This window comes from Cupressus sempervirens, chromosome 9 (genome assembly GCF_028749045.1).
Source record: "Cupressus sempervirens isolate cs-2001-9-10 chromosome 9, ASM2874904v1, whole genome shotgun sequence".
NCBI lineage: Eukaryota > Viridiplantae > Streptophyta > Pinopsida > Cupressales > Cupressaceae > Cupressus > Cupressus sempervirens.
The window spans coordinates 538,394,811-538,466,899 of record NC_143126.1 but is presented as its reverse complement, the minus strand read 5'-3'; the positions used below and the strand labels follow the sequence as shown (position 1 = coordinate 538,466,899).

Below are 72,089 nucleotides of genomic sequence, written 5' to 3'. Positions count from 1 at the left end.
TATAGACTTTTAAATATCCACCCAACATCTTGTAACTAGTTAAATACTTTGGTATATCTTCATGAAATCTTTTTGGCCATTCATCAGAACATAAAATGTGACAGTGGATATAGAATTTCCCTAGCAAACATTTGTTCATGAATTTAGAAAACTTGTTCAGATTTTCCAGCTTTTATATACATGTACATCATCAACTGGAGTATTTTGTGGTTTGGCTTCACCTTAGATTTTTCACTCTCCATAAAAAATTTTATGATTGTCTGGTATATTGGCATTGATGGCTTTGGACTAGCTAATTCCATTTGTTTAAATATGGATTCTACCCTTTTGTAGACTCTTGCCTCTTCATAAGTTGAAAATCATGTATTTTTTGAAATCCATCTCGTTGAAGCCTCCATCAGTACATATCCTTAAATTTCCCTTGAGCATCAGGTTCTTTGTTGTTGTTTTATGAGAGAGAAATGATGTGGAATTATCTATAATTTTGTGCATGTAGTGATCATAATTTCCACCACTTTGGATCTCACATCCCTTTGAATTGTTCTATTTTTTCCAAATTTTAGCTTCAAATTTCCCATATGTTGTCATTTCCCTGGGTGCTCTATTTTTAATATTTTTTAGCAACTCATTCTCTTCTTGAAATGATATTTCATGAGGTTCGAACACAAGCTCATGAGACTCACAAAATACCTTTTTATGATTTGCACTATATTTTGTATGTATTCAAAATAGAAGAAATATGACATGTGCGGGTACGTAGTTGTAGATAACTACTGATTGCTTAGATCTTAAAAGATCTAACCCACTTTTTCCATGCAAGTGAACAAAGAACCAAGAGCTTACTGGATCGAGGGTTGGATCAGGAGCAGCAACAGAGAAAACTTAACCAGTCAAAGTCTGAAAGGCAATGACTAGTTACCCCTGACTACTCTTCTCTCATATGTTGTATTTTCCTTGTTCTTCATATATATGAAAGACAGTTTGGACTCACAACTTGTGTAAGATATTTCATTTCCAACACTTTCATATTCATTTCATACTTTGTAAAAATAAAAATTGTACATATTAGTGATGATTTATACAATGAACATTATATCTCTTTTGCTCATGATTTCATATATGATTGAAAAATGATGAAATGTGAATACATAGAAAATGAATGTTTTTTCTGCAATTCTTCCTGTGATGTTACTTGAAGTAAAATTTTCAGCATTTGTAAAATTTTAGTAATAGTAATTTTTAAGCAATGTTTTTTCTACAATTCTTTCTGTGATGTTACTTGAAGTAAAATTTTCAGCATGTGTAAAATTTTAGTAACAGTAATTTTTAAGTTTATGGTTCTTCATAGAGTACTACCCCTTAATTTGTCTCATGATGAGTTCTACATCACCTTGAGCTCTCAAGATCTTTATTCCCTTTTCCTTTGTAGCTATTATCCCAAGTAATAGAGCTTCGTATTCCATAGTGCTACTTGTATTCCCAAATTCTAGTTTGAAGCCATGAGTTTAGGTTCTTCTTTAGGAGGTATCAACACTATGCCTGCACTAGACCCTTATGAGGAGCAAATTCTATTGAACTCTAATGTCCATATAGAGGGTGACTCTTGTTCTTCGCTTAGGATTTGCTTTCTGGATTTTCAATTTCTTTCTCATTTAGGGCATCTTTGGTAAACAACATGTAGTTACCAAATTCTAGTTCTTGATAGAGAATTTGGGCTTTAGGATCATCTAACTTTAAGATAGTAAACTTTTTTTTCTCTTCAGGTTCTAACTCAACCTTCTTGCTTCCTATAGGTATGACTGCTTGAGACTAGTCTAATTTTATTTCTCCCCCTAGATCTCCACAAAAACTTCTACTTAAGAGTAGGCCATAGCTTGCTGGAATATCTACAACTAGGATAGTTAACAATAGTTTTTTTTCTTTTTTTCTATATGAGAGGCTAGAGCCACCTGAGCATCTTTTATTTGTCCAAGTAATGAGACTTGTTTAGCATCCATTGAATAACATCTTCCATGAAATTTAGTGAGGGTGAGGCCCAAGACTTTAGCTATAAAAAAGGCATCACATTGTTTGACACGCATGAATCTATTATGCAATTAATTAATTTGCATCTATTGATGTATAGTGTTATGTAGAATGGGTCAAGTTTTTGCCTAGGAAAAGTTGCTACGATAGTGGAATCTTCTTGATCAAACAAGTGAGATGTCAAAGGTTCATCTTCTTCCTCAGTGATAACATTATGATTCAAATCTAGAGCACCTCCTTTACAATGATCTACTAATCTCTTTAACTAAGAGGGATGAGATTTTAGATAGTCTATGTGAAATATTTGAATCTTTGACTCTTTACAAAATTGGATGAAATCAAAAGGGCTCTTGTCCTTACCTATTTGAGATGTCGATGCTCCTTGATCAATGTGAATGTTTTTTGACAAAGAGGTGGGATCACTTCCTGGTATATGACTAAAAGATTGATTTTTGTGCTTTTGACTCTAGGTTAACACTGTGTATGAAGTTCTATTAATAGTTGCATAGCATTTTCCCTTCAACTCAGAATCTGACTCATACTCCAAAAATAAATTTCCAAAATTGCCACTTGATTACAAATCTAACTCAGAGCAAGGAGTTGTAGTATTCAACTCATTAGTGGATAACAAATGCATCATACGAGCTATTTCTAGACAACTTTCACTATCATGATCTATTTTCTAATGAAACACACACATATTTCCTTTCTTACGTGGTCTGTAAGTTGCAAAAATTTTCCATCATTATTCCTCCCTGGTGGATTTTGATAGTTCCATTGGTAAGAGTGATTAAATCTAGGTAATTGTCTTTTCACTGCCACCAACTCATTTGATAATTTTTGAATCATTTCATCAGATGAAGTAGTATTGTTGGAACTTTCCTTGATTTGAAGTTCTCATTTCCATTTCCCAGCGGAGATCAAGTCATCTTCAAATTCGACCACTTTCTTTTGTGCATCCATTAAATCTGTGGCATGGGACCTCCTCAAATCATAATTGATATCTAGTGGCATCACACTTATGAAAAACATTTTCAAATTGCCAATAGTGGGTCTATCAGTAGTGGGGATCCTATAAGTGATCTTATTAAAAGTTGCAACAGAATCCCTCATACTCATGGTAGGTTTCTTTTTTATTGATGTCAATTGCATTAATAGGACATTCTCATCTTTAGTCATTTTGAATCTTGTTTCAAAGGTCATCCTCATTGTGTCCCAATTTTTGATTGAGCCATTAGCTAAATGATAAAATCAATCCACCACATTCTCTGTCATAGTTCCTACAAATAGCCTTATAGCTACATCTTCATGAGATACTCCTAAGATATGAGTAGCTACAAAAAAGGCCTTAATATTTTCATCAGTAGTAACTTTCCCATCACCTAAAAACTTAGGGAAATTCTTCCTTGAACTAGATGGGAGTGGGTGATAAGCTATTAGTGCTAATGGACCTATTGTTGCGGCCCAGGGAGCAACCATTATTGTTCTAGCAAGGTATGGTAGAAAATTGACAGTCAAAGGAATGGTTACTCCATGTAAGGCCAATACCTAACAAATAGTATGTGAATAACTTTGATTTCTAATAGGTGAGGTGATCTTCTTTGACTTTTCTTGTCACCTTTTCATCTAGGGGTGTCTAGGATGGGGAAACCAAGTTTTGTAAGCTTTTTGAAAATAGGGTCTTTCCCACCTTGTTCTTTGGTATTTCTAAGGAACCTTGCTTGTTCTAGGATGTTAGGTTAATTCTACCTCTGGGCTTCATGTGCTACTTGTCTTTTTTCTCTTCAGATCTCTCTCCTCTGAACAACTCTTTCTAATGCTTTAGCCCTAAATTCTTCTTCTTCCAAAATCTGACTAATGTTTCTGTGGTGCTTTGGACTCCTCCAATTCCTCCAAACAAATGTGTTAAGAGATGAGATTATATTTTCCTGGTCATCTTGGAATCCAAGATTAGGTTGGAGCATTGGCACTATGTTCTCATGAGGTAGTACCATTTTCCCTCATCTTATAGGTTTATTAGTCAAGCAACTATTCGTATTCCCCAACAAAGTCACCAAAAATCTGTTGGTAAATAGATTGTTCTTTTGATTTAAATCTTAGAGGCCCAAATTTGTGAACAATATTTGGTTACAATAGTCAAAAAGTTGCTTCTGAAAAGACTAACCTTCCTCCAAATTCTTAGGTATAGCTCTCTATTTTAGTATGATTCGCAATGAATTATGTTTGTTTCTAAATCTAAAATGGGGTGTGTTCTCAACCCAAGAATAGGAGAGGTAAACCAAGCTAGGTCTAAATGGGAACCAACTTAGGCAAGAAATGGTATTTTAAGATTGATTAAGTCTATGAATTCACACATCTTATGAACCCACAACACTTAATGATTCAGGAATGCATACTAACTAATACTAAACTAATTTTAGTAGGAAACTAACTATAGAGAAGGAAAGACTAACTTGAAGGAAAACACAAAAGGGATTTCTCTTAAACCTATGATAACAATACTATCATCCTCAATTCACTGCCTTAAAAGAGGGGAGTGAAGCTCTATTCATTCCTTAATTTGATTCAGATGAAAGAGAAAACATAAAGTTAACACAAAATAGAATGGAACAGACAATAATTGACACAAAATACCATTCAGTTGTCTCTGCAACATCAACATTTCACACCAAAAATTGGTTGACCTCTCAGTAATCTTTCATTCTAATACATATAGGATTCTGAGATGAACATTACAAAGAAATTTAAATTGGTTCATCTATTCAGAAATGATAAATGGCAAGAAGCAAATTTGTCCATTACATCATTACACTAAACTAGTCTTGCATTTCTTCCATGGCCACATGTAAACACCACCAAGTTTCTAGAGCTCGAAAACTCTATTTTGGTGACTAGAAGATATCCCCATCAAACTATCTATGACATTGGAGAAATTTGTCTGCATGACAGTTATTCCAATGATTCCCTTCCCTTGTGCACTATTTTGTGAGTTTTTATATAGACCTCTTAGGAGTTCATAGTCTCTATCCTGATCCTTCTTCACTTTAGCTTTTGTTTCTTTAAGCCCTTCTTCTACCACCATGATTATCTTAGATTTGAATTGCATATTCTAGAGCCATTTAAACAAAGGCTCATCTCCTTTAGGCAATATATTTTCTTCCATAGCCTCCTTAGCTTTCATATGAATAATCATCTTTAGGAAAGATACACAATCTTCAGTCTTAGCTTTCTCCATGGCCAGGGTGGCTCTATTTAATGAAATATTGTCCTTCTTTGTTTCTAGCCTTAGTTTGGAATTTCCAATCTATTCTATAATGGTGAGTCCCTCCAACTTGGGGTTTCCTTCTCCACTCTCTACCAATTTGCCTGAAGTGTTTATCTTCTTGGAGCTGAGAGATGACTGCTTGGACATCAGTAGTAGTAGGATCACTAGTGATAGGCATTCCATAGATGCTTGCCAATGGGGTGACCAATTGCATGATGAAGCCATTTAGTTCATGGATTTCAACCATCCTTCTAACTTTTGATAATTTAAGACTTTCTAGCTATCCCTCTATTACTTCATTTATTGACTTCCATAAGCCAACCTTGGTGTCATGTCTAGCCCCCCTGAGATCCACAGAGTGTAAGGCAAAATCATATGTAGACATATCTTCAATTCTTCCTTCTTTGGTAGGCTTTTCAATATCCATTGTTAGATGCCCTATTTTAGGATCTTGTCCAAGGATGGACATAGTCTTCTATTTTTTGACCTTGCTCAGTACCAATCTAGAGTTGATAGCAAGAGATAAAGTATCTTGTTGGGAGCTCCTTCATCTCTCCTCTTTCTTTTTCTATCTAGGGTATTCTCCAGCCATGAATCTATGCCTATCACCTCGGAGGCAATCCCAAGAGCATCTATACTAAACATCTTTCTCTTGGCCGAAGTGAGTACCTTTAGAGCCAAAGAAAATGGATTCTTTGGGGCTTGTGAAATGAGCTTTGAAGAATACGGGCTCTTATCTGCCTTTGAAGTCTTCTTTGTTGCCTCATCAGATTCAGTCGACTCACTCTCACTACTTCCACCATCTCCCAAATCTACTACTTGCACTTGGGGACTACTCAGCAGGAGAAGTGTAGTGATAACAGATGGGAATGGGTTGCTATGAGGTGATAGGGCAAGAGTAACTACACCAACTTTTGATTTCTCTACCTTCTTATTCTTAGCTTCTGATGGAGTTTTGATCACTAGGAGGGAGCCATCCTGATAAGTTCTAGCTAGGGGGATGCTTTTGTTAGGAGGTTTATCAACTCCATCTGATGGTTGTGTTGGCCCTTGGGTAATGGGCAAGGTTGCACTTGATGTGCCACCTTGGGAGGAGGAAGTCACTGGAACTGTTGGGGAAGCTTAAGTGGTTGTACTTTTATTTTGACTCCTTCTGGCTATGGTCCATTCAACCCATTTTTTGGTCCTTTTGATAATCTGAGCCATCATTATATCTAGCTCTTCCCATGAATCCTCATAAGGTTCCAAGCTTATCAGAGTGCCTCTTAGCTTGGTTAGGTAAGTGTTACTATACATGTTCTGATCATCACCTTCTCCTCCTTCTACATCAATATTGACTTTATATATTTTCACTTGATCAACTATCAATTTGGCAAAAGCACGATCACAACTCTTGAACTCATCCTTGCAATTGGCCTAGTAGTCCTCAATGGGTGGTGATGTGTTTGATAACACTTCCAATTTAAAAAACCTCCCTTGCATACCCATTCAGATCATACATGGGCCTCAAGACTTTGTATATTTCCAATTTATACTTCATTTCAAACACGCTCAACATATTATTGGCATCAAAATGGGTTTCACAGCTAAAGGCTCCCACCTTCATGGGAAACTTGTACCATTTCTTCTTCAGACTCTCGCTCAACACGTTCACTTGAGTAGCTTGTTGTACAATCTTGATCAACATGATCATATCACTGGGATATCTCGGCATTTTTAATGAGAAACCATCAAAAGCTACAAGATGTAAATAATAAAAGGATAAGAATTGGATGAAATAACTTCCAAATTGGCTAATGGTTGCCATGGCTTCAAGGCTCAATCTCCTTTCTAGACATCCCTAAAACTCCTTGCAAATCCTCATAGTGAAAGCATTGTTAACTCTCACATATTCTACATAGTTATTTTCTAACTGTAAGCATGGATAAAACTCATAAGTTTCACATTTTCAGGAAAATTTTCCACTCTAGGGAGGCCTGGCCATAATTGTAAAGAAGCCAACATGTAAATGAGGAAAGAGGACATATAGAATGTAATGTAGAACTTTGCGACATGAAGAGCATTGGAAAGAATCTCTCTTACCTCATGAGCCCAATCAATATATTGGGTCTTAGAGCAGATGAATTGCACTAAAAAGAAATATTGCTCAATGAAATTCAAAGCTTCTACCTCACCTTTCAATCTATGTAAGAGGACCAAGATATTGATAATCTCAAGTTTGAGATTAGTCCCAAACAAAGTCTTAGGAACCTTACTCTTGGTGCTCCATGGTTTTTGGAACCATGTCTGCATGATTTCTTTCCTCCAAATCATCTTCTTTGTGGAGAAATCAGAAACGACTCCTCTGAAGGTCAATTTTGAGAATTCCTCACATTCTGATACTCAAAGAAAATTCACCATAGTTTTCCTATCGATCGAAATTAGCATTGTGTCATCTGGTAGCATAATTTGCCTTATGTCTGGGTTGTAACAATTTATACACTCATAGATTGGGGCTAGACTGCAATTGGAAAACCAACTGCCTTGACTAACCCACATCCTTAAAGCTTCTCAGTAATGGGATGAATCCATTCTGACTTTACTCTCTTTTGGAAATCCTCCATGTCATAAAAATGAAGGGATGTATCTGTGGAGTTCTACGATTGAGATTTGGTTTTGTTCAAACTGTCGAAACCTGCAAACTTGGTGGACATGGTTTTGAGAACAAGTTTTGAATTAAGAAAATGATCAGAATAGCTAATGTAACAGATACTGGCTTTTTGAAAAAAGGTTATCCACATTAAAAAATAACAGTTTAAAGAAATAAAGAGTGGTAGTTTGTTCAACTATTCATGTTTCCATATATGGGAGCTTTGATTCATCCATTGATCTTCAGAATTCATGCCACACAAATGAATTAAAGGAGAGATCTGTTGAAACAATAAATATGTTGTTTTAATGGATATTTTAGGGTCTTTTCACTATTCCATTGGACCAATGGTAACTTTCTATCTCCCCATACTTACTTTCCCATTTTCCTTTAAGTTTCTAGAAGTTAACAATAGAGTACTCCATGGGAAATATCCACTGGGTTGAATTATGCTCATTATTTCTTTCCTATAATGATAAGATTCTTTCTATTATCATTATGAGATGTTTTATGCACAAATTGCCAGCTTGATTTTCTTTAAAATTCAGAAAATTGTCCTCATGGGTTGAAAACCCATCGAGGAGAAGACAATTTCCATTTCTCCACCACTGCTTCCTTTTGAATTGACCTTTAGACCATTGTCCTTTTCTTTTTGGTTCAAAAATATCTAGGGGCCCACTTATTATTTCTTTTCATTCAAAACTGCCTTTTGTGGAAAAATAACTTCATGGGTTGAAAACCCACCAAGGAGAAGTTCATTCTGAGTTTTCTACAAGAAATGATTATGAAAGCTGTGACAAATCTTTAACATTTTCTCAGGTGATAATCATAAAGGTAACATGGATTCACCATAGGGTACCTTACTATTTTCTTATTTTTTGATCCATATGTATGATTTTGTGCCCTTCGCAAAAAATCATCTTTAGAGGTAAGAAACCTGTCGAGGAGAAGACAAATTCCAAATTTCCAAAAGCTTCTATTTCTATTGATAAAGTGATAGACTGAAAGTGGATAAAACTTGTAAATAATCATTGCATGAACAACATGAATCTATATTGGACTAGGCACTAACCTTCATGTATGATCACTTTGACAAAATGGAGAACCATTTGGCTATGAAATGTGGAGAAGGGGAAAAGGAGAAATCTGATGGAGACTCATTCCACCTAAGAAGGCTTAGACCTAGACTCAAACACAACTAGGAACTCACTATAACATAAGTATTCACTTTTACTAATCAGTTAAAGGATGAAAAGTGGGGCAACACAATGTACCTGATGTACTGATTCATATGCAATCTGCCCTTTCATTACTACACCAACTTGACTAATCTTCCACATGCTCTGGTTGATGCATAACTAAACTTCATTTAGTGAGCTTCAAATAGGGGAATAAGCCTCTTAGATACAAAAATGCATCCTTAGGTAATGGCTTGGTGAATATGTCTACAATTTGTTCTTTAGTATTCACATATTCCAATCTCCTATCTTTGTCTTGCACCAATTCTCTGATAAAATGATATTTTATTGTGATGTGCTTGGTCTTGGTATGCATCACACAATTCTTTGATATATTAATTGTACTGGTGTTATCATAGAAGATAATCATTAGATCCTTGATTTCTACCTTCATACCTACCAATAGTTGTTTGAACCAAACATTATTGGAACAATTGACTATTGCTGTAGCATACTCCACCTCTGTTGTATACCAAGAGATGTAATTATGCTTCTTACTTGTCCAACGCACTAGTCTTTTACCAAGGAAGAATACTCCACCACTGGTGTTCTTCCTATCATCAACACTTCCTGCCCAATCAACATCAATGAAGGCTTTCAAATCTAAGTTGTCTCCTTTCTTGTACCATAATCCATAGTCTTCAGTACTCTTCAGATACCTCATGATTCTCTTTATTGGCATCATATGATTTTATTTAGGATTAGCTGAAAATCTTGCCACCTTACCAACTACAAGAGCAATATCATGCCTAGTATGCACTACATAGTGCATTTTTCCAATCATTGATTTGTATGTGGTCTAATCTACCTCCTTAGAATAATCATTTTTGGAAAGCTTATGTCTAGTAGACATAAGTGTTCCAACTGGTCTTGAATCCTCCATTCCAAACTTCTTTAGTATCTCCTTGATATACTTAGATTGAGTAATGTAGATACCATCTTTCTTCGTTTTGAATCTACAAGCTCACATTAATGGATTTGATTTCACCAAAAATTGACATCTCAAATTCCTTACTCATTTCCTCTGAAAAAGATTTGCACAAATCATCATTTCCAATAAACAATGTATCATCCACAAAGATTTTCGCCAACACAATCTTCTTATTTGGTCTGTCTTTGATGTATAGGTTGTTGTTGTCATTTGTCCTTTGAAAACCAATCTTCATAAGATAATTATGAAGTTTTTCATACCAAGATCTAGGAGCTTGTTTGAGACCATAAAATGCTTTGTGTAGTTTACAAACCATATCCTTTTTTCTAGGATCCATAAAACCTTCAAGTTACTCTATGTAGACTTCCTCTTCTAGAATTCCATTCAGGAATGCAAATTTCAAATCCATTTAATATACTTTAAATCCTTTATGTGCAACATAAGCAAGTAGAGTCCTAACACCTTCTAATCTTGCAACAAGAGCAAAATTTTCACCATAATCAATACATTACTCTTGAGAATAACCTTTGCATACTAACCTTGCTTTGTTTGTTGAAACTTCTCCATCTTCATTCAACTTGTTTCTGAACACCTACTTTGTGCCAATTACATTTTTATCCTTGGGTCTAATAACAAGAGTCCAGACCTCTTATTCCTTTCTATCTATTCTATCTCTTCATTCATTACTTCAATCCAACTTTCATTATCCAAAGCATCTTTAATAGTTCTAGGTTCAAATTCAGTAAGTAGAAATATACCTTTCAATTTGTTCCTTGTCATTGTACCTTCTAACTTTTCTCCCATGATTTTCTCAGGTGTATAGTGCCTTTTGACATATCTTGCAAGTACATGTACTTTGGATTTAGAGCTTGTTCCACTTGCCTCACCATGATCTTCTGCATCATGCTTGAGTCCCACTATCTATGACTCAAATCCTTCAGACTCAGACTTGGGTTACATTGGCAGCTTTTGACTGTGACTCAGGTCCTTCAAACTGTGACTTGAGTTGCACTAGCTACAACTTGGGTGCTTTTGGAGATTTTGGGGACTCAAGAGGTGAAGTTTTTTGACTTCCAATTGGATTAGGCAATGTATTTGGTTCAAAATAAATAAACTTTTTGTAGTCTTTAGGTTCTTTGTTGCTCTTTTCTTCACTCTTTTCTGCAAACTCATCAATCTTCATGTGCACTTTCTATGATCTTATGAGTAGTTAGATTCAAACATTTGTATGCTTTACTTCTACTGGAGTATCCTAGGAATATGCCTTCATCACTTTTGACATCAAATTTACCTTTCCTAGTCTCCTTCAAGATATAAAATGTGTTACCAAATACTTTAAAGTAACTTACATTAGGTTTGTAGCCATACCATAATTCATAAGGAGTTTGATTTGATTCTTTCTTTAGTTGTACTTTGTTTAAGGTATGAACTACTGTACTAATTGCTTCCTTCCAATATTTTATTGCAATATTCTTTTCTATCATCAGGGTTCTTGCACAATCCATGCTTGATCTACTCCTTCTTTCTACTATACCATTTTGTTGAGGTGTATCAGGGGCTAATACCTATCTTTCAATTCCTTTCTTAGTGAAAAACTCATTGAATTCATTAGAAATGAATTCACCTCCTCTATCTAACCTCAAACACTTCTATTTCTTTCCTATTTCTTTCTCAACTCAAGCTAGATACCATTTGAAATTTTGAAAAACTTTAGACTTATCTTTCAGATACATTAGTGTCATCATCCTAGAATAATCATCAACAAATAAAATAAAATACTTATCTCCACCATAGCTCTCTATGCCAATAGGTCCACAAAGGTCTATATGAACCAGCTCCAAGACTTCTTCAGAATGATAGTTCTTTCTTTTGAAACTTGTCTTGCCCATCTTACCAATTTGACAATTTTTGCATAGGCCCGCATCAGGTTCCTCAAACTAGGAATACCTCTCACTCTTTTGTTTTTTCTTAACTTGATCAAGTTATCAAAATTCACATGACACAACCTTTTATGCCATAACCAACTTTCTTGTACTTGAGTAATAAAACATGAACATTCACTTAGATTTAGGTAGAATGAGTTTCCTTTTATTTGGTTACCAGGCCCAACTATATTTCTTTTTCCTTCTAGTAGCTTGGCCTTACCATTCATGAATTCTACCTTGAATCTAATGTTATTCAACTATGCTACACTCAGTAGATTATGCTTTAGTCCTTGAACCCAATAAGCATTATCACATCTAAGTTCATTGGTTAGAGAAATACAACCTTTTCCTTTTATGCAACATGGTTCATTGTTTCCAAATCTTACACTCCCACCATCATAGTGTTCCATATGTTCAAAATTTGTTTTATCACCAGTCATATAACAAGAACAACCACTATCAATAATCCATGTATCATTTTTGCTAACATGAGAAATAAGTTCCATTTTATCTTCTTCATCATCATATTCATCTTTTATAGCAATATAAACTATTTCATCATCATTACTACTATTTGAATATTTAGCCATGAAACATGACTTCTTACCTTTATCCTTGTATTCCTTGTATTTTTTGAAATCCTTCTCACCTTTATACTTTTTGTTCTTATTTTCATCTTCTTCTTCTCTATTTAGACACCTTGAAGCAATGCAACCAACTTCTTCCAAAGAAAAATAGATTAGATGAATTTTACCTTTGAACTTTCCTTTGCCTTTGGGATATCTTCTTGCAAGTAGAGCTTCAATGGCTTCAAGATCACTATTAGAACTATCTTCCTCTTCACTTTTAGATTGTTTTCTTTTAGAATTTTCAACTTTGTTCTTGAGTGACAACTTGTCTTGAAATGTAGATTCAAGATTGCTAGAACTTGGAACATAATTATTATAGTTATCTAGCTCAAATGTTGTCGATCTTCCCACTAGAGTATCCAAATTTATCTTATTATTGGGATCACATCTCATCTCTTGAATAGTTAACACTCTAATTGCATAGATAGGAAGAAGGGTTCTGAGTACCTTGCTTACAACTGTCACATCATCAATTTTCCCCCTAGAGGATTTGATTGCACTTACACTAGCTTTGATTCTCTCAACATATTTTGCAATGTTTTCATCTTCCCTCATCTTCATCTGATCAAACTAACTCTCAAGATTTTTTCCTTGACTTTTCTTACATTATCATCACCTCCATAGATATCCTTCAACTTGGTCCACATCTCATGAGCAGTAGCATACCCTTTGACCTCATCAATTTTAGTATAGTTAAGAGTAGATGCAATGTCTATCATCATAATGTTATGATTCTTCTTTTCAACAATCTCCTCCATAGTCATAGTTTCAGTAGGAGCTTTATATTGGGTATTCAAATATTTCAGACTTGAATCACTAATGGTTGGCAGATGTAGCTTCATAAATTCATACCATGCCTCAAAGTTATCTTTGTTCAACTTGGGAATCTCTCTTCTATAAGACATCTTGATCTTTAGCTTAGGTTCTTGAAACCTTCTTTTCAAGCACCAAAAGCTCTCATACCAATTGTTGGAAATATAAGAGGAGTAACTAAGAGGGGAGGGGCGAATTAGTTACCACTAAAATATATCCCAAATCCCTTAGATGTTAGTACAAAACATAAATTTTTTTGAAACTATTGTTACTTGGTTAACACACAAGCACTTAGTTAACACTGACAATATGTTGTAACTTGGCAAGCACTATAATATCAATTCGAACTTAGTAAATAATGAACATGAAAATCTTAAGATATTAAGTGTGATTAACCTTAATTAACTTATTTGCATACACATAAAATAAATAGCATGAACACAAGTGACACCAAGATTTAATGTGGAAACCCAATTTGGAAAAAACCACCAATTGCAACTAGTTACCATTTTTCACTCTTCTGAAGTGGGCCCTGTTAGGAGCCAACCTTGTTAAAGGTTACAAAACATACTATTAGGTATGACCCTGTTAGAGGATTTAATCAACCTATTAGTAGTGGTCTTGTTAGAGGTATTTAGACACTTCAATCTAGAAATGCCACCTTGTTAGATGATTTACAAATAGCTATTAAGCCAACTCTGTTAGGAGATTTAGTTCACTGCTACAATGATTAGAGAGTAATAATGATATGACGTGATTGTTGATGCAAACTTATCTTTACTAATGCAAACTTATCTTTGATGATTTAAGATCTCAAATCTAGCTTCAGTACTTGATCCTTCTTGATCAGATATATCTTTGCAACTCCTCAGGGATATTCTACTTATCCTTCCAATTCACTTCTTCTAAGCATCTTCTTATCTTCCACACATTTTTGCATACTTTCAATCCTTAACTTGACCTTATACTTATACCATATACATTATCAAATCAACTTGAATACACCTTATAATAATTAATATTCATCTCTTTAGTCGGCTAGAACCAAAAAACAAATCTATTAAACTCAATATGCCAAAACAAGAAAATCCTTTGTTAGTTGACCCTACTCCGTAGACACTAACACTAAAATGATTTTCCTATGTTAGCCAAGTGAACTTGATTAACACTGCAACTTCGTAAAATTCCTTTCGTAACTGAGTGAGCTTGTTTAACACTGGCTCTATGCCAACCTTCCTTTGTTAACCAAGTGAGCTTAGTTAACACTAAACTTCTACAAACTCATCTTTGATGTCCAAGTGAACTTGGTAGACACTATCTTCTGAACTTGGCAAACACTAGAATGCTCGGTAGAGATAGGAAACTATCTTCATTGCCCTAGTGAGCTCAACATACACTGACTACTAAAGATATAAAATTTTGTGTGACATCAAAGACAATATACAATAAATCAATTATTTTTAACACCCTTTTCTTGATTCTAGTTGTGATTTATCAAATCCCCAATGCACATTACACCTAGACTTTCTGCATTCCTAGAATCTTGGGTTACAACTCCTAGATTCTAGGCTCCTAAGAAATATGCTAACCCAATTCCACCCCTTCTAGAATAGGTCAACCCAAGTTGACCTATTCCTTGGTGGTCACAAATTTTGGGTCTTGGTACCATTTAAAATTTCAAGATGATTCTTGCTCACTTTAGTCACCTCCTGCAGGGATAATCTTGAAAAATTGCTATAAAAAGACATCAATGGCCTCATTTGACATGACTAAAAGAAAGATAAAAGCACACATATACAACTCAATATTATATAGAGAAATTGAAAGGTGGAAACGAAGGGTTGAATCTAATTTATTATTTGCCAAAGTGAGGCCTTCATAAACATCTTTCAATTCAAGCATATAAACACTACATGGCATCATGTAGATGCAAGGGGATCATGAAGATGGTAGAGTAATTTAGCCGTGGGGGCTTGGTATGATTTATATGTTATGTTCATATCTAATCTTTGTTTCTTCATATTTTACACACATTTACACTTGGATGTGCATTTATATGCTAGGGTTTCACTCACAGTGTAGATTCTTAGGTTTTTCTAGCTCTTTACATTCTATATCTACAATCTAGGATTCATGAGCACAACATACATACGAAAACACACACCATTCTACGAGAAAACAAAACAAAATATACACACGTTCATTAGACTTCAAACAAGCATTTTCAAGCATTCATCAAGATCAAGCATTTCCTTCTTACACAAACCTTCTTTCTCAAGGTGGCTGTGGAGATTGGCTCCCAAGGAAGAGATCTATCATTCAAATCATTCATGTTATTCCATTTTGTTTGAAGGCATATTATATAGGTTCCCATTCATAAGGTTTTGAATTCTACATTTTCCTTTTGGTTTTTATGAGTCAAGACTATTACATTTGCATACTTGATCACATATCAAAATCAATTGCATCTACGAAGGTAATTTTACTTTCACATTCATATGTTTAGTTCTATAATCTCCTTTATTAGTTTTTTACATCTTGATTTAAAGTTTAATTCCTCAATCTAGGGCTTGACAAAGGAAATCCCTCATCAAACCAAAACAAAAACCAAGTTTTACTATGTGCAAGAGTGTAATATCAATTGGTTCAATTTAAATTCACATTGCATGTCTTAAATTAGTTAACATTGCATAAAAGAGGACTTTATTGTGTTCCTCCTTAGTATAATTTGGCTTTAGAATTTGCATCCCTTTATCTTACTTGGGCTTTTCTAATCTAACTTGGGTTATATTGAGAGTTATGTTTGGAAGCCCCTATTTCTCTTGTATTAAATAGTTTAGTGGTGAATGGTTGGTTAATGAATTCATCTCATGTAGTTTATTAATGTTAGATAACTAAGAGGTTGGGGGGGGGGGGGGGGGGGGGAAGGGGGGGGAGGGGTGGTGATGAATTTGTTATGTCCAGTTATCATACAATCCCTTTTAAACATTTTAGTACCAACTAAACATCATAAATATTAACTTCAATCACTTAGTGTAGTCATTCAACTTAGTACTTAACTCATTGATTCATTTGATTCCAAACTGTTAACAAACAATTCCTTACATTACCGATTGATGGTAAAATTCCATTTATTACCTAGTGATATCTTAGTTATTACCAAGTTGTAGTAAACTATAAAAACATGTAGAACAACTTGCAATACAAATAACATTCACATAAATTTATACCATGATTTTAACATGGAAACCATGTGAAGGGAAAAACCACCTAGGATTGGCAACCCAAAAATTTCACTCTTCTAAAGAGAGCTCTACTAGGAGCCAACCTTATTAAAGGTTACAACACATTGTTAATGTGACCTTGTTAGAGGATTTCATCAAAAGATCATCTAGACCTTATCATTCCATGTCCTTGACTAAAAAGAGTGGCTTGATTTAAAGGACTTACAAATACCACTAATCAATGTTACCATATAGGATTTCACAAACTTGTTAGGTCCACTTAGTACTTCCAAGATTTTTTGCTACAATGGTTAAATAGTAACAATATAAAGTGATATGTAAGAATATATACTACCTTTGATTGTTTAGATCTATATTCCAACTATTTCTATGTCTAATCTCTCTCTTAGATCTCCTTTTACTATGTTCTTTGACTTGGTTGATTAACTTCTTCTCTTTCTCTTTTCACTGCTTAGTTCACTTGGCTCAACACTTTACTTTCACTTTCTTGAATAGTTCACACTTATTGAAAATTTAACATTTCAACATGATCTCCCAACAATATGAAATTAGCAACCTAAAATTTAAACCAACAACCTAAAATTATCTCCAACATCTCATTAAATAGTTTTCTCAATGCTTCTAGATCCTTCCATATTTTGTTGTTTAATCAACATCATTGATTTTAGGTTTATATCATAATTCCTTCAAATAATTAATTTAGAAACTTGATAATATGACTTGTATATAACTTTATGTCCATCCTTATCTTCATTCAATTTCCTTCATTAGGTCCTTCTTGAATTTTCTTAGCTATAGATCTTGCAACAAACTTTGATTCGTTCCTTAGACCTTCTCGAACTTTCCAAATTTCCATCAAAAGTCATTTTTAGATTCCAAACTTGTTCATCTAGATATCACTTAGTAATCATAACATTTACTCGGTCAACATAACACCCAGTTAATACTAACTTGCTCAAGTAACATTGTATTTTCCTTCTTCCTTTACCAATCGCTTAGGCAATACTATTTTTTCCTTCTTCCTTTACCAATCACTTAGGAAATACTTTAGTCACTCGGTGAATACAATATCCCTTCATTAACCTTATAACTCGGTTAAACTTGTATTCTTAAATATATTGCAACAATACATGATTGTAAAACAATCAAACCAATAATACATTATCATCATCTAGCTCATTCAAGTACCCATTGAATATCTTACATATAACTTTTGCCTTCATCATACTTTCTTCATATCCTCTTCATCAATCAAATGATATATAGTACTTAACTGAGTTAGCATAATGTCTATTCAACTAAGACTTTGACATCAATGACAATATAAAAAATGATATGATTCTTTTACATACATTTGTAGCATCATCAACTAACAATCTCCCACTATGAATTACATTATCAGATGGGGCTAACAATTAACACTTCCATTTTCAACTAAATAATTTTAGAGGAGGATGCATAAGAGGGAAAGGATATGAGGTCATCCCTTACATTACTATTCAATGCATTGAAAAAATTCTTAAAACACCTATTAATCCTAAGGAAGATAGGTTTAGCTAATTTGTAGATAAGTATTTAAAAGTTAGATCAAAGTTGAAAAATAAAGAAAGGAATAAGAACATCAAGAAGTTAGTTGATGATGTTACATAGAAGTCAAGGATAAGAAAATAATAAATGATACAAATTAAGAAGGAATGATAAAAGGATAAAAGGAAGACCTATTAATGTGGATGAGGAATTACCTACTCCACCACCTATCTCCATTCCTAGAACCATAAGGAGTTTAGCAAGAGATAAATCTCCACATCCTATGAATAAGTCATCTACTCCACAAAATAGTAGTGAATCAAAGGTTAAGAAGACTAAACTGAAACCAAAGAAGAAAAGGACAAAGGAAAATAGTATCAGTCCTAAGAGGAAGAAATATTTAAGAATCATGATTCTTCCACCAGATCAGTTCAATCAAAGAAGAATGTCAAAATAAAAGGGGCTATATTGGAAGGGATTGTTGTCAATAAGGACATATATATTGTAGACAATATTCTTGAGAAAGGTTTTAAGTATGGTCTATTGGTACAACTAGAAAAACTATATCATTTATTCAATGGAGTTGAGAAAATAGAATTAGAAAGAGGAGTTATTAAACTTTAGTAGAACTCTTTTTGAGATTAAATATCAATTATCAGAGGGCTTGTATAAAAATTTGGAGAAGAAGAGGCTATTTCTATTGAGGAATATCATAGGATTAGTGAAGCATTTATCACACAAATATTACCAATCATGAGTATTTAGGAGAAATCATTTATGTTGGAGAAAGTAGAATGAAAATTTCTAACAGTACTATCTTAAAATGGAAGCACCCGTTACTTTAGATGTTTTATCTTCCATCCTTTAGTGACCTCATGGACCATGGATGAATTCATGTTCAATCAGTTGTTTCTCTTGTTCTATCTTATATCTTTCATTTTCACCAATGCAATATCCACGATCTCAAGGCTAGCCATTGATGTCAGACATTATTGGTGAGAGAGTTTCTACCTAAGTAGAGTGTCATATCAAGATGATTGATGAAGAGGATTTGAAAAGAAGAGATAGCAAGATGACCTAGTAGAAAGGTTGATTTATGTGGAATTATAGTGGGCACTTGATCAGTTGGACTTTCACAAGATAATGTGTTATTTAATCATAATCCTAAGTAGAGAAGATAGTTGAGTTGAAATCTAGAAGAGATGATCAATGAAGGACAAAATACATAGGCTTAATTGAGCTTCAAAGAATAAGATTAGGGAACTTATATTTGAAGCTAAGTTGTGCTAGTGTCGACCAAGTGAACAGTAGAAGCTGAGCAAATATAGTGTCGAATGAGCACCAATAAAGACATAGTATCAGAAAATTTGGACTGAGTGAAGTTAGTGTAAGGTGAGCAAGACAATTAGTATTGACTGAGTTATCTAGTCATAATTGAGGCCAAGGAACACAATTTTGGCCGAGTATTAACATTTGTTATTTTGTGAAGGAATTGAGATTCCTGGCTGACATAGCTGAATTCTTGAAATATGTAGAACATGTTAAAGATAAGGATTGATGAGATGGATTATTTAATGCAAGAGAAACTATGTTTGAGCATTTCTAGGCATGGATTCAAAGAGAAGTTTTGAGAAGTTTCTAGAAGGAGAAGGATAAAACAAAATGATGGAGGAATTCAATGAATCTGACCTAAACCTAAGATCAATAGTGATGTTCAAGTGGAAAAAGATCAAAACTACCTATTTAAAGAGGCATAAGGATTAACCTAAGAGAGGTTAACATTTGCTGATTTGTTGATTGGAAAACTTAAGCAGAAGGCTGGGAAGAAGGAGAGGAGAAAAGGTAAAGAGTGATTCCTTGAAGGAGTTCCAAGAAGACCAAAGACAGTGATGGAGACATGAATGGAGTTCATGTAGCGAGTTAGAAGATGATCTACATTGTGATCTATATTTGCAAAGTGAGTTGTATTTATCATAACAATCTCCTATTACTTTCTATTCATTGTATCAGTTAAAATCCTTTAATCAAGGTTGACCTAACCATCATTTGTAAATCCTTTAATCATGGTGACATTCTAATAGAATGTTCTTAAGTCTTCTAACAAGGCCACTCGTAATAGGGTGATTAAATTATTTAATAGGGTCACACCTAATAGTGTGTATTGTAACCTTTAACAAGGTTAGCTTTTATCAGAGCTCACTTCAGAAGAGTGAAAAATTGGTGACATGTTATTGGTGTTTTTTCCCAAATTGAGTTTCCATGTTAAATCCCAGTGTCTTACTTGTTTGGATGTTATTTGAGATGTTTACATTTTGCAAGTTAGTTATTACTAGGATAGTTGACTGCAAGTTTATGTTACTGATAAGTTTCTATAGAGACCGAGTGGATTAAAAAATAGATCTAAATTGTTCAAATGATGAATTCAAAAGTTGAATTGGTACATATAGACCCGAGGATATCTAATTCACCCCCCACATAGTTATTCTAGATCATTGTAACAACCTTCACTGAGAAGTAGGAGATAATTTGTTTTACATGTTGTGGCTAGAACCACTATTTTTCAATTGACTCTTAAAAACTTTTAGTTGCAAACTATCCATGGTTTTGTAAATTGTGGTCATACTGACTTACAAAATTGCCACCCAATACTCAGCAGGACTATCTTTTTCCACCTCCAAATGCACATCAATTTGAATCCCCATATCCAAATCAATCATATTTAGTGGCCAAGAAATAGGGGAATGGAGAGTAGTTTGGTGAACTCATTATAAATTTCTTGATTTTGGAGAACTCTCCCCACCCCCCCAATTGAGACTCATCAAAGGTTTTCTCCTTAGTTTAGTAGACAAATTGGAAGCCATTTTGGATTTGTCTTTTCTCATGTCACCATCAATAGGATCTAAAGAATCTAGCACGAGACCCTTAGGGGAAAAAAGTGTATTTTTTTGGTGGGTCAAGGTATTTCTTCTAGGTACTTCTACTTTCCCAAATGAAAAATTGCATCGTCATTCAAGGGGACATCCTTTAGTTTAGTTGGAAAATACTCATAATCAACATGGACATTTTCTTGGTATTCAATGCTAGTCTTAGGAAATAGGAATATTGTTTTTTCTTGACAAACATAGAATTGGCAGGTTCCATGATAAATAAAATTAGATCCTCATGCAATATCGGGGAAGAACGATTTTCCATGGGATTTTATGCCATGACACAATGCTAAAAGAAATATCCTAGGGAAACAAAATACACTTATATCATGCCTGAAGTGACTGAGAGTAACAAAATGATAGCTAACGGGACTACATAATTTATCATCTCAAGTTACATATTGTATGATAACCTTGACCACATCCACCCATGAAGCTTCAATGGATGATCTTTCATACCCCCCATCCATAGTTCATTTTACCTCTTCCCTTTCACCAAGTTGGAAAAAAATCCCCAACACCTCATTCACATATTTCCTATCCCTATAGAATTTCCCTCCTCAACTAGAGTATTAGAAACTTTAGCAATTAATTCCTTGATGATGTCAAGCTTCAAACCCCATACTTTCAAAATCCCCTCACTCCATCCTTTAACAAAAGCCTTAGTAATTTTAGGGTCTACATCATGTATCCTCTCCATATAACTAGTGAGACCACTAGCATAGAGCTCAGGCTTAGACCGCGTCGACGTTATGTGATTTTTGGTATACAATAGGCTCAATTATATACCTATCAACTAATTCCACCAAGACAAGCAAAAACCAGGTAACTAGGGCACCAAATGTTGAAATCCAAGCTCATACAAACATGGAAAACTAGACACTTCATAAAAAAAGAAAAAAGAAAAAAGAAACATTGCAAAATTAAGTTCATTATTTTCAACTAGGCATTCAATTTAACATTATGATCTCTTAAGATATTCTATCATTAATTCTCTAGCTTACCATTTGTTAATAATCAACCCCTAGATTAGCCAACCTATTCGTAACATAATTACCTCCATGATAAACATGACTGACCTTATAATCATTGAACAAATTTAACATTTGTGTACAATCATAGATCAAAGACTTAATCGTCCAAGTAGTCTGTGTTAGCCTTTGAGGCAATTGATAACATTGAGAGAGTCACTCTCTAACCAACCTTAGTAGACCCTTTAGAAATATCCATTTTAAACCAATGTAGATTGCATAAACCTCAACAAAATGGTTTGTCTGAGCACCCGAAAAATATGAATTATGAAATGTTATTTTTTATTTATTTAAAATTATCTAAAGAAAAAAAGAAAGTAATAAGAAAGTTTTTATACTAGAATAATCTCCATTTCTCTCCCTCGCACCCTCTTTCTCCCTCCCTCATTGGTATACACACACACTATTCCTTCTTGCCTATGTATCTCTATTTTATACCTTCTATCTTTCTTACTAGCTCTATGTCTCTCTATTACTCTTCCTTGTTACATTCCTTCTCTTATATTAAGTCTAATTACCTCTGTATCTCCATCTCTTTATATTTATTCTTGCATCTCTCTCCACCCTTATATAGCTTCCCTTTTACACCCATTACCACTTCATATACTAATTGACCGACCTTAGAATATAAATGTATAATAAAATAAAATAAGTCCAAATTAACCTTTCACACCTTTTAGATGTACCCAAATATGTGATTACTAGTATACTTAATTTCAACATAAACTATCAATCATTATAAACTTAAATTATACCAAAAGAAAACATTTTTTTTTCAACTCTACTTGAGGAATTCCAATGGCTGATAGATAATAGCATAAATAAAATACAAATGTGTACAGTATTTGGTCGACAAGAATATATGCACAATACCTAGCCGTTTTGAACGCGGTTTTTAAAAAAACATATCTTAAATGATGTATCCACAGAGAATAACTGAAGACACGCTGTATGCAAAAAAGCGGGCGGTTATGAAGGTTTCGCCTAAAATTAGCAATCTATTTCAATAGTGTGGGAATTCATTTACTGTGACTGATCGATGTTAAATGCGCGTGCACAATGCTGATACATCCACCTCCTTATTTTCTACTAACTTCCCCGGATTTGCAGTATTGTAGTCAATCATCGAACACTATATTTGCTCCAGACTCCAGCATGGGTTTAGATTATAACGGAACATATATATCACATATTAAGTATAAAAGCTTGGGGAGTTTTGAACTGCATGCCATCTACAGACAATGGCCTATTGGTTGCTGCCATTGCTACTTGTTGCAGTTCTCTGCCTCTGCTCAAATCAGGAGGTTTTTGCCCAGAAGAAGAGTTCATGGAAAACACTTAGCGGTTGGTGTTTTATCTTTTTGCCATTGCTTTTGTTTCAACAGCAAAAAATTATTCATTTCTTAGGGATTGGTTATTTAATTTATCGTATACGAGGGAGCTCAGTGGCCAATTCATTTTAGGTTAATGTGTTACGGATGGATTAATTTGGGCATGGCTGCGATATAATGGCTATTTAATTTAAAAGGGGTTTCAATCTTCAATTGCATTAATGTAAATGTGTTATGGATGGATGATTTGCAAAATGATTAGTATAACAGATCTAATCATCTATTTGAGGGTTGATTATATACTAGTCTGATATTTCTACACGGATACTTACTGTTTTAACTATCTATCAAAGTATTTTTGGATTATCATCTATACATCCCAGTGATTCAAATATCTATCAGTTCTGTTTTTATTGCCTCTTTTTTATTTGTAAATGTGTGAAACATTCCAATTGAGCAAGGTTTTGACATTTATCATGCATAGCTAGCTTTTTTTAAAGTATTAACACATGCCAGAGGGGTTGAGATTAATTGATAAAAGCATGGAGTTGTATCGGCAAGATCTAAGTTCAATCCTAAAGGAACATTTACAGTGAAATACTAAATTGTGACTTTTGGTCTTCCATAAATTATTTCTAGTGTGGAGGTGGTTTCTGCATGAGTGGGTAATGTGTTGTTTTTAGTTTAAAAGTTATCAATGATAATTATTGTTGGAATTGCTCTATTTCTATTTCATTTTTGGTGCCTTTGAGTTGGTTTAGTGGAAAGCCTGTACTCTTGTAAAAGAGATTACAAATTCAAATCTTGCAAGGCGAATCACTTGATTGGATACCTAATATGTTGGTTCTAACTCCAAGTCTTATTACCTTCTGCAATACTCAGAATATAATGATTCTTCTTCTTCAAGAGGATTAGGTTTTTCTGGAGAGTGTTAATCTGAATCTAGTGTAAACCATGGCTTTCATATCTAGGGTCATTCTCATTGAATAATGCATTTCTAGTTTCAAATATGTTCTAATATTATCAATGATTACTCTCTTTTTTACTGATTTTTTTCTCTCTCTTTTTCAAGGTGAAGCGCCACTGGTCATAGCTCGTGGTGGACTGTCAGGCCTTTTTCCCGACCATGTTAAAATTGCTTACGACTTTGCAATCAATAACAGCTTATATGATGCTGTTATGTTCTGTGACTTGCAGTTAACAAAAGATGGGCAAGGTATTTGCCGAACAAATCTAGACTTGGGAAATAGTACGAACGTTCAATCAGTATACCCAAACCGGAATACTACTTATCTTGTCAATGGGGAAAATGTGAGTGGATATTTTTCTATTGACTTCACTGCAGATGAGCTCTTCAACAATGTTTCAGGTCAGTTCATAATGCATAGCAGTCATCATTTTATTATTGTTTCATAACATACATACTATACATTTGCTCTGAGGATTTAATGCAAATGTTGGCATAATGAGCTATGATATGGACCAAATTGGCCTCTAAGACCTATTGTAGTGTAAATACATATGTAGAATACTGGTTTTAGTCATGACTTTATTTAGTTGCTTAGAGCACTGTTTTTCTGTTTCATAATTCCAGAACAAAGTCTCCAAGTTTTTTTTTGATGTTTTTTTGATTTTAAGAGTAATTTACTATTAAGGTTATGAATGAAATGCTTGTGTAATTGAGGCTGACACCATTAAATGATGAACATATCAATAGAATTTATGCATTATCCTCACTCTTTGCAGTGAGTGACCCTCACACTCTGTGTCTAGTCGGTTGTGCTCATACAAATGTTCATACGATAACCTTGTTCTCTGTTGTCTTTGTTAAAGTTTTGGCCCAGAAATAGAGATAATCAACAAAATCAAGGCAAAATAATACACAAAAGATTCAAAATATTTATCCTTGGAAAACCCTTCAACTTGAAGAGAAAAACCCAGCCACACCAACAAAAATCTATTTTATTGATCAAGAAATGTTCATAGTAGAAAGCTTTTACTTGATTGATTTACAATATACCAAGCAATCACTTAAATAGATTGCATCAAACTCTTCATCTTTCACTCGAATGTCTCTTTGAGTCCCAAAAATAAGACCCTTCATATTTCCACATATTCAACCCTTCACATTTCCATACGCATGCCTCTACATGTCTTTTGCATAATATTAACTTAAATATAATTACAAATACCTCTTTCAACCGAAGATGACCTTAACGGTCATAACAAACATATTTTATGTCATAAAATCAGGGATGATGATCTCTATTGCAGCTACAAACTTCAACACTCCCTCTTAGCAAGAGAGATATCTTTAGTTAGGCATTCACACATAGCTGCAACCAAAGACGATAAGTTCATATGTTATATCAGCATAACATTATCCACCATAGTTACTTCATAAGCACATAGAATGAAGTCACACACATGACTTTCACCATGTGAGCTCGTAGAGGATAGAACAAAGACTTTTGTCTCAAAATTTCTCTTAGAGAGGCATACAGTTTCACCATGCCTACTCGCAGATGGTGGTCCACCATGCCTACTCGTAGAGGGTGGAAGGAGGGCTTTCACCTCAAACTTCTCCTAGAGAAGAATGTGTTTCCACCATGCCTACTCACAGAGGGTGGTCCACCATGCCTAATCACAGAGGGTGGAACGAGGGCTTTCACCTCAAACTTCTCCCACATAGGAATACATTAACAACTGAGATTTTTTCTTAACAGAGACACCCTCTCAGTAGAGACAACTTTAATAACTGAGATTTTCTCTTAACTAAGACTCCTCTCAGCAGGGACAACTTTAATAACTGAAATTTTCTCTTAACAGAGACTCCCTCTCAGCAGGGACAGCTTTAATAACAGAGACTCCCTCTCAGCAAGGACATCTTTAATAACTACAAGAAGATGGCCTCTGAAGCTGAATAGTCTCTCTCTAAACATGATCTTTCTCTTTTAATGAAGATAATGTGCCACCAAGACTGCAAACAATGTTGCAAAAATATCTCACTATCCCATTGCATCCTACAACCAAAAGAGATCTATAAAAACTCATAATATACACATAATATACACTTATCATAGAAATCAAAGCAAAAATATACTCTCTTGCAGTTAGATACAAGAATCATGCACAAAAAAGAGGTTTTGTCTTGTGCCTCTGCGGCCAATGCAAAAATTATACTAGCAACAATCTGATAACACTTATCTCCTTATCATCTAGCAACACCTTTGAATAGCTTCTAAAGGAACACCACATGCCTCAATATTGTGGTTAAAATTTTAAAATCACAAAAACATGATAAGAAATTCATTGATCTAAGTAATTGAGTTAGCAACTTTAGTTTGTGCTGGCATCTCCAATCATTTCCAAAACACTTGCATAAATCCAGACCAAGATTACTGGTCAACCATTACGTGAACAATTTGTTGAGAGTTTTCAGACACTATAATATCCTTTAATGAATCACGAATTATAGTGCTTGGTCTGTTATTGGAACATGTCTACTGTTACAACTTCTGTAATTAAACAAAGTAACCAGATTCCTGTTACTCTAAAGCTTTGAAATCACACATCGATCAAAATTTTATGAAATGCAAAGTATCACAATACTCAGAATCAATATTCCTGATTTAAAAATATCAAAGATATTATCACAAAATACTTATTAGAACAAATCATCCCAGCTTGAGCATATCGTGCCATTTTCAATAGCAATGGAAAATATCTTTCAAGCACAATCTTTATTCATCCCAAATAGTCTTCTTGGTGTCCTCGATCACAACCTTAACAAGGATACCTGCACAGACTAAAGATATACAACACACGATTTTTACTAATTATACATGCACGGGACATGAGTTTTATGAACTCTTGCAATTATTGATGAACTCATAGGTGATATATTAACAATAAATAGGATCCACGGAATGGCAGGAGATGGTAGATTATATTAAAAAATCTGTAATTTCTCAACGATGGCAGAAGCGGTAATAAGAGATATTCACAATTCATAACTCTTGAAAAGAAGACTTTGATTTAGTCTTCATCCAGAGATGGAAAGAAAATTCCCCCATGATTATGATCTTTGATGTGCGTCCCTTGATTTTCGAGACTTTGACTTATTGAAAGACTTTCTATTATTGTCGATTTCAATCATAAAAGAGGAGCTAAAACATTGAACACGCAGAACTCATAGTTAGATGCGATACCAATAAACAAACAGGAAGATTTAGAATTGCGAACAACAAGAAATTATCCCAGAGAAGAACAAGATCGATCAAAGTCATCATCCATTTGAATCTTCCTATCATCTTCAATGCTAATTTTTTCATTATGGTTACAAGCGTAACACCATTGATGGCAACAAACTTAAAACAAGAAAGAACGTTGATTATTCCAAAGCTCATGAGAATCCATCTAGAAGCTTTCGAGCTTATGCAGATTCTAATGGTGTCGTTCTTCACTCTCCCGACATCTTACCTTATTGGTTGCCGACTCATCTTTTGACGTGGACATATAATTGGCTGTGATTTGTATGCGAAGCGTATTTGACATGAGCATTGTGAGTTGTATGACAAAGAAACGGCTTCACCTCTTGATCTTCTTCTCTATCGATTTTCTTTGCATGAGATCCTCTTCTCAAAGGAAAAGGTAAGTTCGAGAGATATAACAAAAAGGGTTCCAAATTCATTATAACTGAAAGGAGTCTGAGTGAGTGTGACAACAGTGGCATTCATATAATATTTAGAAGCTTTTGAGAGCTCAAAAATCTTAATACAAAAGTGTTCGAATCTATAGAGGTGTATGAATTTCCCCCAACTTGTTGAGCAGTCGACCATTTGGTTATCCACTCATAACACAACCTTTGCAGCTGGAGATAGAATCATAAGTATAACTCTGTTATCTAACATGAAACGACAACGATACTATATGAAGTAGGATTTGCATAAGACGAAGAGGATTGATTGCTGCCAATCATCTGCCTCCATGACTCGCAACAACCTCCTTGATCACACTTCACCATTTGTGAACTGTGATCAACATCTTCAGCATCTTCTAATGTATTTGCTATCTAATCTTTTGTAGAAATGTCCACCAATCAACCGTTAATGTTTGGTAGCTTTAGTCGGTTAAATCTATGAGACTAGTATATATATATATATATATCTATATATATTTACATATATAAGTGTGATATATTTTATATATATTAATTATATATATATATATATAATATTATAATTTGTTATTTTATAAATTTTAATGGATAGACATGTCTCATGAGGAGACATGCCTCTTCATGTCTCATTCTTAACATATATGAGAGGAGATTAATGCATTTGAAAAGTATATACCAAAATGGCAATGCAATTACATTTGCAAATGATCCTTATAAACTCAACATGATATCAGAGCCTAATTGCAGATATGTAAATCGAATGGAAAAAAGATCATATTCTAAAGACAAGTTCTGATTGGATAATATATTAAGAAGATGCCCTTTGACTGGGCAGTCTATGAAATTAAATAAGAATATGGTAGGGACATACACATTGTGGAAATAATTTCCATGACAGTGACCAAATGAAGATATTAATACAGTCCGTGCAAGAAAATATGGCTGGAGATCCATGGAGTCTGCTGAGATGCGAGCATTGTAAGAAACCCTGCGTCAAATGTGTACTTCACCATTAGTAATCAAGGGAAATAAGTGACATGAAAAACCATATTGGCAGGGTGAATAAGTTGCAGAATTGGAAGGGATAACATGTTCAGCATATATGTCTTAGAAGCCGCAAATTCCTAAGAACATGGCCATATCCCCTGTAAAATGGCTCCTCATTGATTCATTAGAGGGGTGGCCTTTTCTTGATAATATCTTCCATATCCCATCAACGTATTGCCACCATGGCTAGTATGAAGCAAATGCCACTCACATAGAAACTTAAACACATTGGGCTGACGAGCATTTGAAAAGATATTGACGAAATGATATTGAAGGGGAAGCTTAAACGAACAACAATGACCCACTTGGCATCCACACTCGCATGATGTGGGGACACAATGAGAAGAGGGAAACAAACCCGAGGCAATAAGGAAGTTGTTGTCTAAGTAGCAGACTTGAAGTGAGGGTATATGTCCAAGACACGTGACCCACATAAAGGATCGAGTGACGAGGTCTTTTCAAGGAAAATTACAAGGTCTACATATAAACTAAGAAACCAAGCCATAAAGGAACAACGGCCCACAAGGTAAGTAAAAGGTGGATAAAGACATATGGGTATAAGAGGCACCAACCCTTTAAAAGATAAGTATAAGAGTTACACTTTTAAATCCACTTTTGACATTACATATTACGTGAATAAAGTACGTAGGTGTGTGTGTAGAGAGAGAAGGTTAATGATAATATTATAAATTAGAATGATAATAGATATCAAATAATATGTTTAAAATATTGATTAAAATATATATTGAGGATTGAATATATGCATATATGTTCAAGGGATATATTTAAATTAGATATTATCTATATTTTTGGAATGATATTATTATTATGTAAAATTATTTTTTGTATTTCAATACATACTATAAGAATTATATGCCTTGATCTTTTCCTTCGAGATTGTTATTGTAGGAAAAGAGGGAGATTTGAGATTTAGAAGGGGCCTTACATTTCATTAGAGGCAACCTTGAAAAAGAGGGAGCAAATAGAGGATATAATTTAGTCAACCTTTAGCGATCTCGGTCGTATTAACTTAGGAGGAGTAGATCATGTTGAGAAGGATTCTCTAATGATCAATAAATTGTAAACAGTTAAGAGGACTGCAATTTATGAATATTGTTCATAACCATATGGGCCTATCCCCTGTGTATATCATGAGAAAGTGACGACTTCCAAATGATTATCACTTTTATTTGCATAAGTTATTGTAAGGTGACTATCTTACAATAACTTTGTTCAAATGTCAAGTTGACAATTCCAATATCAAATGAGTTGATACTCAATAAACTAGAAAGTCAAATGAGTTGACATTTGCCAAATGAGTTGGCATTTCAATAAACGGAGAAGTCAAATGAGTTGACATTTCAGAAACCATTTTTACATTGAGGTAATATGTTATTCATATTGTGTATGATTCTTGTTTATCCTCCCTAGCTAAGAGGGAGTGTTAATGTTTGGTAGCTTCAGTCGGTTAACCCTATGAGACTAGTATATATATATAAAATATTTGATATATAAGATATTATATAATTTGTTATTTTATTAATTTTAATGGATAGACATGTCTCTCCATGTCTCATTCTTAACATATATGAGAGGAGATAGATGCATTTGAAAAGTATATACCAAAATGGCAATGCAATTACATCTGCAAATGATCCTTAACTCAACATCAACATCATCCTTTAATGTCGAGAGACACAAAAAACATATAAGAAATAACTATCTGCAGATTCCTTCATATTGACAGAACCAGACCTAGAACATTGATTAACATGACTAAAAAAATTGCCTCACTATTATCTTTTATTGCATTTATTTAACCTGGCTTTAATACCATGTTAAATTTTTGGCCCAGAAATAGAGATAAACAACAAAATCAGAGCGATACACAAAAGACTCAAAATATTTATCCTTGGAAAACCCTTCCACTTGAAGGGAAAAACCCCATTACACTAGCAAAAATCTATTTTATTGATCAAGAAATGTTCATAGTACAAGGCTTTTATATGATTGGTTTACAATATACCAAGCAATCACTTAAATAGATTGCATCAGACTTTTCATCTTTCACCGGAATGTCTCTTTGAGTCCCAAAAATAAGACCCTTCATATTTTCACATATTCAGCCCTTCACATTTCCATACGCATGACGTATGACACATGTCTTTTGCATAATATTAACTTAAATATAATTACAAATATCTCCTTCAGCTGAAGATGACCATAACGGTCATAGCAAACATATTTTATCTCATAAATCAGAGATGATGATCTCTGTCGCAGCTACAAACTTCAACTGTCTTTTTCTTACTGGCCTTTCAGAGAATAAAAATGTTGCTGCAGTATACAATTTTAGAGGATGTAAATCTTAAAAGCCCTTGATTTATTTAGTTTCAAATGAGAACATAAATGTGGCAAAACTGTGGCATGATCGACAATTTATGGAGAGCATACAGAAAACTAGTTTAAAATGCAAAATGTGATATTAAGAGATGAATTGCAACTGTTAAAAAGTTTCCATGGAAAAAAGGTTGAACTATGTTGATGCATGCTTTCATTTTGGAATTGCTTACGTTTCTTCCGTAGGGATAGTTAAATAATTATCATCTTTCATCTTTTACAGCGATTCAACCATTCCAGACTCGTGCTCTTAGCTTTGACCAAATGTATGCACTGTTATCACCAGAAGAATTGCCTGGAATTGGGCCAACTGCCATCTGGTTTAACATACAGGTATATTATTTGGGCTTCCTCATTGCAGTTTTGACCAAGTGTGCATGTTCAAAGTTATTGTTTGTCTAGCAATTGGTTCTATTTTTAAATAAGTATTCGCTTTCAGCTATGAATGTTAAAACATTATTATTAATTTGCAAGCACTTCTCTACCATGAAGTGCTTTTTTATTCTTATATATATTCACATTAATGGCAGTACTCCAAATTTTTCAACGAACACAAACTGAGCATGTCTTCATATTTGGAGACTTTATCAAAACGCGTAACCTTGAATTACATCTCTTCGACGGAGGTTGGGTTTTTGAGAGCTATGGCACCAAAATTTAGAAGCAGGAAGATAAAGTTGATACTCAGATTCATGAACAAAGAAGATATTGACCCTTCGATAAATGAAACATATGGTTCTATGCTAAAAGATTTAACATCTGTGAAGGAGTTTGCCTCCGGGATTCTCGTTCCGAAGAGCTACATATGGCCACTTGGCATGAACAAGTATTTACAAGATCCTACAGATCTTGTTAAAGATGCACATGCTGCAGGGCTAGAAATTTTTGCTTTTGATTTTAACAATGATGAATATGATATGAGCTACAATTACAGCTATGATCCAATACGAGAGTATCTACAGTTTGCAGACAACAATAATTTTGCAGTGGATGGCTTTCTAACAGATTTTCCAGTAACAGCATCAGAAGCAATAGGTGCAGCATATTTGTACTTCATTTTTTACCTGATTCACGCCTTTAGTAACTTATGATTTTTTTAAGGCCTAATTTCTATGAGTGATTACAAAATTTATCTTTTTAGCTATCATTATCTTTGTATTTTATTTCCTTGGGACTTAATTAGATTGCTCTAAATAAATGACAATGCAGCTTGCTATGCTTACAACAATGGCAGTCGTTCTCCCAAGGCAGGTACACAGACTCGCTTTATTTATTTGTTGTCTTATTATGAATTTCTTACAAATATTTTGAGCAACTTTGTGGAGCTTCATAATTTTATAAATTGTTTAGTAACATTAATCATATTCAATTTCCGACTGTAGGAAACCCACTAATTATTTCCCACAATGGAGCAAGTGGTAACTATCCAGGTTGTACCGATGTTGCATATCAGGCTGCTATAACAGATGGTGCTGATTATATTGATTGCAGTGTCCAAATAACAAAAGATGGCATCACGTTCTGTAGGGAATCACCAGATCTTTTTGTGGGGACAACTATAGCATCAAACTCTGCATTTTATCCTTCTCGGTCGAAATCAATTCCATCCATTCAGAAGGATCAAGGCATCTTCACATTTGATCTCACCTGGAAGGAAATTCAAAGCTTGACAGGTAAGACTGGTCTCTTTCCCAGCCAAGCAGTCAGTCTCAAAGAGATAAGTATCATCCTTGTTTACTAGGTAACATCCAAATATGCAAGTTTAAGTGGCAATTTGCAGTGTTTTGATATTTTTAACCTTTCCTTCTTCATGGAAACTCAAGAAGCATATAGATTATGGGTATAACTATATACTATAATAGGGAAATGCCAAATAGATTTCAATTCTTGTATTTAGTATTACTTATTATCTGATTTTAGGGGTTACTGACACGATATTGATATAAATTTTTCTTGATTTATGCAGTGAACATATCTAGTAAATATGGGAAAGATTATCAGCTTTATCGTAATCCTGCAGAAGCTAATGTTGGGAAATACATGACTTTGACTGATTTTCTCAAATTTGCTAAAGAAGCAAACATCAGTGTTCTTATCAGCATTGAGGTATAGTTTTTGGAGCCAATTAGTTCTCTGAGAGAAGGCATTGCCCATGTTTTTATTATATATGCATTCTGTCACTATCAAGACAATTAGTATAAAAACATTATGAGAGAGTGCCTTTTGTGTTGTTTACAGAATGCGCGGGCAATAATATCAGAACGGAACCTTGATGTCACAAACGGCACTCTTTCTGCTTTAAATACATCTCAATATAATAAAATTTCGGACAAGATCACGATACAATCTGATGACAGTGCTGTGCTTATGCAGTTTAAGCAAAGAACAAACTTTAAGCTTATTTATAAAGTACTTGAAACTGATGTTACTATCTCTAGTTCTGCCATCAAGGAGATCAGAAAACTTGCCGACACTGTAGCACTGTCAAGGAGTGTTTTATTCCGGGATACAAACAACTACTTCCTGTTAGGCGATTCAAATGTTGTCAAGCGCTTTCACCATCATAATATGTCAGTTTTCGTCTACACCTTGAGAAATGAATTCCCTTCTCTAGCCTTTGATTTTTTCTCAGATCCAACAATGGCAATCAATTCTTTTGTACAAGTTTCCAAAGTAGATGGGCTTATCACTGACTTCCCAGCAACATCAAAAGCATATTTAGGTAAGTCATCTACTTTAAGTTAATCTCTAATGCCTTTTTCCCATGGTAAATATTAATAGAATACTAATGCTTCTCTTTCACTTTCCTCTTACATGCATTATATCCATTCAGTTTCAGATCTTTTATCATGAAAATGTTATATTAATGTGCTTTAATAATCATATATTTGTGCTTGAGGGCATATGTCCTGTATCTCTAACTCATAATTATTTAGGATTTGGCACAGTCCAAGATCCATCACTGGTTTTATTATTTTTCTTATTATTAATAACTTCATGTAGACATTAGTTGGTGCAAGGACAAAACTGAGTTGAATTTTGTAGATTTTATTGTCTACGTGTGACACCCGTAGAATCTTCAGTGGTGCAGGTATTTGCCGGATTATTAACAAGATAACGTTTATAAATTAAAAGTAAATCACCAGGAAAAAATTAAATGTGCTCATAAATCAGAAGCATACATCCACTGAAGATTCATGATAAAGAAGTTATTGCGCTTGATTCCAAATTTCTGACTTACATAGCTTTTGTGTGTTATTGCACTGACTTCTGCATGTAACTGTCAGGGAAGCATTGCAGGCATTGTAATTTTTCTTTATGCTTCTATTCCTACATCATTTTTCTTTTTACCTAATGCCCTAAAATATTGTAACCAGCCTGGTAAATTCTAAACATTCCCATAGCAGTTGGGTGGGAAACAAATTTTATTAGTTAATAGAAGATTCATTTGCCAGCTCGTATGTTATTTTAACATTTCCAGACTCTAGGAGACGTTTGATGAAATTTTTTTGTGCTTCTATATGCCTCCTAGAAGTATTCCTTGAATAATGGGAAACTTCCTTTATTATAAGTTTTTTTCCCAAATATATCATGTAAATTGCACCAAATTTTTAAAAATGTTGATGTGGTTGATAAAAGTCAAAAATAATAAATAAATAGACTACTTGACTTCTGCTTTTGTACTTTTTAGATAAAAAGTTATAGACTTTCAATATTTTCTTTTGGTAGTAACAAACTTCCCTGTCAAATCCCAAAGACTTTGGATGTCTGTGTATTGAAATTTTTCAATTGATAAAAGGTAAGTCATCTCTAAGGACTTTTATAGCACTATAAAATAATGGCATTCTCCTATTGGTCTAAGTCTGCCATATCCAAGAGATTATGATTCAAAGTAGTGTTTAAGCATCGTGCTTATGATTATCAAACATCAATGTAATAAATCTTTGCATTCGTTGACATGTATTTCAGTACTTCAAAACCTTAATTCACTTCAAATTAGCATTCAAGTACTTAGCATTCATAGTTGCATATTCATTGTATGATATTCTCCCATTACCTATTGTCAACTATTTATTCAAGAGGCATATGGTACCCATTCCCATCTCCAATATGACACCTGTATCTGTAATAATCCGTGTCTTTTGGTAACTATCCTTTAAATAAAGTTAAGTTTAGGATTGTAGTTTCAGTACTTAATTTTTTTCTACTTTAAATTAGTATTCAAGTACTTTACATTCATAGTTGCATATTCGTAAGTTATACATATTTTTAATTTCTTGCTGTCTCCCACTACCGATTGTCAATTGTTATGGTATACATTCCCATCTCCAATATAAAACCAGTATCTGCATCAATGCGTCTCTTCTGGTAACGTAGGTTTTTAGACCACCCATGAGTGATCACACAACTATTACAAGTCCACAAGGGGATTGTTTTCCTTTCATCTTATTAATAATTGAAATATTTTACTCCTGGATTTTGATGTAATGATCAATCTCAGTCTTAAAGTCCAACATAACATATATTTGTGATTGCAGGAAATAAATGTCTCCATCCTCAGACAGAAGATGATTACCCCATGTTTCTTGTTGTTCCTGGAATGGATTTGTCAACTCTACGACCAGAGAACTTTGGACCTGCTATTGCCCCAGAACCATCTCTGTCATCAGTAGCAAATGCTCCATTGCCGCCATTGAAGGAAGCTCTTGCCCCTGAGCCAGAGTCCAAGTCACCTTCCACTTCGCCTGGTTCCAGCAAAAACAGCAGCAATTGTTGTGCTAGGCAACCTCTGTTTGTGTCTCTTACAATAGGATTCTTATTATTCTTGATTTTTTTCTGAAGGATGTTTGTAATATATTTGATTCTATATACACAGTTTATAAGTACTAGTATTTTCGCTTTAGCCGAACTTGTTTGTTATTCCATGTTTTCCTAAGAGTTTTTTTTGTACTTTATTTTAGAAGTATTTTCTTAAATCTCAGAGACAGGGCTTCCATTATTATGGAATGACCGGCTGATCTTCTTCTCTAGAGGGAAGTGTACTCCAGCAATATGTCCATTTTTTTGAAATTTGCAAAATGTTTTCAAGTTCCGTTTCAAATTTAAATATTTGAGAAAAATTAAAATTTTCAATAACAGCTTCTCTTATTACACCTTGGATCATGATGGTCTTTTCTGGATGGAGACATAATAATATTTTATTGAATTTGCAAAAAGTGTTATATTTAAATATAAGTTTGATAGAATTCATAATATAATTCCTAAAGTTACTCATCCCAAACGTTACTTAGTTTTTACTTTTAACCCTGCAAGCAGGCATACAGAAAAAGGCTTTTTCTATCTTAAATTTTTTTGTCGGTGACAAAAAAAAAGTTCAAGTGTTTTTTAAACTAGAAGGGAGAAAAATACTAGTTGAATGCATTTCCATCCTAGCATATATGACGTACAAATATAAAGGTAACTTTTTACTATTTAGATTACTGCCAAGCCAAGCACCAATTTAGTGTATGGAATATAATCATATATAAGTTTCTTACCCATCAATGAAGCTTATCTATAGACTAATGCTTGGCAATTTTACATATAGGAAGAAATTTTAGCCTTCGGGCTTCAAATGATTACTGTATACTTTGGTAGAGTTGAAAAGGTTAATACTTAAGTCCATTCAAGTTTTTCCCTAAGGTATGAGAAAATTCTGAACAAATTGCTCACAGAACTCTGTTGTCTGTTATTGTCAGTTATGCAAAAACTTCATGTAAGTCCAATAGATTGATATAAGGTTAGAAATAGTGCCTCAAATTTTCTGATTGTTTGACACATTTATGGTAAGCTCAAGTTAATAAGTCATAGTAAGTCATGGAATTGAAACAAGAATTTCAAATATTTAAATGTCTCTTCTTGCAAGTGGGGTGCCTGCCTCATGCATGCCTTACTAGCCCTCTGTGACTATGTTCTCCTTTTCTTCAAATGTGGGGTTTGTTGTTGAGTCCTCGGGCTCGGGTTTTGATTAAGGACTCTATTCCATAAGTAGTTGATTCTGGGTTCTATTCTATGAAGACAATTAAACTAAGAAAATGCTTTTCTTTGGAATTATTCACAAATATCGAACGATAAAGATGTTCTTAACTTGTCAAGATATCATCGGGAAAAAAGTGAGAACATATCAGGAATCTAGAAAATGCAGAAAAATTTAGACAAAAAGAGAAAATAACTAATGTTTTAATTTTATTAAAAAAATCCTTAAATATAGGAAGAAATTGTCTCTGTCTTCAAATGATTCTTGTTTACCTTGCTGGGATTGAAAAGGTTAAGTCTTAAGATAATAGATGATTCAGAACAATTTTTTGTTGCCCAGAGAACTCTATGGTGTGTTATTGTATAATTTCTAAGTTTATTTGCCAGCCAAGAAGCTTCAAATAAAACAGTTTTACACATTATGATTTGCCAACTGGCTGGTGTTCATAAAAAAACTTAATTAAGGTCAAATGGATTTGACAGGCTCAAGCTAACAAATAGTCCCTTAAATCTTCTGATTGTTTGACATATTCATGGTAAGCTCAAGTTAATAAAAGGTAGTTTTCTTTTACTACGGTAATCTGATTGCATTAGTATATAAAGTTTATTTAATCATAAAATACAAATTTTCTTTCAAGACCTTCCAAGGTCATGGTCTTGCAAGTCGGTTGTCTGCCTCATGCATGTCTTAAAATTTGCTCTGTGAATGTGTTCTCCACGTCTTCAAATGTGAGGTTTGTTGTCAAGTCCTCTGGTTTGGGTTTTGATTAAGGAATCTTTTCTGCAAGCAGTTGATTCTGTGTTATATTCTAATGAAGACGACTGTACTCCGTATTGCTAGGCATGAAATGTTGTCAATAGAAGAAAATGCTTTTCTTGGGAATTTTCCAAGCAATACCAAATCATAAAGATATTCTCAAATTCTCAGGATACTATCGGGGAAAAACAGGGAACATATCAAGAACCCAGAAAATGCAGAAAAATTCAAACAAAAAGAGGAAATAACTGATGTTTTAATTTTTTTAAAGTAATCCTAATTGTATACAAACTAAGGAGTGAAATTTAACAAGAGTAGTTACTTGTTCAAGGGTTGATATAATCTAAATTAGATAGAAGTTCAGTTTCCTCTTGCCCTTCAAAGTGCCAAATGAGTCGGCCAGCTGAAAACCCAGCCTAGATCCTTATCTTACCCAGCTCGGTAAAATAAAATTTACGTAGGCCCCCCACAGAAATTTAGTGTTTGGAGTAGTAGTTATCATTCATAAGGAATGTCTAAGCTTTCTGCATGGAAGCTGTTTATTACTGTCACTGGACAAATAATTAAGTGGAATGACAAGTGGTTGTAACTTGTAACAATTAGTATCTGTAAAGGTTGAACTTTCTCATAAAATGCTCCTGCCTCAATTGGAAGCAAACGTGAGATTGGAAGTAGGCTCTTACTCTCAGTCCTAGCTTAAGGAAACTTGGATTTGCAGCGTATCATTCAATGCACACACAGTGGATTTTTTTTTTTAATCCTTTTTTAACTTTGGGGAATGGTTACAAATTTATTATTAACTTCAGCCCTCAGCTATAACTCAACCCATTCTACAAATTTGGAACTGTCTCTTTTTAACCTCTCACTATGAATTTGTTCTGCCAGAAAAACTGAAATCTCAGTTTTACTTTGTATACATAACTATCAAGCACCAAAACTCTATCAACCTGCATGATTTCATCTACTCCAAAATTAGAATCTGGCAGTTCTCACCAAGTAATTAAATGGACTAATTTCTTGCATCTAATTATTTTGAGTTCTTAAAATATATTTTCATTACAACATTTTTCCAAAGAATAGAGGGATCAAAAAGTGTGAGATTAGCTATGGGAGATATCTTTCTCCTAATTTATAATATACAAGTAATCTATTTTTTATTGAAGTCAGTGAAGGGTCATCAATTTGGAGGGACAAGACATTGAAGAGTCAGGAGTCAAGAAAATGGAGGGTCTTCACTTTGTAATGGCAAGACAATGATGGTCAAGGCAATGTTAATATTCTCCGAGAAAGAATTAACTAATACATTTTTTTTGACACTTTTTGGTGAGTAATTACATCAAAGGATATTTCATTTATTGTCTGCAGATCAAAGGGATGGTGATTATTACTTCAGTTTTCACCTAGTTTTGGGTATATTGTAAATTTGTCTACTGCTCTTAAATAAATAAAATGATTCTTGTGTGACTGAGCTTTTCCCCCTTAAGTTGAAGGGTTTTCCAGGATAAATTGATGTGTCTTGAGTTCATTATTTTTGTCTTCTATTTATCTTATTCCAGTTAGGTATCCAAGAATATACAATTTGGGAGAGCAGGGTATATATAATAGATCCTCAGTCAAACTCTTGAAAGTTGGACGGAAACCTGACTTTTGTGAGGTGGATTTGCATCAAAATCCCCCATTGAGCCTATTGGTAAAGTTTGGATCTGTAGACTGATTGATTTCCAGTTGTCTGGAAAGCAAAAGGGGTGTTTTATTATATAAGTATGGACATTTGAATTATTATATTCCAGGGACTAGTTTTGCCATGAGTATATTGGCCATGAAATGATAGAATAAATATTATGGCTATGGAAATATTTTTTAATAGTTTATAAGGAAGAATGCATTACTTAGTGGCAATTATAATATATAGTTGAGGTTAGGATCTTATAAACTGTGGACCCAGTTTATAATCAGGAGTTTTTGACTAAGAATGGTGTCTTAATATTTCATCAACTCTCATATAATATCGTCTATCTGAAGGGATTGAAATATAATGTCCGAAGTATGGAGGTTAAACATTTGATAACTACTATGTTTCTAATGCTTGGTGAGAATATAATTTTTTGAGCAATAATTTGTATTTGCTGAAATAACCATGAACGTGATTCAAATAAATATTTCTTTCTTTCAATTGTCTTGCCAACCCATTAAGAATGGCTATCAAGGTTTGAGTTACACCTAAACTGTATTGACTGCTAAAAGTCATTAATGATTTGTTCAAAATTTAGGCCTATTGAGAGTTTTGTGGTGCCATTCTTGTTGTGTCAGATACCTACAGCGATGGAGCAGCCATATCTTCAAAGTTTGGATACAAATCTGCAGCATATTGTTGGTGGTTTGAAACAGACATATAACCGTGGTAGAGATAGACATATCCAAGGCTTTCTTGTTCGGTATGAGGAATAGGTAGTTATTCTGCAACTTGAGTTCTAAATCAGATCTGTTCTCTTCAAGTGTAGTACAAATCCTATTTAAGCTGTTGCTATTTTAAAGAGAAACAAGGTACTTGGACACTTGCTAGTAGTTGGACAAATTTGGAGATAAGTCCTATCTAATATTATGACTGATTTGAATGTACAGCTTAAATTGGTATATTTTAGTGAGCATTATAGGTTCCTAAATATATCTGTGATGACATTATGTGAGATTATTATTACACATGAGAGAGAATTGAAAGAAGTATAAAAGGTTACAGCTGTCATAGGTCAATAATTATCATTGTGGATTATGAGATTATCTACAATTGCTATCATTCATATTATTTGAATATTTTTGTCAAAATATTATAATTTAGAAAGTTGTCTTCTATTATTAGGTTTGGTGTTTTAATATATATTGCTTAGACTTTGACGTTGACATTTGGAAAGTTTATGCATGCAAAGACACTATAGCGGTATAATCTCAGAGTTATTGGGTCAACCTTATAAAGAAGACCATGGCAGAATCAAGTGTCGCCACATTGGGTTTTTGTGTTGAGTTTACTACTATATAAGTTGCTAGAGATGGAAGCCAAGTCTAATCAATAGAGACTATGTATTAATCTTTCATGAGTTCACAATCTATGGGTTCTTTCTTTGCATTGGGAAAAGCATGTCCAATATAATGCCTAGTTTGGGTGTGCAAATACTCTGCAATGAATCTTCCTTCATACTGGGTTAGAGATTTAGAGGAAGTTTGAGCTAGCATATGGAGAATGCTAAGTCCTTTGTAGAGGATTAGCAAACTCATTTAGTAGTGTGGCTTTGAAACCTCCTTGTTTGGTCAAACATTAGAGCCAATTGTAATTTATTTAGATAATCAAAATTGTGTGAAGCTCGCTTTTTTAGCATGAGACTATTGCTCGTGGTGAGATGGAATCTTTGCATTAGTTGCAATTAGTATGTAATAAAATGCATATTCCTATGAGGCAAAGAAATATGAGGTGAAAGCCCTCGAAGAGAAGTTGCCCTTTGTAAAAATTTGCCTTAGGGCAAAATTCACCCAAGATCAAGGAACTCAAGCACAAGCATAGAATAAACTAGAGTATGATCGGAATAACAATATAGTATTCAATTCAATGTATAAGTACACTAGGAGTCTCTGTATATAAAGGCCTCTAAGATGCATCTAGAATGCTTAGGAGTTAGCAACATGAAAGTCTTACAACAAGGCACATGTCCACCAGGTGTGGGTTATCCTCTATTAAGCACATGAGTAAGTGCGATGATGAGAGGATAAGTCTACAAAAGTGTAGCACAAAAAATAATATTGTAGATACCATGTGCTTAATTAAGACTGCAACTAACTGTGTTGTCTACATGACAACTCAATTAATTATGCAAGCTCCAGTGTTGTAGACACCATGTGCTGAATTAGAGTTGCTTACTTTTGTGTTGTCAACATGACAACTCATAAAAGTACACAAACTCCTAAGTGTCAATCTAATAAATATTAAAATAATGTATTGACCTAAGTAAATTTAAGTAAAGTGTAAATAGTGAACACTTATTTACACTAACACCCCCCTTAAGTGCAACTTAGGGGAATGCACTTAAGCTCACAAATGCATGATGGGTCCTAGCTATGAGGCCATGTTAGGTACCCATGTACAAAAGTAATGCTTTACATACAATGTGATGCAATGTAATTTCTCAAAGCGGAGAAAGAGCGAAAACCTCATGGGAAAAATCCTCCTCCAAAAAGAGAGATAAGTACAATAAAGAAGATGAGAGAGAAGTCGTCCTTAGATGAAAAAAAGATCCCTCTTAGAAGAAAGAAGAGAGAAGTCAAGGGACTCCCCTTTCTGCAACATCCCACACCCTCAAGAGATCTCGCAAATGAATATACTTGACCTCAGTGAAGGGTTTGGTGAAGATATCTACAACCTACTTTGCGGTAGGACAATATTGTAATGCAATGATTTGCTCATGTATCAACTCTCTGATATAGTGCATATGAACCTCAATGTGTTTAGTCTGTTGATGCTGAACTAGATGTTTAGAGATCTCAATAGCACTCTGATTGTCACAATGTATGACTGTAGGTTTAGGTAGATCAAATCCAAACCCCTTTAGGATGTGTTGTAACCAAAGAGCCTCTGTAGTTGCATTGACAACTCGATACTCAACCTCAGTTGAAGAAAGAGCGATATTATTTTGCTTCTTACGCTGCCAACAAATAGGGCTGAAACCAAGGTGAAACATGTAACCTAAAGTAGACTTGCGAGAATCAAGGTCCCCTGCATAGTCTGAGTTTGTATATTCAACTAGCTGAAGTTTTGTACCTACTGCATAATGTATCCCATGTGTATGTGTACCCTATATGTAGTGCAAGATGCACTTGGCAGCCTTCCAATGAAGCTCGTGTGGCTCTTGCATGAAGTGAGAAACCATGCCAACTGCAAAAGCTATGTTAGGGCATGTATGTGTCAAGTAGATGACACTCCCAACTAATTGTCTGTATAATGTAGCATCAACAAGTGGAGTGGTACACTTGGCCTCTAACTTGACACCTGAAAGAAAGGGAGTAGAAGCAAACTTGCAGTCACTCATGTGAAATCGAGAAAGCAAGTCAAGAGCATACTTGGGTTGAGAAAGTGTGATCCCTGCTGAAGAGGGTGTGATCTCAATACTAGGGAAATAATGTAGTAAACCCAAGTTCATCATAGCAAATCTGTCTTGCAAAGAGGTCTTGACACTGGTAATGATGGATGAAGTACTTCCTGTAATGATCAAGTCATCTACATAAAGCAGGAGTATCAAATGTGAGTCATCCCTTTGAAGAATGTAGACATTCAAATTAGAATGACACTTGGTGAATCCTGTTGAGAGTAAGAGGGAATCTAACTTGGCATACCAAGCTCAAGGAGCCTACTTAAGACCATAGATAGACTTCTTCAATTTGCAAACCATAGTAGAATCCTGTATGAACCCCTGTGGCTGCTCCATATAAATCTCCTTGTGAAGATCACCATTCAAAAAGGCACTCTTTACATCCATCTGAGGTACAACCCAACCATGAGTTGCAGCAATAGCTAGTGTCAAGTGAATGGAATTCATCTTGAGATTGGTGCAAAAGCCTCAGTATAGTCAATACTTGGAACCTATGGGAAACCTTTGTCAACTAGTCTAGCCTTATGCTTATCCACACTTCTATCCACTATAAATTTGGTTCGATAGATCCACTTACACCAAACCAATTTTCTTTTGTTAGGAAGGGGAACTAAGTCCCAAGTGTTGTTTTTTATCAAAGAGTTATATTCTTCCTCCATAGCCTTGTCCCATTCTGGAATCCTTGACGCTTCCTTAAATAACTATGGATCTGAAGCAATGGCAATATAAGCATGTGGAAATGCTTTGTGTTGTGACCTTGTCCCCCAAGTGTATGAAGGATTCCCCACCAAAGAACCTATTGAATGAAGAGATTGTTGTGCCCAATGAGGTTTAGTGGAAGAAGAAGGAATGTCCTCAATTGTTGGTGGACCCTAGTGAAGGTAGTGTCCTGTGAGTCAAAGTTGAAGGAATCTCATCTTCCAAGTCACTATCATCACTATTATCACTTTCCACGAAGGAGGACAAAGGAGGAGTTGAAGAAGCCAAACTTGGACAAGTTTCTTCAAAGTGAACACTCCTCTCAAAAAAGATTTCACGTGTCTCAGGATCCATGAGTTTGTATGCCTTAAGATGGTCAGGATATCCAACAAATATACAAGGTTTTCTTTGAGGTTCTAATGCCTTTTTCTTTTGGGGAGGTATCCTTGCCCATGCTGGACAACCAAAAACTTTAAAGTGCTTTACACTTGGTTTTCTGCCACACCAAGCCTCAAAAGGTGTAATTCCATCTAAGGCCTTATGGGGACTTTTGTTTTGGATGTAATTGACACAACACATGGCTTCTACCCAAAACACTTGATCTAGAGACTTATGTTGAAGCATACAAGTGGTCATCTCCTTAAGGGTTCTATTCTTCCTTTCAACAACATCATTCTGCTGTGGCGTGTAGGCAACTGAATGGTGAAGATCAATACCCTCATGAGTGCAAAAGTCTATAAGCCTAGAGTTGACATATTCCCTGCCATTGTTTGTTTGTAGAATCTTGATGGCTTTCCCTGATTGCTTCTTAGCTTGAGCTTTGAAGGTGATAAACTTATCAAATACTTCACTCTTATGAGCAAGAAAGAAGACCCAAGTGTAGTGTGAAAAGTCATCAATAAAGGTGAGAACATAGTGAGCCTTACCAAAAGATGGTACTAGAAATGGGCTAGCTACATCACTATGAGCCAATTCAAGAACAACAATGACCTTCCAAGACTTCCCCTTGTCATATTTTTCTTCGGGATGCTTGCCTGCTTCACAACTTGGACATACACCCTCTGAATACTTGACTTGAGGTAGACCAATGACCATATCCTTGTTGCTAAGTTGTTGAAGGTAGCGATAATTGAGATCTCCAAATCTCTCATGCCATAGTTTACTTTGTGAATTTGAATGAGTCAACAAGGCAAGGGAAGTGGACTTAGGCACATAATGAGAAAAAGAGTAAAGTCTTGTCTCATGATTAGCCTTTCCAATTGCCACCATAGAATCATCTTTGAGATTTTCACCACAACTGTATCTAGAAGGAACTCCACTTTGTTGCCACATCCATAGTGAGTTATTTGGTAGATGGAGAGAAGGTTGGTGCTAAGGTTAGGAAGATGAAGAACATCCTTGAAGACTCCATTGTCCAACTCAACATTCCCTTTCCCTTCAACTTCCACTTGAGTGTCATTGCTCACATAGATGTAAGGTACATTTGATGGTTTTAAAGAGAAAAAATGTTCCCTTGAAGTATCCATATGATGTGTAGCTCCTGAATCAAGAACCCATTCCTCAGCATTGTTTGTACTTGCTACCAAAGCTTGTCCCTTACCTTTTGAAGTGGTTGAAGATCCCTGATCCTTATAGGCATTTGGTACATCAATTTTGTCTTTCCTGATTGGGTTTACCAATTCATCAATCTGCTTATCCTTACACTCATGTTCATCATGACCATTCTTCTTACAGTAGGCACAAGTTTTCTTTTCCCTTTTGTTGGAGTTGTTCCCCTTCTAATTATTTTTGGAAAAAGACTTGCCTTGTTATGAGGAAGATTGTTGAGTGGAAGAAGATTGATGCAAGGAAGATAGTTGTTTAGAGGAGGATTGTTGCGTGTCATCTTGTGGCTTAGCCTTCCACTACTTCTGCTTTTTGTTGGAGTTTCTACCACTTGAATTCCCTTAATTAGCTACCAAGGCTTTGGTCTTGAAAGACTTGAGATTTCCCATACTCACTAAATTGTCATGTTCTAAGACCAACATTTTTGAAAATTTCTCGAATGGAGGCTTAGTGTAGGCATTGCCCATCGTTAATTTGTGAGTATTATAATTGGAAACAAAAGGACCATATTCCAGGTGGAAGATGAGTCATAATATGTTTGATCATCTTTCCATCCTTGATGGGTTCACCACAATCTTTAATTTGTGCCCTATACATGTCTACTTGGGTAAGATAATCTTTGATGGTGTCGAAATTCCTAGGATCCAACTTGAGAAGTTTGTCCTCAATGGTGTAGGCCATGTCTTCATCTACGGTCCCATACAATGCTTCAAATTTAGCCTAGACTTCTATTGGATTGGTAAGTTTCCTAACATGATGTTTGACAGGATCTAAGATATTCTTGAGCAAGGTTCCTAGGGCCATTTCTTGTTTGGATTCCCAGTCTTCTTTTCGAGCTTTATCAGCATCAATTGGAGGTTTCTTTGCTGCACTAGTTACATAACGTAGTAAACCTTTTTCAACCAATGGTTCTTAATGTTTTGTTTCCAATTAGCATAATTACGTGGAGTTAAATTTGAAAAAAATCCATAATGCAAGAGCACAATATCAAGGAGACACAAAACACAATATACACCCCCCTTTTCACTCAATCAAAAAATCCCCCCCCAAATGAAAGATTTTGGCACTTTATATGTAGTGCGTTTACAATAAACCACTTGTGAAAATGGACCAAGTGGGCTTCTGATTTATGGAGTACAAATTTGGAACTTTATAATGTAGCTCAGAAATACAACAATTGTGAACCAATTTAATGCAAAATAAGACTTATTTATGAAAATGGTATTTTTGTCGACACAAGCCTATTGACTCACACAATCTAATCCAGAAACATTGCTCTCATTATTAATGGATTGTGAAAATCTGATAATGTTAACAAGCCTATAATTTGATTGCAAATCTGGAAAGTAGACGAAAAAAATGCACTTTAAAAAAAAATAGAACCTGTTTTGGAGTCTAGATGAGCCCATATGGAGTGTTTGAAGTTGGAAAATGCAGGATTAGACAGGTATAGTTGCCCAAAAATGCAATTTTTGACAAACTCATGCACCAAAACCAGAAAAGCACTACACCACTAAATTTTTTAGAAAATTCTTCCCAAAATAAAAAAAATTGCATATGATTTGGAGTTTGGATGATTGAGTTATGACCTCTCAGAGTTGGACTGTCAAATCAAAAATGAATATGGAGAGGGGTCTAGGTAGCAAAACATAAGGTTAAATTTGATGGTCAAACAACTGTTGCAGTAGTTCAAATTTACCTAGAAATGATGGTTGGATAGCCATCAAATTTAGGCTACTATAATGTTGATGTCAGTGAAAACTTGGACCCTCTAATGACGTGGCAGTAGCGTCAACTATACAGATGATGACATCTGCCATACAGACTTGTACAAATAGTACAACCAAGGATGGCATGTCTTGTTGACTCAGCATACAGATCTACGAACTCTACGTACAACAGGGGTTGGATGCCTATGTGTCTATGTACGGACTGGACGGGGTTGTTGACGTGGTGGAAGACAAGCTCACAATTGGTTGCCGTGTGGAGGGGGTCTTCATCCCTGATGTGGCCTATCAAGTTCTGTGGACATGGAGTGTCAAAAATTGAGTAGCATTAACGGAAAGATGAAGATTGGCAAAAATGATCGGGTTGGGAAGTTTGATGAAGACCGATGGAGATATGTGGGCGGGCGGATTTAAATGCGATGATTAGAGTTTTTTGACGACTCCTAGAGAACTGAATCGGTGGTAGTAGCCGATGGGAATTTAGTCCCACATGCAATGTGTGGCAATGGTTTGATAGTTTAAATTGAAAAAGTCCACTAATTTTTACAAAGCGCAGACTGCCCTCTGCTGGAAGTGTATTGCCGGATGCCACCACTGATTGATTTGTGCCCAGTTTGGTCTCGGTCAGAAATGTTGTCAATTTGCCAAGCAGTGGCTGGATTTGAAGGAATATTTCAAGAATATTCTTGCGGGGTTGGGGTTTCATTGCTCGATTCTTGCAAAAAAAACTCTTTGCAGGCTAAATTGGCCTAATTTTTTTCGAAAAATAGCTCCAAAAATATAGAGAAAAAATACAAATTTGGAAAATAAATTAACATATCTACTAAATGACCATACTAGATTTGCAAATTGGACCTTTGGCTGCCAGTTTGCAAAAATTTTTTGCCTCAAAATCGACTATTGCCCAATATAGGCAAATTTATAGTTGATTTTTACCAAATCGATGCTCTAGACACAATGGCGAGGTTTGCTTTGGCTCTAGATGCTCCCAATGAGTGTAGACGCTCTGGATCTGAATCCTGTCCTATGAGAGGTGAAGCAAAAAATGTCTCCAATGGCTATGTGAAGAGAATCTCCCTCAACTCTTATAGCATGTAAGAATTTTCCTTAGGGAAAAATTCACCCAAGATCAAGAAACTCAAGCACAAGCACAAAATTGACCCGAGTATAATCAAAACAACAATATAGTATTCAATTCAATGTACAAGTACACTAGGAGTGCCTATATATAAAGGCCTCTAAGATGCATCTAGAATGTCTAAGAGTTAGCAACATGATAAGTCTTACAACCAGACACATGTCCACCTAGTGTGGATTATCCTCTGTTAAGCACAAGAGTAAGTGTGGTGATGAGAGGATAAGCTTATAGAGGTGTAGCATGAAAAATAATGTTGTAGACACTATGTGCTTAATTAAGAGTGCAAATAACTATGTTGTCTACATGACAACTCAGTTAATTATGCAAACTCTAGTGTTGTAGACACCATGTGCTAAATTAGAGTTGCTTACTTCTGTGTTGTCAACATGACAACTCATAAAAGTACACAAACTCCTAAGTTTCAACCTAATAAATAATAAAATAATGCATTGACCTAAGTAAACTTAAGTAAAGTGTAAATAGTGAATACTTATTTACACCAACACCCTTGAAGACCTTGTAGTGTATATTTTCTTGTGAGAGAAAAATATGAGGTGAAAGGCCTTGTAATGCATAGTTTTTTGAAATGGAGAAAATTGAGGTGAAATCACTTAAGAGATGTTTTTTTCCACACATGGGAGTAGCAATGGTGGATGCCATGTTGAGAGATTTCATGATGACATCACGTTGAGCGATCCTATGCTAAGCACTTATGCATATGCTACTTTTCGTACATGCGAGTAGCCATGGTTTACATTCTGTTGAGAGATTCCATGACATCATGTTGAGTCATTTTGTGATGTGAGCTTGCGTGTATGTTGCCTTCCACACATGAAAGTAGCCATGGTGGATGTCATGTTGAGTGATTTCATGTTGTTATCACACTAAGAGATTTTGTGATAACATTTTTTCTCCATAAATTTGTGTAGCCATTGTGGCCAGTGGCTAACTAGTCGATAGAATTTCATTTATTGCCATTTTTTAATAAATAAATAAAAACGAGAACTATTGTAAAATGATTTTAAAATTGATTTGGTTGGCTGCGTAAACACTACCGTCATTATGGGTGTCATATTGAGGGATTACATATCATAGATTTGGAAAAATATCTTCCTAGCTAAGTGGGAGCTTCAAATATCTTCATCCCAACTTGAAATATATAATTAATCTATTTTTTACTAAATTCATCAAAGGGTCCGAAATTTGAAGGGACAAGACATTGAAGAGTCAAGAGTTAAGATAATGAGGGGTCTCTACTTTGTAACATTGAGGCATTGAAGGGTCAAGGCAATGTTTTGTATTCTTCAAAAAGGAATTCATAGATCATAGGATGATCAATACATCAGTTTTGGTCTAGTTTTGGGAAACAATGTAATTATGTTTGTTGCTCATTCATTAATAAAATGATTTGCGTGGCTAGGTTTTGTCCCCTCATGTTGGAGGGTCCAAGGATAAATTCTTTTATCTTGACTTAATTATTTTTGTTTGTTGTTTATCTTATTTCTAATCATAAAAACAAAAAAGTTTAGATCTCAGTTTTACTTTGTATACACAACAGTCAAGCATCAAACTCTATCAACCTGCATTTGATGTCATCTACTCCAGCATTCGATTCTAGTAGTTCCCACCAATTATTTACATTGACTAAATTCTTGCATCAAAATAGTTGGAGATACTTATAAACAATGATCCCAACAATATAAAATATATTCCCTTTACAATATTTATTCAAAGAGTAAAATAGAGAAAAGGGGAGAGGGAAAGGAAGGGTAAGGAAAAGAACAAAAATATTATGATATGCATATGCTTCCAGAGAAGGCTAGTAGTATCATGTTCTAACAACCTTCTTAGCCAATGCGAGTCCACTAGAATGACCTCCACAAATTCGTTGGTAGATACCTCTTCTAATGTAGTTTTGGCTTCATTTGAATTGAGATATCAGGGGAGAGTATATCGGGAAGAGCAACATATGAATTCTGGTGGAAAAGATAATGAGGATCATCTTATCATGAAGGTAGGTGTCAATGGCGGAATACCATCAAAACTCAAGACCAACAAGTTCACACACAAGCTTTGATTTTGGTTGTTCGTAAGCAGGAAGTTAAAGATGCTTGACAGGAAACTTGCATATGGTGTTGTATTTCAACGTGATGATCATGAAAGCCATAGTGGCTATCGCATCTATTACTTTTTTATTCGTCCTTGGGATCTTCTAAAATATTATCTCCACAAAATATTGTTTAAGATCCTCTACTACTCTATGGTAAGATGATAGCTTCTCATCCTTTATCTAATATTAATCATGTGGCTTGTCTATTAACCAATTAAGAGTCACAAAAGACAAGAAAGCTCTTAATGTTCCAACAAGTTGCTTGATGAAGTCCCATGAGGCAGACCTAGGCACAACTTATTACAACCTTCTTCTCACCCTTAGCTTTGGCTCAGGTTGTGAAGTGACCATGTAGTTTCCCTAACATGGGTCATTCCAAATCAGTGAGACCTCGAGTGACACTCCTCTCATAGCACTCAGAAACACCACAAGGCTTTTGGTTGCCGCAGGCCATATCAGTCGATGTTGGACTTTTTCCCTTTGAAGATGGATACCTAATATTTTCCACGTTGTCTCATGCTTTCTTCTTCATTTATCGTGCTTCTTCTTTTGTGGACATTATTTGGTGCTCCATTTGTCCGCTAACTTCTTGGTTGTATGCTTCCAGTCCCATAGACCCAAGTTGTGGTCTTTTATTGGACATTAATAAATTTATCTTGTCTTATCTTATCTTATCTTATCTATAACAAAGCCTTTATACTCAACTATAGTGTTTGTGCAAGGGAAATAGATTTTAATGGACATTGAATGCGGTCTTCTTGTGATGTCAAACAGGATTCCTTTTCCCGATTCTTTCTACATGAAAGAGCCATTGAAATAGAGCTTCCACTGTGGATTAGAGGTGACGGTAAATTATTGTTTCATTTGGAAAATCAGCTATGATAGGATGTTCTCCTGGACGAGGAGCATTTGTAAGTAACTTGGCAATCACTCGTCCTTTGATAGTCTTGTAATCTACATAGACAATGCCAAATTCACTAAGAATTAGGACCCATTTTGCAGCATGACCAATGAGCGCATCTTTTGATAAAAGATACTTGAGGGGATCCACCTTGGCAATGAGTTAGGAAGTATGATTAATCATATAATGACACAACTTCTCCATGTTGAAAACTACAACCAAGTAAGTTCTCTCAATAGAAGTGTAGAATTGTGGCTAGTAAAATAATCAAAGTTCAAGGCATTCAATGTGGAAGCTCTATTGATATTGTTTGAGTTGTTGTTCGCATTGCTTGTGTTATGATCAATGAATGGTTTGGTATATATTTTCAATTTTTTATTGTTAGAGGATGGTCCTCCTTCTATCTTGATTTGTCCGTCCTCAATAAAATTTTGAATGAAGTGTTTAAGCTTCATACATTTCTTTGTATCATGCCCTTTGATGTCATGATAATCATAGTATTCACTTTCCCTATACTGTCGTGGTTTGGGTTGATTCTCATTAAAGGGCCTTGTGTTAGGAAAGACCATTAAATTTTGATCCACTAGTCTTTTGGAAATGATATCCAATGGGTCTTGGAAACTAGTGAATTGTCTCTTCCTACTTGTTCTGATTGTAGTTCTTGTTACCATTGTTATTATTTCATGGGAAGAACTGTGTAATTAAAGGATGCAATTTACCTCCGTAGAAGCTTCCTATCAAGTTATTAAAGAATGTAATTTACCTCCATAGAAGCTTTATCAAACACTTAAGGGTTAGGCCACCAATGCTTCATGTGAAGAGTCTTTTGAGGTAGTCCTCATTGTATGCAACTTCTTGACATAGAACAAAAAACTCTTTGAGATGTGTAACCAGGCATTTGTCGCCCAAAAATTTGTTAAGTTTTTGAATCTCAAATGTTGTTGAAAATGAGATCTTGTTGATTGACTTGTCAAATGGAATGGAAAAATCTTATCAAAGGAGAATTCCTTCTTCCTTTTGTTGTTGCTAATGCTGTGGACATAGTTCTTGAGTTCATTTATCTGTTGGACTAAATCTAGACTATTGTGCATTGTGTGTTGATTGGGTTCATATTCTCCTCCAAAGTTGTATGGATTGAAAGGTGGTTGTGGACCATGATGTGCGGGAGGATGTGGAGGTGGTGGACCTCCACCTTGACTGATGTATTTGTATGATTATGTGGAAATTGGAATGAAAGTCTTCAACATGCTTGTTGGAATTTGTAGAAATGAGGGGATTTTTTGAAGAGTGGGTTATGTTGTGACCACCACTAGTTGAATAGGTGTCTTCCCAATATTATAGCAACCTACAACCAGACCCGTTGAGGTAGTTAGTGTGATGCTTGTATGCATTTTTGTATTGGGCAAGGTACTAAGAATTTGTTGGATATGTTCTACACTCAACTAAAAAGTAGGTTGTTGTGAAGTTGATGTAGGTATGACATATGTCTATGCGGGTTCTTTTCCTTTGATTGACATTTGTTTTTAACTGGGATCTTGTAAGACATGAGCCTTGTCTTTGGTGTTTTGTTTAAAAAGTGTAGTATTATCAAAGTTATGGGAACAAGAAACCATTTTTAACAATATTAAGGAAGATCTCATTTTCTTAGCTCTTACGGATTTTTCCATCATCTCCAATCCATATGGAGCTGAAAGGAATTATACAACACCAATACTATGTAAGTCTTGGACTTAAATATAATTTTCTTCTTGATGAGGTTCTTCTTAATTTGGGCCTTCAACGCCATGTTGAAAGTCGTACTTGGGGGAAGTGGATTTTCAAATTCCCTAGCTAGAGTTGGTCGAGACATTGTGTTGAAAGTTAGCTTGTTGGATTGTCTAGAGAACATAAAAGCATGACCAAGAAATGAATCAATATTATAGAATCAGTGGAAGAGATATGAAAGAGTGGTCAACTTTGTGGACTAGGAGGGAAAACACCTCAAGGATTGATCACGTTTGATTGATTTGAGATTGACATGATTTGGTTTTATTTGTAATTTTTGGATAAAGGTTTGAGATAACCTTGACATAGACAAAGATCTTATGGATTTTGCAAAAAATATGATGTTATGGATGTAGTATTTTTCTTCTACTTGAAGATAGACAAATGACCTCAAGAAAGAATAGGACACAAAATAAATGAATCAATACTTGGAGATGGATTAATGATCCCAAATGAAAGACTGAAGCTATGATAAATGGTTCCTAAGGATAAAGGCCTAATGTCACATGTTTGGAAATACCTTTCTATTTAAGATTGGATTGAATCTTGATGAAGTTGAAAGTCTTTGATTGATGCACTTGGTTTGAGTTAGATTAAGGACTATCAAGACATGCCTGATGTTGGACTAAAGTTCAAAGGATGTATGTTCTTAGAAGGAAGTTTGATTTGGATATAAGACTAGAGCATTGGAATGATGTTTTGAAAATGAAATGTTTGGAAGTTTGAATGATTGGTCACTATGAAAGGTTACTCAAATGTTCAAAAAAATCATTTGGGTTGGAAAACCCTCAGGATAAAACTATGTCCCATGAACTATTGTGGGAATTTTTCATTGTAAAGGACTTTGTCACAATATTCTTCTCTAGGGTAAAAGCACAAACTTGTGTCACCTTTTATAAAGGAGAAGTGATATCAGAATTTAAAGTCTTCAACTTTAACGAAATAAAAGTGGCATTTGTGCTTAGAATTTGAAGATGATGTAAACTAATGAAATGTGTAAAATTGGATGAAGTTTATGTCTATAATTTTTTTAAAAAAATTGAGCGAAAATTTTATTTATTTTTGAATTTTTAAAGTGTATTTTTGAATTTTTTAAAAATACTAAAAATATAGAGTTTTTTTTCCTGTCAAACAGATATATGCAAATGTTCATATTTTGGTTTGATTTTGGAATATGTTAGAGTTAACGTGTATACCTGGTGCACCAAAAAAGAAAAATTGAAATTCGGCTAATATTTTTGAAGTTATAACTGGTCAAAGTCAAAGTTATTAGAAATAGACAGTTTTTTTCTCCCGTCAAACTTTTCCCATCAAATCTACATATTTTTTTAAAAAAATTACATATTCTTGAAGAAGACTCTCTCCTCTAGTGCACCATAAAAAAAAAAAAAAAAAATTTAACATGATTTACTATTTTTTTCTTATTTTTGAATAGACATCTTCCTGAATCTTAAGATACCTATTTGTAATATTTTTAAATTATAACATATTATTCATAATCAAAACTTCAAAAAAATTATACAATCATAATCGTGACTCCGAGAACTACAAAAGTATATTTTTAGTTTTAAAAAATACTTCAATTTAGTAGGTCAAATTGGCCTTCAAAGTGAGATGTTTACAGAAGTACTGATTTTTGCTTGTTTGGCTGCCACATAGGTTGCCACATAGACTGTTACGGCCGAAACTCTTTAGGCCGTAACTGTTTCGGCCGAAACTGATATGGTCAAAACCCCTAGTCGGCTTGAGAAATCACTAGCGGTTAGTGTGACTTTTTGATATAAAAAAATATTGTTTTATCTTTTTTAAATAATTAAATATACAGGGACAGTGAAAATTGGAAGAAGATTTGCAAAAAACAATTAATTTTGAAGCAAATTTCAACAACTGTTTTGCGGATTTAATCAATATTGCAAAGGATAGAATATTTTGAAGGTGCTTTTTTTCTCTTCTAATTATTTTTATTTTTATGTATTATATATTGAACCATTAGCTGCTATTTAGTGAAATCTAAATTTTATTTTATTTTTTTCTATAGGTTGAATTATTCAATGGGTAGTAAAAGGAAAAGATCAAGGAAATATGATAGAAAAAGAGATGACAAAATGAAAGGCCATACAAAACATGCTCAAAACCAACCTACTGAAATTCTTGAACATGATGAGATTCATGAACAAAATGAAAGTAATGAAGAGGAAGAAATTGGCAGTTCTATTGATAGAGACAAATTAGAAAGCATAAAAAATTTGATGGATTTGGATGAAGAACTACTTTTTAACCAAATTCCATCTAAAGATATGATAAATGATAACACTATCAAAAAGCATTATCAGAACATGTGGGATGAATATTTCAAGGATAAAAGTATATTTGGACAGGCACAATTATTTGTCAAGTTATTTAGGAGAAGAGATATGAGACCTGTCTTAGAGTTGTTGGGTGTTGATAATAGGAAAAGCCATGCTCATAATATTAATAAAACAATAGTTGAAAATTTGCAAAATGCTTATAACAAAATTGACAACACAACTCGAGGAGGTGATTTGAGTAATGCACGTAGAGCATTGATGACTACTATATCTAGTAGAAAATTGACACATAGAAAACAGGTATGTGCAATTTTTGATGTACTACATATATCTAGAAGAACTGTCCAAAGATACATCAAGAGGAGAAATATGCTAGATGATAACATTGAGAATAACTGGGTGAATATTTGTAGAGTTCTTCGAAAAGATAGAATTTCTGAAGAAGTAAAAAGACAAGTTATTGAATTTTGGACCACACATTCTCATGTTTCTTCCAACAAGCGTGATACTATACAAATTAAAGATCAAGAAACAAGGGCCAAAATTGAACATCCAAAACATTTCATAGATATAACTCAAAGTGAATTTTTTGAAGCATTCAAACAAGAATTTTCAAATGTCAAAATATGTCAGAGAATGTTTGAGAGTTTACGTCCTTCCTTTATACGCATAAATAAGATGCGAGAAACTTGTTGTTTTAGAAATCATGTTGAATTTTGTCTACACTTGCAATCATTTAAAAAAGTTATGGCAATACTTGATCCTAATTTGGTCATCCCTAGCAGTACAACACAATTTGTGAGGTCCATATTATGTGATAAATTAGAAGATTCAGATGAATTCAAAGTGCAATGCATCAAAAATCAGTGTGAATTTTGTCTAGATTTACACAAATTTTCTCAAATTATGCAAGTTGAGAATATTAATAAATCCACACTAGTTTCATGGATGAGATATGAATATGAGACATACCAAAATAATAGAGGGGATGAATCCAGAAAAATTGTATTGAAGGAGAGTGAATTGCATTATGATGAGTTCATGGCCAAGTTTCGTCCATTGATATATCCACATATCCAACATTGTCATGGTGCACGATGGCAAGCTAAACAGTTTCGTGATTCCAAAAATTGTTTTCCACCTAGTTGTATACTTTCAATTGTAGATTTTTCTAAGAATTATACATTTGCACCTCATACAGAGCTCCAAAGCCAATATTATCATTCTGAACAAGTTGCAATATTTGTGCAAGTGACCTATAGACATGCACAATTTGAGGTGGATCAGATAGAAAGATTGGATGAAAATGAACGCATCATCATCAAAGAGGTTCATTTCTATATTAGTGATGATAAAGTTCATGACAAGAGTTATGTGGCTCATTTTTTTGCAATGTTCTCTGAAGATCTCAAAAATCGTGGAATAAATGTTTCAGAGCACTGGATTTGGTCTGATGGATGTGCAGGTTAGTATACATGAAATAGTTACACATTTATTTAACTTTATTTTAACTTGTATTTATTTGGACATGTCTATTTCTATTTAATATATGTACTTGGATAATTGTAGATATTTATCATGTTTCACGTTCATAGGACAATTCAAATCTGCAAAGGCATTTAATTGGTTAGCAATGCAACATGCTAGAACCAATGTTAAGTTTTTATAAAATTTCTTTGAAAGTGGACACGAAAAAGGGGAGCATGATGGAGCAGGAGCATGTATAAAACGTGCGCTTCGACAACATGAACTTGCAGGTAAATATATGCATTTTTTAAATGTACATGTTTAATACTCTAATAGCATATATTTTAAATTTTATATATACATGCATATTTTATGTACATACAGGGAATAGGATAGAGAGCACAAATCAAATTGTTGAATGGTGCAAAGTTCATTTTGCTACTCGAGATACTGAATACAATAAGCGTTACTTTTGGGAGGTGAAAGGTGAACTAAGTTATATTTATTTTTAATGTCTTTTTCAAATCAAGTTGAGTTTTTAATTAAATATTTATTTTGAAATATGAAAATTAGTTTTTGTATTTGTAACAGATATAGATCGATCTAATCCTTACAATTGTCAAACGATTCCTGGAATTAGAAGTTTACATCAAGTGATGACTACAGGAAACCATAAACCTCCAGTACTTAAAGTAAGAGAGAAAACATGTTTTTGTGATGACTGCATTAAGGACAATGTAGTGAGTGCATGTGAAAATATTGAGAATGGATATGTTTCACATTGGGATTTGAAGGAGATAATTAGAAAGCCTCCTTTTGAAGATGTTGACATTGACATTGACATTCATGATCCTATAGATTCAGTTGATTATGAGCGCATTTTTGATTTAGTTGTGGCAAGTTTGTGTGCATATATACATATATATATAAATTAATTTACATGTATATTTGTTTTAAAATTAATTTATATTTCTCTTTTTATATACATGCAGGAGATATTTTTGCAGTTCAAGCCTTACCAGATAATGCAGAAAATGTGGACTATTATCTTTTAAGATGCACAAAAGCAAAAAACAAGTTGCTAAAAGGAACTATAGATGTTGATGAACAGTCATATCCAATTGGATTAGTTGTTATTGAAGGAACATATTATCAACAAACAAGGGTAATTGGTAGTGGTATTGAATTTATTGAATACAAGCCTGGAGAAAAGGTTTTACACTATAGTAACCATGTTATAGCAACCAAATTATAATTTGAAGCAGTACAAAGAAAAGGACATCGTGGAAATCAAAAGTGGAAATTGCCTATTGAAGAACATGAAAAACTTCTAGAGATAATAAAAAGTAGAGAGGATCCTAACAATACATTTTTTGTGGAGCTCTAGTTTACCTATGTACTTATTGTGGAGCTCTAGTTGGGTTATGCCTGTATAGCTCTTATACTTTCATATTTAATATTGATAGGATATTTTTTTAATATAAATTTTTGTACATTGGATCATTTATCTTGCATATGCAAAATTAGACATGTATTGTTATTTTTATTTAAATTCGACATGGATATCTCATTTAAGACCAGGTCTCTTAGGACTTCCCCTTAAGACAACCTTTTTAGTATTTGTATGTATTTGTATGTACATATAATCTTTATATGTTCTTATATGATACATTCTTTATGTTTGTATATAATCGTTATGTTCTTACATGTATATGTTATATGAACTATGTTACATATTACATGTACATTATATTTTATTAATTAAATGCTGTTAATTATAGTTAATTAAGAATGTATGTCATTAAATACAGTTAATTAAGTCATTAAATAGAGTTAATTATTAAGACATTAAATATAATTAGATTAAATATAGTTAATAGGATTAAATATAGTTAGTTATAGTTAATTAGGTTAAATATAGTTAATTATAGTTAATTAAGGCATGTCATTAAATATAGTTAATACATGATCTACATTAAATATAATTAGACTAAATATAGTTAATTATACAGTTAATTAAGACATGTCATTAAATATATGTTATATTGTTATGTACATCGACCATTAAAATTATATAGTTAATTACACTTAGATTAAGGCATTAAGATGAATAACTATACATATACATGTAAACTTGAATATTGAAAATATGAATAACATATAGAAACATGTGCATAACACATACATAAGTTACATAAAAGATGAAGACATCAAAAGATCAATAAAATAGATGTCTACATTAAAAGATCAATAACATACATGTGCATATATCTGGAGAATATAATGTACCCATATTAAATGTATAAAAATAGATCATGTAGATCAAATGTCTGGAAATAACATATACAAAACATCAAAATCTCCATATAAACATGTATCTGAAAATAACATATAAAACATCATTTAGTTTCCATGATATAAACACATATCTAGAAATAACATATAAAACATCAAAGTGTCCATATAAACCATGTATCTGAAAATAAGATATAAGACATCAAAGTGTCTGGATATAAAATGTATGCATATGGAAATAACATATAAAACATCAAACTATCCATATAAATATGTATCTAGACATAACATGTGTGTAATAAAATAAAAGGCCACATATGATCTAATCAGCTACATCCCCCCTCCTGATCCTGGGCCTTGTCCCCAAAAGGGTCTATCAGCTGCATCTGAACCCTATGTCAAATGATAACAAGTGAGTGAGCCATTTAATTATGTGTACAGACAAATTATGTCAAGATCTACATGTATATATATATATATATATATATATATATATATATATATATATATATATATATATATATATATATATATATATATATATATATATATATATATTGTAACATACCTGGGACTCACGACGTGTAGGATCTATCGGTGTCTGCAGATCAGCAAAACGTAACATACTATCACTCAAACCCTATAACACATACACATTAATTTAAACATATAGACATATTATTTACTATAATAAAAATAAATCTAAACATATAGAGATATTTACCGTAGCATTATGTAATGCTCTGCCGATCTGACTGATATCTGAATCATGTAATGAAAAAATAGTATCAGCATCCAAGTCAATAGTGTGGCCTTGATTTGAAAGCATGGAAGCAAATAGACTAGGCTGTATGGTGCCACTGAGATCCTGAGTAGGGGGGGGTGATGTAGGGTCCTGAGTAGTTGGGGTTGGTGCTGTAGTCTGGGCCTGTGTAGCAGTACGAGTAGTAGAAGGTGCAAGAATGTCCTCTTGCATCTGTGAATCCTCTGGGACTGCTGTACGTGACAAAATATGTCTAATATGAGAGCTCATGTCACAAAGTGGAATCCCTAAGAGTGTAGATAATGCTCGATATGCATCTAAAAGATCAGATGCTAAATATGATGCCAAACGATGCAATGCATCCACCTCTAAGACTGCAGAAATGTCTACAGGAGAAGGTATGTCTGCAACTCCATAATCATCATCAACAGGTGTGATAGATGATGCAGATGTGGGAGCGATACCTCGAGACCATAACATATATCGACTACATCGATCAGAAGAAATCTCGTGTAACTGTGTGGCGACGGTGGCGATGCTCCAAAAAATCTGTGTCCTAATTGTGTCAACAGGAACACTCTCACTTGCAGTAGCCATCTGTGGACCTCTCGACATAACCAAAAGGTTTGGACCCACCATTGCCCGTTTGTTAACGGGCGCAGGAGTGTCCGCAGGTCTAAATCTATCAAAAAGTCTCCCCTGACCCTACCCAACATGCCCTGGATAATCTGTATAGTCAACATCATAGTGTAAATGAAATTCTGCAAACAATTGTTTGCAAAAATATAGGGGGAACTCATCCTTCTGTGGCCATCTATGATGAGTAGCCAACCAACGAGGATACATCAATGGTGCGACGAGTGGATCAGTACACTTCGTCGTAGAGTAGCCTCTGACTCTGCGACGATCTGCATAAGATGGAAACATGGTTTTCACCATGCCGGTGGAAACCTTAGTATCAATCTGTGTGTACTTCACAGTGCCAGTGACACTATGAGATAAAGAAGAATAAAATGTCTCAATGCTCATATCATCAAAAGGGTTGTATGATTCAACTATCTGAATCATACGAAATAACTCCTCTCGCATTGCTATGACCTTCTCCCTATTAGGGAAGGTGGTAGAAGAGGAAAGCGAGGTATCCAAAACCTGCATAGCACGAGATAATCTCGCCACTATATCTCTAAATAACTGCTGTCTATCCTGTGTGGAGGTCGATCTATGTGCTGTACCAGACTCAGCACTCTGACCCCCACCACGAACACTGGCATCCCCTGAGGATGCAGGAGCATGATCCCCAGAATCGGATGACATAATGTATATATGAAAATAAATATGACAATATGAATGTGAAGCTACAATCTGAGTGATAAATATCTAGAGATCTGCACATGCATATATATACAAATATAAACATACAAGTCTATTTAAATTAAAATAATTAAAAGTGAAATTTAATTTGAAACACATGTACATATAAATACACAACATTAAATGTATGGTGCTAAATGAACAATCATGTAACATACATATGTATTTTTAAAAAAATAATCTTAGAGACCATATCTAATGTACATTGTAACGTGCTCATGCAAATGTGAAAAATAAATATTTGTACATGTACATGTATATGCAATAAAAATAAAACAAAATTTCTTGATTAAATGATAACTAAGTGCACACATGTACATACATGCAATAAAAAAATATAATTCTTGACTAAAATCTAAATTTTGATGTAAATGCTTTGATGATTATGGGGAGTGTAGATGAGAGTTAGGACATAGGGATAGAAAAATTTGTTACTAGATAAGTAAATGAGTTTAGTTAGCAAATGTTAATTTACAATTTAGAACTCATGACTTAACTTAGTAGTTTGAATTAGAGTTAAGAATGTTAATAAAGTAAATGGGATATAGTTTTATTAAGGTTGATAGTAAGGTCAGTCTATTATGTTCTAGTTTAAACATATGAATACCTATTACAACCTATAATAGACGTAATGACCTAGTAGGAGTCCCTAGGTCCCCTTAACATATATATGGATAAAAATACCTAGAAATGTATCATGAGGTCGTTATGTGTCATTTGATAATGTAAGAATCATCATTACCTAATAAGACCTATTATATCCTAATAATACATATTAAGAGTTATTAGAACCTAAAAAAAATAGTATGACCTATTACGACTCCTATGTCCCCTTAAGACACACATGTATGGATAATGTATTGAAAAATGCAGTTGACATAAGTGATCTTAATGTGTTGTTTGGTAATGTAAGACTCATTATTACCTGACAATACCTATTACGTGCTAGTAAACATATGAATACCTATTACAACCTATAACAGACGTAATGACCTAGTAGGAGTCCCTAGGTCCCCTTAACATATATATGGATAAAAATACCTAGAAATGTATCATGAGGTCGTTATGTGTCATTTGATAATGTAAGAATCATCATTACCTAATAAGACCTATTATATCCTAATAATACATATTAAGAGTTATTAGAACCTAAAAAAAATAGTATGACCTATTACGACTCCTATGTCCCCTTAAGACACACATGTATGGATAACGTATTGAAAAACGCAGTTGGCATAAGTGATCTTAATGTGTTGTTTGGTAATGTAAGAATCATTATTACCTAACAATACCTATTATGTGCTAGTAAACATATGAATACCTATTACAACCTATAATAGACGTAATGACCTAGTAGGAGTCCCTAGGTCCCCTTAACATATATATGGATAAAAATACCTAAAAATGTATCATGAGGTCGTTATGTGTCATTTGGTAATGTAAGAATCATCATTACCTAATAAGACCTATTATATCCTAATAATACATATTAAGATTTATTAGAACCTATAAAAAATAGTATGACCTATTACGACTCCTATGTCCCCTTAAGACACACATGTATGGATAACGTATTGAAAAATGCAGTTGACATAAGTGATCAAGTAATGTGTTGTTTGGTAATGTAAGACTCATTATTACCTGACAATACCTATTATGTGCTAGTAAACATATGAATACCTATTACAACCTATAACAGACGTAATGACCTAGTAGGAGTCCCTAGGCCCCCTTAACATATATATGGATAAAAATACCTAAAAATGTATCATGAGGTCATTATGTGTCATTTGGTAATGTAAGAATCATCATTACCTAATAAGACCTATTATATCCTAATAATACATATTAAGATTTATTAGAACCTATAAAAAATAGTATGACCTATTACGACTCCTATGTCCCCTTAAGACACACATGTATGGATAATGTATTGAAAAACACAGTTGACATAAGTGATCAAGTAATGTGTTGTTTGGTAATTTAAGACTCATTATTACCTGAAAATACCTATTATGTGCTAGTAAACATATGAATACCTATTACAACCTATAACAGATGTAATGACCTAGTAGGAGTCCCTAGGTCCCCTTAACATATATATATATATATATATATATATATATATATATATATATATATATATATATGGATAAAAATACCTAAAAATGTATCATGAGGTCGTTATGTGTCATTTGGTAATGTAAGAATCATCATTACCTAATAAGACCTATTATATCCTAATAATACATATTAAGATTTATTAGAACCTATAAAAAATAGTATGACCTATTACGACTCCTATGTCCCCTTAAGACACACATGTATGGATAACGTATTGAAAAACGCAGTTGACATAAGTGATCAAGTAATGTGTTGTTTGGTAATGTAAGACTCATTATTACCTGACAATACCTATTATGTGCTAGTAAACATATGAATACCTATTACAACCTATAACAGACGTAATGACCTAGTAGGAGTCCCTAGGTCCCCTTAACATATATATGGATAAAAATACCTAAAAATGTATCATGAGGTCGTTATGTGTCATTTGGTAATGTAAGAATCATCATTACCTAATAAGACCTATTATATCCTAATAATACATATTAAGATTTATTAGAACCTATAAAAAATAGTATGACCTATTACAACTCCTATGTCCCCTTAAGACACACATGTATGGATAACATATTGAAAAACGTAGTTGACATAAGTGATCAAGTAATGTGTTGTTTCGTAATGTAAGACTCATTATTACCTGACAATACCTATTATGTGCTAGTAAACATATGAATACCTATTACAACCTATAACAAACGTAATGACCTAGTAGGAGTCCCTAGGTCCCCTTAACATATATATGGATAAAAATACCTAGAAATGTATCAGGAGGTCATTATGTGTCATTTGGTAATGTAAGAATCATTATTACCTAACAATAACTAGTTGTTAAAATGAACATCATCAATATCTAAGTGTGGTTCATTCAGTTAGTAGAGGGCCTATGTTATGGTTAGAATGTGGTATGGGTTATGATTGTAGTTAATATAAAGTTATGTTAGAAGGTGTATTTAATGTCAAAATTAATTTCACCATAAGATATTATTGTTTCACCTCTAGATCCATCAGGTTATGTTAGAAACTGAATAATGTTCCCTAAAAGTTTGCTACATTTTTTACTAATATTTTTTTACATGTTTACCTCATAACCTAATATTTTTCTATATTTTAACCTAATGTTTTTCCTAATGTTTTTCTAAATTTTAACCTAATGTTTTTCTATATTTTAACCTAATGTTTTTCCTAATATTTTTCTAAATTTTAACCTAATGTTTTTCTATATTTTAACCTAATGTTTTTCTACACTTTTAACTAATGTTTTTCTATATTTTACCCTAATGTTTTTCCTAATATTTTTCTACACTTTTAATTAATGTTTTTCTATGTTTTTATCTCATGTTTAACTACATTTTTGCTAACAAATTAATTTAAATACCATTCTAAAATAATATAAAATAATTAAAATAATTTAAACATATTAAAAAATAAACAATTTAAAGCATTTCACTCACAAAATACGTCAAAAATAACTATTTTAAGTACGATTAACATCTATTAATCAAAAAATACATTAAAAAACTATTAAAAAATGGGGAGGAAAAAACCACCAACCAGTTATGGCCGAAACCCTTAACCCGCTCTCCAAACATTCAGGAACCGCAACAGTAACAATGATAGCCACTAGAGGTTTGCACCGAGTTTTATTGCGGCTCGGGGTTTCGCCCGGAACCCTTTCGGCCGAACCTATTTCGGCCAAAACAATACGCGCCATGTAGGTGCGCGAAACCGCCACGTGTGTACGACCGGATATGTTACGGTCGAAATCATTACAATCAAAAGTGTTCTGGCTGAAACGGTACAAGATATCACAAACGGTGACAAAGCTTTGTGCTTTTACCCTATAGATTCCTCAATTTTGATGTCTTTAATGGCATAACAATATGGTTTGTTTTGTGTTTTAGGCTCTTCTTCTCTTTGTAGTCAAAAGGTTATGATAGCTTCACCTTGTTATATTTGACAACTTTGGACATGACAAGACAAAAAGATCTATGTTTTGGACTCTCACAAAGACTGATAAATTTTTTGAAAATCAAGGACACACACTCAATACCAATTTTCTCTCAAAATTTAGCTCATCATTTCATTCCTCTTTAATTGTCTTGACTTATTTTTTATGTTTAGGATTGAAAAAAAGAAGTATACAACACTCTAAGACAATCCTACCAAGGAAAAAGCAACCTGGATGGACAAATTGTAACAAGGAATTTTTATGCAAATAAACAAATAATAGACACTCAATTATCCCTAGAAAGAAAAAATGGTTTGGTAAACAAAATCCTTGCTCATGTTAAGTATCTCACGAATATCAATATGTTGAGGGATGAGTGATCCTAATGTTCAAAGAAACCCTATGCATGTTTGCATACCCTAGAGTATAGATGGTGAATGTAAAATATCTCCAGAGGATTTAGGTAATCCATTGGATCCTTCTTTCACAAGGACTATGAAACCTTCAGAGCTGAATTAGATAGCTACTAAGTGATTTGTATGAGGTCTGTGGCATCCTTCCAATTGAAGTTTGTAGGTGTGTGACTCACTTAAGAGCTTAGTTGACGATGTCAAAAGCATAAGGATATTCACCTACCTCAGGCTACCATCATCAAGCATCACTTACTCAACACCTTATTTCTATATCAACTACGGTATTGCCAACTTCAAGCCATTCTCCAATGGAGAAGCACATTCCCACTTAACAGGCCTCTCTAGTAGTGAACCAAAGCATGTTATATCTTTCTCTTCACCCAAGTTCCCCAAAGACGAGGGGAGAGGATATGTATACAAGCAATTTTGATTCACGTCACTTAATTAATGGGATTTCTAAGATAGCTCGTACAAGATTTTTTTAGAAAAAATCCTTCAAACACACCATAGTCTTGGGTTCTTTCCAAATTGAACTTAGCTTTAAAAAACTATATTTTCTTAGTTAACAAAAGACATTCCCATAAAATAGTAAATGTTAGAAAATTACTCTTTCCTTGGATGTATTAAATTTGGGATAATCCAAGGATCACTACAACTTGTTTGTCCTATAGTCCAAATGTTAGGACATGTCATTTGTTTATTCTCTTGTCCATGTGCAAGGACATGTTATTTTTTGTAATTTGTTTTTACAAAGAAATTAGTTTATCCTCAGTAAGAGGATTTTGACACTTTGCACACACTTATTATGAATGATGTCATTCATAGAAATGAGAGTTACACATGAAAATCCTTTCTAATCTCTATTTAAGAGATGCCTCTCTCTTATTCTTCTAACATATCACTTTAATAATATTGTAATGAGTTAATTTCCTCCCCCACCCTCTCTCTTGACTTTGCTTCATTCAAACAAATTTTCTTTTCTTTTCCCCGTTCAAAATCTATGTCTCCTCACGTTGATTCTTTGGTGCATGCTCTAGGAATCTTCGTATCTCATAGTAACATCTCTTCACACTTCTCTTAATTGGATTTATTTTGTTTATTTTCTCTATTTTTCATTTACTTACATGGTATTAGAGCTTGGGTACTAATCCTTGTTTTGAGTTTCAAAGTATAGAAGGTTGACACACTTGAGAGAAGGGTTTATTATTTTATAGCTTATTCTAACTCTTTGTGTTGTAGATTGCTTAATTTTTTACTCATCTAACCCACTTTGGAAGGATTGTCACCAAAGAGTAATTTTTGTTTATTATCTAACTCCTTTTTCTCTTGTTTTGGAAGAGCTAGTGCCAAAACAAAGAGAAATATTGCTCTATTTTCTAGAAGAAATATTGCTCTATTTCTATTGCATTAACAATATTCCTTGAAGGTCATTTATTCATGATTTTAAAAATGTTAATATTCTAAACTATTTTGTTTCAACATATTTTTTTTTCTCCATTAATATTTCTCAAAAAAAATCTAATAGTGCATACTTTCAATTTAATTTATCACATATATCTCTTGGTAATACTAATTCAAAATAATTTTATATTTTGAAGTTTTTTGTTGAGATCTCAGCCTTCTCTGTGTTGCATTTCACTTCTTTCATTGTCAACCACCTAACACTTGTGAACCATTCTTTTTTCATCTCTTGCCCCCCTTTTGGTAAGAAATCCCTAGCCTGTGTGAGCATTTTCATCTCTATTCAAACCTTTGCATCCTTTGAGGCAAGGATTTTCTTCTACTCACAATCCACCTATTAGCACAATTCAACGCTAACTTCATTACACTTCACATAAATCAATAGAGAGACCATTTGATTTGTGAGCTATTCATATTTGTAGGGCTTGTTTACTCTAACCAGTACAAATTAGATGAATTCATCCCCATGCATGAGTGTTCTATCTTCTGTGCATTTCATCCTTGCTCATTGTTTTCATCCCTCAAAACCATTGATTTCTCTACTCAAGGTATATCTTGTAGACCTCTTCACTCCCACATTTGTTTTCACTTTTTCCCTCTTGTTTTTTGTATCGACCTCTACCTTTTTCTTTGTTGCTAGGCAAAAAATATCTTTTATTGATGTGCAACCTCATTATTTTCCACTTTGTTCTCTTGTGTGTGTGCATTTCACTAGTCATTCTTTTTTTTTTAATAAAAAAATTGTCACTTTATTCTCTATCTACCATTTTTTTTCATCATTTTATTCTCTAACACATTTTTATCATTTGATTCCCTATAGATATCTATATATAAAGTTGTTTTAACTTTTGTCTCGTATTCTAAATCTAAATTTGGAAATTTTTGTTCGTTTCTTTCAATTTAATAAGTTTTAGACAAAAAACTCTATCTATTTATTTACTTTAAAAGTTTGTCTCATTTTTGTAAAACCTTTATATAATTTATAATAGTACCACCACTTTATTCATGGGGATTTTTTTTGTGTGGTACATTGTTAATCTTTTAAATATGTCTACCTGAATCCTAGTAATTAAATTTAATAGCTCTAACTATGATTCATGGAAGACCCATATTTCATTTATTTTCGATTTTAAACATATATTGGATGTTTCCAGTGATCCTTTTCTTGAGCTAGCTACCTCTATTACTCAAGATGAAAAGGATGCATGAAAAACTAAAAATGAAGAAGCTCTAGGCTTGATTGGAATCTCTATGATTCCTGCTTGATATGTTTTAATTACAAATTGTACTAAAGATTATGAAGCATGAGCAATTTTGAAAACCACTTATGATATCACAAATGAGTCACACAAAATACAACTTCAAGACTAGCTCAAGGATCTTAGGTAACTGTCAAAACCATATATACATTTCTTTTAAAATTTGATGCTCTTTAAAAAGTCACTTGATTGGTTTAGGTGTTGCAATAAATAATATTCATTTAATACATATCATTCTTAGAAAGTTTCTGCCTAAACAATTTCAACAATTTATTCCTAATATTCATGCTCAACTTGTTATTCCTAGTTTAGCCATCCAATTAACCTATGAGATTTTCAAAATTTATTGCATAAAAAAGAAGCTAAACTAACTCAATTTGGTACTAGGGTAAACTTTAAGGAACCCCCCAGAAAAAGATACAAAATATTGGCGAATCTTTCATTATTTTGAAAAATCAAATTATTTTTATCAGCAAATCTCTCATTTAAAAAATAAATTTAAGTAGTATTTACATTGGCAATTATTTTGGAATCGTAATTTTTGAGTAGAGAATATTTGTGAATCTCAGTAATAATAGGAAGTTCGCTAATCATCATGGAATATTACAAATCAAAATTGAACATGTTTTATCTCATGAAAATTATGAGGATAATTACATTATATTTTAAATCAATCGTGAAAACTAAATGTTGGTGTGTATCCCTAAAGTAGCAAATAATTATGATAATTATTGGTGTATTAATTTTAATTTCGCCGATAATATATAATATTTAGGTGAATCAAATCTAATCATGTATCGAATATTGTGGCGAATCTTTGAGTTTAATTTTTTAGTAAAATAAATTATTAAGCGATGTTAAATATTTTAGAACTAAATTTAATAAAAATGTAGAGATTTAAGTTGCAATATGTCTTAAATTATTATATTAGCCAAATGACTAGCAATTTTTTTTCTAAAATTAGTCAATTTACAAAAATTAGCCACTAAAAAATACCTTGTTTGGTACACTTACATCTACTGCAGATTCTTTCATGTTTAGGAATCAAAATAATAATTTTAGATCACTTCGGTAGTTAGAGAAATGGGGGGAGGCTCTTGGTTAGGGTTATAGGAAATGGAGCTGCATAGACAATTTTTTTTTTTTGGGGCGAAGATCTCCGTGAGGATGGAGATTGATTTCTGGGAGCGAGGAAGAAACTGAGACAAACATATAAAGTGTTTGATGGAAAAGTTATTGGGAGAAATAGCTGAGTTTTTGTGGAGGAAATGGATAGCGAAGAAGAGTTGGGAGAGGAGCAGGTGAAGGAACACTTTGTTTTGCAGCATGGAGCAATGCATGCCATAGATCTCAAAAGTGTGGGAAGATACCCTACTATGAAGCAGATAGGTCAGGCGTATCTGATGACGATATTTTACAGTAGCGCAATGCCATCCAAGCCGAGGAGGCCAATAGAATTCCTTTCGTTGGTGACAAGGTTAGATCAAATTCTTTAAAAACCCTCCTGTTATTATTTTTCTTTATCAACCTCGCGGAGATTCAATTTGGCGGTCTCTAGGAGCTGAAATAGCTGTGATAATGGCTAAATATGTTTATCTATGATTTCGTTTAGCTAGATTTGGTCATGTTTGGCTTTTCCTGATTATTTTTTTGTTATATCTGACTAATTTCTTTGTATTTGGTTAAGGCTGTCTAAATTTGGTCACGTTTATTTGTATTGTCGATCTTCCGTTGTTGGATTTGAGCTCGAGGAAATGTAAAATTGTGTTCAAAGAGAAATTTTCTGATATTATTAAATTAATTCATGTTTGAGTCATATTTTGGCAGTTTAGGATACAAATTTCTTTAATATGGTTTGCAGAAGGTTAAATTCTTGAATTTAGATGTAACACAAAGTTAGATTCTTTTGGAACAACTCCAGCTATGGCTGTATTTAGAAAAACAAACAAGTAAAAAATGTTGGAGAATGTTTATGAGCAATAGCTATTAACAAGTTTCATAGTTTGATTGGGCTGAACATGCCAGTAGACGTTTTGGAAATAATCAGATTTTGATGGGAAATAATCAAAACTTAAATTTCTTTCAATTATTGATTCCTTAAACTGCAAACGTAGGAGACTTATTCCACCATTTCCCTTGTGGCCTTGAGTGTCAGGTTGTTGCATTCTTTTTAATAATGCACTTATTTATTTATAGAGTCGGGACAATTTGTTATCATTGAACTTCAGTTGAAACAAATCTTCCCTTCTATATAAATCTGAATGTTATTGAGCATGTGATGTTCTTGACTTCTTGATTTGGACAGAATTATTTTTTATCTTAAAATATAATATAACCATTTTTACAAATTTTCTCTTGAGTGGTTACCCTACCAATGTGTAATCTATGAATCACCTAGTGAACAAATGTGATGGACAAATGCATATATCCTTATCTAGTATGCTGCCTCAACTCATTATTTAAGCCCATTAACAATTTCATGCAAATTTGTTTAACATTGACCTTGGATAGTTGTGAACAATACAACGAAAATATGAATTTAAAAGAAATTGTGTTAGAGGGTTTATGCTGGAAATGAATAAGCATTATAATTCTCGTTTCTTAAAATGATTTGGCTAATGAGTAGGCCTTTAGATTAGAGAAATACATGCATGACAAATGTATTTTTTTTTTTTGCGATTGTAATATTGTAGAATGGGTGCACCTTGAGCATAATTGATACACAATTATGTTAGGAAGTTGATTGTTTCATGTGGAATAGATGCTTCTATTAAGATGTGTTTACCTAATTTGAATAAGATTGTTGGAATTCTTTTAGAATAACTAAGAGGGGGTGGTGAATCAGTTATTCACGGTCCAGATGTACAAATAAAGCTTTTCGCAATTCAGTGAACCCATAAAACTTTCTCAACCATGCATGAATTCTTGTGTGTTAACCAAAATTGAAATGTCATCGTAACATTAATATGCAAAAATGTAAAGCATAAAACACAACATATCCATCAACACACTTGACACAATGATTTAACGTGCAAACCCAATTTGGGAAAAACCACCAGTAACATGCTACTCCTTTTTCACTCTTCTGAAGTGATGCCTTGTTAAAGGTTACAACACACACTGTTAAATGTGACCCGGTTAAGGAATTTCAACCACTCTATTAAAAGTGAGCCTTATTAGAGGA

The 72,089-nt window shown here is 33.8% G+C and overlaps 1 protein-coding gene and 1 long non-coding RNA gene across 2 annotated transcripts in view; both read left to right on the top strand.

The window, feature by feature from the left end:
* The first annotated feature begins 23,036 nt into the window (after nt 1-23,036).
* LOC149539735 (glycerophosphodiester phosphodiesterase GDPDL7-like) lies at nt 23,037-36,780 on the top strand. Its single transcript, XM_089800931.1, has 9 exons — nt 23,037-23,529; nt 24,589-24,885; nt 31,868-31,977; nt 32,175-32,679; nt 32,854-32,895; nt 33,027-33,317; nt 33,611-33,750; nt 33,883-34,366; nt 36,183-36,780. The coding sequence occupies exons 1-9, from the start codon at nt 23,427-23,429 to the stop codon at nt 36,482-36,484; spliced, it is 2,274 nt and encodes a 757-aa protein (XP_089657057.1). The 5' UTR covers nt 23,037-23,426; the 3' UTR covers nt 36,485-36,780.
* Nucleotides 36,781-69,949: 33,169 nt separating this feature from the next.
* Nucleotides 69,950-72,089, top strand: part of LOC149539734 (uncharacterized) — a 4,458-nt gene continuing 2,318 nt past the window's right edge. The window contains exon 1 of the long non-coding RNA XR_016356293.1: nt 69,950-70,382. This is a non-coding gene — a long non-coding RNA (uncharacterized LOC149539734). The remainder of the gene's footprint in view (nt 70,383-72,089) is intronic.

Bases quoted from the DNA above. Each gene is read 5' to 3' on its own strand.
- LOC149539735 (XM_089800931.1), top strand. From the start codon at position 23,427: ATGGCCTATTGGTTGCTGCCATTGCTACTTGTTGCAGTTCTCTGCCTC. The intron at 24,886-31,867 runs GTCAGTTCATAA...CATCTTTTACAG, and splicing joins GCTCTTCAACAATGTTTCAG to CGATTCAACCATTCCAGACT. The intron at 34,367-36,182 runs GTAAGTCATCTA...TTGTGATTGCAG, and splicing joins AACATCAAAAGCATATTTAG to GAAATAAATGTCTCCATCCT.